The 72089-nt window shown below is 41.6% G+C and overlaps 1 protein-coding gene across 4 annotated transcripts; it reads left to right on the top strand.

Annotated features, from left to right (window-relative positions):
• The first annotated feature begins 29592 nt into the window (after positions 1–29592).
• On the top strand, positions 29593–69053 carry acvr2aa (activin A receptor type 2Aa). 4 transcript variants are annotated; one of them, XR_003441394.2, is made up of 12 exons: positions 29594–30864; positions 45262–45472; positions 46986–47137; positions 51099–51253; positions 57814–57957; positions 58279–58422; positions 59837–59982; positions 60268–60382; positions 60857–60995; positions 64256–64386; positions 64980–65755; positions 67077–69053. XR_003441394.2 is itself a non-coding variant. In XM_047814861.1 (11 exons), the coding sequence occupies exons 1-11, from the start codon at positions 30810–30812 to the stop codon at positions 65172–65174; spliced, it is 1545 nt and encodes a 514-aa protein (XP_047670817.1). In that variant the 5' UTR covers positions 29593–30809; the 3' UTR covers positions 65175–66003. The 4 variants fall into 4 exon arrangements, 3 of the variants coding, with proteins under 3 accessions (XP_047670817.1, XP_027008228.1, XP_047670818.1); XM_047814861.1 differs by lacking the exon at positions 67077–69053 and having other exon boundaries at positions 29593–30864; positions 46986–47095; positions 64980–66003; XM_027152427.2 differs by lacking the exon at positions 67077–69053 and having other exon boundaries at positions 64980–66003.
• The last annotated feature ends 3036 nt before the right edge of the window (positions 69054–72089 follow it).

Below are 72089 nucleotides of genomic sequence, written 5' to 3'. Positions count from 1 at the left end.
TTCGTTCATTTTCTACCGCTTATCCGAACTTCTCGGGTCACGGGGAGCCTGTGCTCAGGTGTCATCGGGCATCGAGGCCATCACAGGGCACACACACACTCTCATTCACTCACACACACACACACTACGGACAATTTTCCAGAGATGCCAATCAACCTACCATGCATGTCTTTGGACCGGGGGAGGAAACCGGAGTACCCGGAGGAAACCCCCGAGGCACGGGGAGCACATGCAAACTCCACACACACAAGGCGGAGGCGGGAATAGAACCGAAGCCGGAGGTGTGAGTCGAACGTGCTAACCGCTAAGCCACCGTGCCCCCCCCCCCCCCCGCAATACTTCAGCATATTTAATGAAATGAAATTAAATAAACAAAAACGTTAGATATATTAAAACAGAACTAAACAGCTGTGTCACAATTGCATTAAAATGCAATCAAAGTTTACTTTAAGCCTTTGAGATTGAATATACAGAAGTTTTGAGCATCATTGTAATTGTAATTACGCTGCCGGTGTTGTGTTACAGGTTATCAAACACAATGATTAATACACAATGGCAATTAAATTAAGGAAAGTTATGGTTTCAGATCCTACTGGGATTTTACTGGGATCTGTGCTTTATTAAAGGCAGATAGAAGAAATAAACGTGTGGATAACGAGACAGCGCTAGCGTTCACCATGAAACATAAATACGTGACGTGCCGCATTAGTGTGATGAGAAGAGAGTACATCGAGAAATAAAATCATTTCAGCATCCTCACCCTGTGAGGATCCCGAAGCACCAAGAGATGTTCCAGCTCCAGTTAGATTCCACTTAATGAAGATTTCAGACATTCAGTGAGAAGATCCTGACTCCATGTGGTCTATGAGGACAACAACCTCCTCATCAATACACAATAATCAGGACATTATTCATAATAACACTCCGGTGTTTATAACAGTTTATAAATCACACCCTCCAGTGTCACTTAAATGAGGATGAGGGTCACTTTTGTGTCTAGTTCCTTTCAAGGTTTCTTCCTCTGCCATCTATGGGAATTTTTCCTCACCACAGTCACCTCAGTCACCTCAGACTTGTTCATTAGGGATAAATACAAACACATTTAAATACATTTCTAATATTAATCTTGAACTTTTGTATAATAAACTTCTCTCACTCACTCACTCGTTTTCTACTGCTTATCCGAACTTCTCGGGTCACGGGGAGCCTGTGCCTATCTCAGGCGTCATCTGGCATCGAGGCAGGATACACCCTGGACGGAGTGCCAACCCATCACAGGACACACACACACTCATTCACTCACACTCACACACTACGGACAATTTTCCAGAGATTCCAATCAACCTTCCATGCATGTCTTTGGACCGGGGGAGGAAACCGAGTACCCGGAGGAAACCCCCGAGGCACGGGGAGAACATGCAAACTCCACACACACAAGGCAGAGGCGGGAATCGAACCCCCGACCCTGGATGTGTGATGAGAACGTGCTAACCACTAAACCACTGTGCCCCCCCACCCCATATAATAATACTTTTTGTACAATATTCTTATGTTCTGTAAAGCAGCTTTGAGACAACGTCCATTGTTAAAAGTGCTAAACAAATAAGGCTGAATTTCTCATCAGCACCTGGGTCATGCAGTAATGTAGGAAATGTGTGTGTATATATATATGGACTTACAGTCACCTGTTCAGTTGTTCCGCTTCTTTATAAATCATTACTGCTGGCACACTCATTTCTGCCCACTTGTCTCGGTACAATCTGTTAATGGTGCAGATGTTAAAGCTAGGTGATGTTAACCAAAAAACTCACAGAGGACCCAGGTGGTTAAAACCGCCTACATGACCAAATTCCTCTACAACTTTACAATGCTGTGCTATGTACTCCAAATTATTTATTGTCTGAAAAATATACCCTGACAGCCAGACAACGCTTCCTCCCATGTGCTCCTTTATTCCTGTGCCGTGTCCTTAGATGCCCTCATCAGGCTGAGTCCTTGCCGTTTTCTTCTTAATCTGTAACGCTGGGGGCAGGATGAGGATCATCAATCTTATGGAGCTGCTGCTTAGCTCACTTAATTTGACCCTCAGAGCTTACAGGATTCGATCCAGTATGATTTTTCTGCTCGGAGGATATACAGTACGCTCGCTGTACACCTGGACGTTTATATGCAGTTATTCGATCAGCCGATCATCAGGCATAAGCGCAAAATCGCACAAAATCCCGCAGATAAAGATTAGGAGTTTCGGTTAATGTGCAAATGGTTGAAACACCTTTGTTGAAAGTCGGCCGGAGAAAAATGAGCAGTCGGAAAGTGTGAGCAGAAAAGCATCTCGGGTTAGACAAATTATTGAACCTTGAGGTGGATGAGCTCCGCTTGTGTCTGCCGAGAACGGGAATCTGATGCTAACATGGGAATAAACTGGACAGGTGAAGATTAAGAAAACCATCACCTGCACTTTTTCCCCAGACTTCAGCTATTCAGTTTGGGTGAGTCTGTTCCCAGTAGCTTCAGATTCCTCTGTTCTTAGCTGACGGGTGAGAAATCCGAAGCGATCCTGTGCTGTTGTAGCTCATCCACCTTAAGCTTTGTAGTGCTGGGTGTTCTGAGATATGTTTCGGCCCGACACGGATGTAAAGAGTGATTATATCAGTTACTACAGACTTCCTGTCAGCTCACACATCATCAAACTCTAGACTGTTCTGAGTGAAACTCCTAGGAGATCAGCAGTTCCTGAAATCTCAACCCGTCTGAGAACGATGCCACGTTTTGGTGGCGAGTCTTACACACAATTTTTTCACGTTTTTAATTAATTTTGATGTTTGATGTGAATGTTACCTAAAACTCTTGGTCTTTTGTGCTTTGTTCGATTTACCGGTGTAAGGGTAAGAAATCCTCGCAGCCCAAGACCTGGCCACACCGAGGCTGATGTGAAGGTCAACTGTTGTGTCTGTGAGGGATTTTATTCAGATCCGGGAGTTTGAATGGAACCAGTTTGTTTGTAGCTGAAAATGAGCAAACGTGCCAAACTTTCTGATTCTGTGAGGATTCTGAGGCATCTAGAGACTAGAGGTCTTCTCGGGTCTAGAGAAATGTACCCGACTAGAAGTGACACGAGTCACTTTTTAGCCAAACCCGACGTGCATAATTTTATTTTTATTTTTGACCCGGGTCCGACCCGACCCGACGGCAATTTTTTTTCTACACTGAATTAACCGCTACAGCGTAGGTTCAAAATTGATTGACAGGTCTGTTTCAACGAAAATGAGCTTACCGCCAGCCACACGTCGCCAGCCACATGTCGCAAGCGGTCTTGGCAAAAAGAGGAGAGGTTGGAAAAGGACTCGAGTCGATGCACACAGACGAGATACAGTAGTTTGGATCTTCTCGGGTCCGTTCGGTAAAAACACATTCATTTTAAATTACCCGAGACCCGATGCTGCTATTATTATACCCGACCCGTGTCCGAGGCACACGTCAAACTTTTAGACCCGAACCCGCTCGGGTCTCGGGTCAGACCTCGGGTTTTCGGATCTAAGTGGACCCGTGAAGACCTCTACTAGATATCCTTTCTTCAAATGTATCCCAACTCCATGTGGTGTTTGAGGACATCAACCTCCTCATCAGTACACACTTATTGGACTGTAAAAGGGACATTATTCATAATAACACTCCGGTGTTTATAACAGTTTATAATCACACCCTCCAGTGTCACCCAAATAAGGATGAAATTGGAAATCAAATGCTGGGTAGCTTTTTGTTAGCAGCACATGGAAAGTGAAAACTGAAGTAGCTGGTTTCTTAAATATAGCATTAAATTGTTAAAGGTTTCATAATTGTCTCTACATTAAAGTACAACAAAGTCCTTATTTTTAACTCATCTATTCTGCTTAATGAAGATTTCAGACATTCCGTGAGAAGATCCTGACTCCATGCGGTCTATGAGGACAACATCCTCCTCATCAATACACAATTATCAGACTGTAGAAAGGACATTATTCATAATAACACGTCGGTGTTTATAACAGTTTATAATCACACCCTCTAGTGTCACCTAAATGAGAATGAGGTTCACTTTTGAGTCTGGTTCCTCTCATGGTTTCTTCCTCTTCCATCCAAGGTTTTTTCCATGTTGTCTCATTCAGTACACTGATCACCTGTTAAGTTCCACATTGACTACAAACTCTGAATGGTTTAATTCTGGTGTATCTCCTCTGCTAATCTTGTTAAGCAGTATTACCAAAGCAATTTGCTTAGTTAAGATGATCCTGCTGGTAATCCTGAAGATTAATTACAGTTTAAAGATGATTTCTCACAGCAGTTACCCCTAAACCCAGATTAAAAACAGAGTGAAAATTTAAAAAATAATTAAAAAAAAAAAACACTTAACTTGGGAATTAATTCAGGTTTCATTACGGTTCTTAGTAATTCTTCAAAATCTATCCAGAATTTATTTGTGATGTTGATATTTTTTAAATGTTTCATACATACCTTCTTTTTGATATTATAGACAAAAGGTTTTTAAGGATTTTCATTCATTCATTCATTCGTTCATTTTCTACCGCTTATCCGAACTTCTCGGGTCACGGGGAGCCTGTGCCTATCTCAGGCGTCATCGGGCATCGAGGCAGGATACACCCTGGACGGCGTGCCAACACATCACAGGGCACACACACACTCTCATTCACACACTCTCATTCACTCACACACACACACACACTACGGACAATTTTCCAGAGATGCCAATCAACCTACCATGCATGTCTTTGGACCGGGAGCAGGGTGTTTACGTGGATCAAAATCCAGACCAAAATGCAGGGATAGAAGACCAACAAACCCAACAGACACAGAAAAATGCTTGGGTTATTTTTTACTGAAATACAAAACAAGACACAAGAAACAAACGACAAAGACTCAGCAAAAGCATGCGTAAAACAACAGGTATAAATAGGGAGGGTAATTTGCAAGATATGAGGAACAGGTGGGCAGAGCTGAGGTGGGGTGAGGGGATTGAAGGGTATAAGGGTATCAGCTGGGGCAAACACATGTGAGAACACAAAAACAAAAGCACATGGTACAGGATGTAAACGAAATTGTCCGAGCCATCCATGACAGTAATAAGACGCATGTGCACGATCGTACCGACGATGAACATAATCCTTGTGATAAATACGAAGGTGAACTTACAGTAGCTTTCATTTTCTGATTCAGGGCACACTCAGCGAGGTGTTGCGATAAGGTCGGAAATAAGAGTAAAGCCCCTCAGCCTCAAGGGAGGAAATGCTTCTGCTGAGATTTAAAAGAAAAAGGAAAAAAAAATCTGGAAACAACACCCAAATTATCAGCTAATCACCTAATTAATGTTATCTCTGCATAAATTGCTTCTTAATTACAACCAGACAACAAAGGGCTGCATTAGGAGAGAGCTTTTCTCCCACAGTCTCCAGCACCAAGCGGTATATTAGCTTACGTTCATATACGACGAAGGTCTAAATCGACACGGACAACGTCGGCGTACGGGCGCTAAAATTATTATGACCTGCACGGGGTATTCAGGCTGTTTGTTTCATGTACAATTTGTCTAAAGCTTTCAGAAGGCAACATCTGGCACCGCTAACGTCGCAGCACCCGTCAAGCTAATCTGTTTAATTTATAATTTATCTATAGCCTTCTTTTCCTTCCATTTGTTCTCAGTTTTCAGCGAGCATGCAGGCTAAATCCTGTCTTCTCACCGTAAACAAATAAAGCCGAGTGATTGATCTGTGCAAATATGACCCGTTCTACCTGAAGTAGGCCTTCAGTGAACTATGCTAATCTTCTCCCATAATGCCACACTGCAAGCCCATCATGCAAGAATGCGAACACAAGCCAACCTCCCCCGCATTAAGAGAACAGCATCTCGGTTAATCCTATTAGCATTGCCTTAGAGACATGGATATAGGATTGCACTTAATAACCCAGTGCACTGAACTAGTGCATTGCGTGGCAAGATTGTAAAGATGTATGAAGGTGATAATGCATTTATGAAGTAAGTGCACAGTGTGCAGAAGCTGGAAAGAGCGAGCAGGAAAAGAAAATCTTTGCTTTTTTATACCTAGAGGTCACACATGGAGTTGGCTGGGGTACAAAAAAAATAAAAAATAAATAAAGGCAAATGTAAGTGTTTGGTCTTCTAAAAGACTGGAGATGTTGAATTCATGTTGCCTTTACAAACTATTCCAGGCATCTGATATTTTGGTATTTAAATGTTTTCATTTTGTATTATTAAGATGTTCTTTATGTGTCAGTGAGAAATGGTGAGGAGATACAAACTGGTTCACTGGTCACTTTATTAGGTGCACTCTGGATGGATGGATGGATGGATGGATGGATGGATGGATGGATGGATAGTTGGGTGATAGATAGATAGATAGATAGATAGATAGATAGATAGATAGATAGATAGATAGATAGATAGATAGATAGATAGATAGATAGAATGGATGTATAGTTGGGAGACAGACAGACAGACAGACAGACAGACAGACAGACAGATAGATAGATAGATAGATAGATAGATAGATAGATAGATAGATAGATAGATAGATAGATAGATAGATAGATAGATGGGTGAATGGATGATGGATGGATGGATGGATAGTTGTGTGATAGATAGATAGATAGATAGATAGATAGATAGATAGATAGATAGATAGATAGATAGATAGATAGATAGATAGATAGATAGATTTTCTCAAGGATCAATAAAGTATCTCTTTATCTATTATTATTATTATTGCTCATTACGGCATTTATCCACACATCCAATTATAGACACCGAAAGCAAATGTGACCTCAGATATTGACAGTCGAGTCTATAGTGTTCACACCGACTGGTGAGAAAAATAAATAGATCTGAGAGTGACAGTAATGACAGTAATGACAGTAATGACAGTAATGCAATTCATTCAAATAACCACTCTTTGCAACCGTGCTGAGCAGAAAAGTATCTCAGAATACACAAGAACAGAAATCTGGGCTTGCAGTGAGCAAAGTTTAGAAGAAAAAAAACAGTGGCCTGGTGATAATAAACAGAAGGATATGTTATGTATCTGCATCATCGCACTGCTACATGATTGGATTGGATATATGCATGAACAAGCAGTGGTACAGGTTTTCCTATTAAAGTGGCTACAGAGTGTAGATTAATAACATAATCTTGACAATCACACATATTAAAAGTTCAAATCTCAACAGCTAAATCAGAAAAAAAAAATAATAATAACAAAGCATTTGTGTTTGGTTTGTTTTCTCACGTTTTTCGTGTCCAAGTCACCGAAATGCATTGTATTAACATTTTTTCTTTCACTCCTACACTTTACTTCCTCTTGGTTCCTGTCCTGACCTCACACTGATATATTCCCTTTTTACTCTTGCAGAGAACACGCCTGGGAATACTGATTCACAAGCAATAGCTCCATCTGCTCAGCCTTCAGCTTGTACACCGAGACAGCAACTTCGTTAGAAAGGAAGGCAAAAATAAATAAATAAATAAATAAATAAATAAATAAATAAATAAATAAATAAATAGCACAGCAGCAGAATCCTAAAGAGCGGTCATGGTCGTTCTTCGGGAGACGTCCTGTGTGTTATTGTCGCACGTATATTATCATCATATTTCATTATTGCTGCTTCTTTATATGGTGTCACTCATGACATCCAGTGTAGAATGGATATAAAAGAAGACTGAGCCAAGTTTTGATCATTCTCAGGGTTTGCCACGAGGTGCACAAGGCATCACAAGGCACCCACGAGGAAACGTGACCCGACATTTAAAACGTAAGATTTTGAACATGCATGCATAATGACTGGCCAACGCACCACTTGTGAAAAGGCAGGCTTTTGTTGATATCTTTCGAGTTTGGAAGCCAGCACAACAGCTTAGGACAAAAGCACAGCGAGGGACGAGTACGAGAAATCTGCAAAGGAAAGCTGTAGACGGTTAGCACGCAGCCTGTAGATTAGCGGCTCGGTGCGGCGAGACCTGGCACGGCTTTAACAGTACGACTCTCAACCTTGTAGCCTGAAAAGGCTTCCTGTCGATAAGAAATAAAGCGGCGTGTCCATCACGGGGGCTGCGTCGCAGCTACGGTGGCAGCTGTGGCCATGAAGTTCCCTTTAACAACAGCCACAACAACAGCTGACTCCTTTGAATGTTGTTTTTTTGTGAAGATTAGCCTCGGTGTGTGTTTTCAGAGGGGCCGATCTTGGAGAGATATTGAGACAAAAAAGTGAGGAAGGGGGGCTCGAGGTGTGAAGAAATACTGTATCCTTGGTAACAAGGAACATTCGAAGGAAGGAAGAAAGAGGAATAGATTTTATATAATGGAAAAAACATTTCTAAGACCACAAAACAATTAACGAGCTTGCAAATCTACAGTAAGCCGCGTTTCCTACTAACGATCTACCGGATTATCTTTGAATTTTCTCCTTTTAAACGATCTGGCAGACACAAGCTTCAGCATCGTTGTGTATTTAGTCGTGCTTAAGCATTTACTGCTTCGTCCCCATGCCGTATTTTGAGACCCGGATCTCAAAATACACGGTATACTGTATGAGATTTCAGGTGCACTGCTCACTGAACCCCGGTGGCTCTCGCTTCAGGTTTCATTTGCATTTCTGATCATGATCTTATCAACCGATAATTTGCAGACGTCACCTCGTCTCCAGAGCGGCTACGTTTGATCTCAAGGCTCTGGTAGAATCTGATAGGGGTCCGTCGTAAACGAGAAAAGAAATAGAGACAGGCATGAAAAAAAAAAAAAAAAGGCCTGCCGGGGCAAAGATGTTTGCATGCGACGGCCCGAGTTGTCAGCGTGCAGGATAAAACGCTGGAGAGATTGTGAGGTCTTGATCTTGCCTGTCGATACTGCAGGCTATGAGCTGCTCCACTTGATCTCTTCCACCGCGTGTTATTTTACACGAGACGAGAGAAGTGCTGACTTGACAAAACATGTTCTCGCTTCTTAATAAGATTAGTAGATTAAAGGTGAAGTGTGGCGATGACAGCAGAATCAGACATTTAAGGTTTGTTTGTTTTATTTTTTAAAAGCGATCGACAGCTAAGTTTCCCGTCGCGTTCGTGGCACGGCCGTCGATATACCACTAAAAGGAAACTAACAAAAAAAAAACAAAAAAAAAAAAAACAAATGAGCCTCCTAGCAACTACTTTTAGAGTCACAACAGTACAGCAGTCTTTGATTGTGCTCTGATCAGCTTTATCAAAACATTTGTTCCCGTGCTGTGAAACAAAATGCAACACTGATTAATTTGACGCCTGAAATTTTCATTCTTGGCTGTGAACTTTGCATTCATGTCCCTTGGCGAAGCACGTTATTCAGAACTCGCAACTCATTATCCAAAACTAACTACATGGCAGATAAGTCATTAAAATTCTATCCTTTTTATTTTTCGAGTCTTATTTTCAAGGCGACACAGTATTCAGAGTTCCAGTTTTAAAGAAATAGCATCGCCCGGATATGCAACGCTACTGAATATTCATTTTGTCAGAATACATTCAAATCAGATGGTTTTGTTATAGAACTGACAGTTCAGTTGTTTTTATTATTCCAAAACTCAAAACTTCCATCCTAATTGTATATTAATGTATTTAGCTTATGGGTGGCTTAGTGGTTAGCACGTTCGCCTCACACCTCCAGGGTTGGGGGTTCGATTCCCGCCTCCTCCTTGTGTGTGTGGAGTTTGCATGTGCTCCCCGTGCCTTGGGGGGTTTCCTCCAGGTACTCCGGTTTCCTCCGCCGGTCCAAAGACATGCATGGTAGGTTGATTGGCATCTCTGGAAAATTGTCCGTAGTGTGTGAGTGTGTGAGTGAATGAGTGTGTGTGTGTGCCCTGCGATGGGTTGGCACTCCGTCCAGGGTGTATCCTGCCTCGATGCCCGATGACGCCTGAGATAGGCACAGGCTCCCCGTGACCCGAGAAGTTCGGATAAAGCGGTAGAAAATGAATGAGTGAGTGAGTGTATTTGGCTTAAAGCCGGCAGTCCCGACGTCTGATTAGAAATCCTGCTGTCTGGTCGATCTTCACGCTTGTGGATGTGTCACCATGCAAGTTTGTGGTAACTGACCACGGTCGTAATAAAAAGGCCGGCTTTAACACACGGTTGAACCGAGAAAAGACGAGCCGTAACGGAAGAACATCTTTGGAACACGGCCAAATTGATCCATCCCACTTGGCACCGGACTTCACAGAGTAGTTGTGGTACACGCCATTCGATTTAGATCTAATCATGCCTGCTGTCATACTTGTGACAAAACAGCCCTGTTGCAGATTGAGCTAATGTTCAACAAGCTGCAGGAGCATCAAAAGGGGGTAGAGAGAAAAAAGGAACTCAGGAACTTCAGCAATGGCTGTTTTATTGAGACTAAAATGGTGGTTGATCGATACATGACGTGACATGACATACAGCTAAGTATGGTGACCCTCTGCATTTAACCCATCCAAAGTGCACACACACACACCGTGAACACACACCCGGAGCAGTGGGCAGCCATTTATTTATATAGTTGGAGGGGGGTTTGGTGCCTTGCTCAAAGGCACCTCAGTATTGCCCGAGCCTCGAACCCACAACCTTAGGGTTAGGAGCCAAACTCTCTAACCATTAGGCCACAACTTCCCCAGATGCTGGCTTGAGAGACAAATCTAGAGAACCTGTCAATTAATATGCAGCAAAGTGTTATACATAGAACATAGCTTGTTGATCGGGTGAAATTAGCCCAGTGTGGGAAGAGTTGGAGTGCTTATTATCGGTTTACTATGGCGACAAATATCTATGAATGTTTGCGCAAAAGATAAAAGGAAAAGGAACTGAAAAAGGCTGGTGGTGTGGACATGAGAGCTTTAAATAATCTAAGGAAATCTAAGGGAAAAGGAGTTAGCATGCTAGCGTGGTATGTGGAACAAATCAGCTTGTTTGTAATGACCCATAACAGCTGCCATGAACGCGACACAGCGAACCAGTTGAGAAAAGATAGGGGTTCATTTAGAAGTGTAAAGATCTTCAGCTGGTCTTGCCGAGCTCCACGTAGAAGATTTTTCGGGAAGTGCAAAACTATCGAAAGAACCATTGAGGAACTCGAATTTCGAAGAAGTTAAGACTAGGAAGTTATAATTAACTCAATAGTTTCGATGTCATTTTCTTTCATTTCCTTCCCAGGTGTCTTGTAGTAATTTGGACCATGCTGCAAGACTATTTATGTGTGTATAACAGTTAGCAACAGGCCATGTGGGATGAAAAACATTAACTCGTCCAGATGGAAGCGGAATATCGGCTGAGCGCTTTATTTCACTCCTCTGAGACCTTTGGGTTTTTTCCCCACATAACATCAGGCTACACTGTGTTCATCCAGATGGCAGATCTATTTTGATTAGTTTTGTAAAGATTGTACAAGAAAGGTGTATATCTTATGAGTTTTGAGGTTTTTTTTTTTTAATAGACTATCTTTTCTGGTTGGTGTGGTTGGACCCTACAGGTGAAACCACTGGTTCCTCTTTTTTTTATTTTTTTTATGGCGCTATATAATACAGACACGGAAGATCAGAAGATACAGAATACGGAAGATCCTCCAGATATTTCCGAGCGAATGCATAATCGACTGCGAAATGGATCATGACTGGAGGTCTGTGCATGGTGCATGAATAATTTATGCAGAAAGTCGTAGAATAATTTCCATTCTGTTAATGCTAAACATGTACGTCGTTAATATGGGTTTAGATGCTACACAGTTCAGCTTGTTCTCATTTAGCATTTTGATCGTTTTAGCTGGACGATTAGTCAAGGGAAAGATCCGCTAATTCTCGACGAAGCCTACAGGTCTTTTATTTTCCACGCAAATTAATGATTTAATTGCTAACATGCATAATGCCCTGCTTGACTCAGAGGGTATAAAAAGTTCCCTTTATGATTCATTCCCAGTCTGCAGACGAGTTCTATAAAAGCACCGTCAGCTTTTCTAGCGTAATCTACGATCGACCGGAGGAAAGCAGATCACAGAGCACACAGGTTGTGCAGCAATATGGGTGGATGTGATATTTAAACTCATGATGAAATAATCTGCTTACGATTTAGCTATGTAGACAGACCGAATTGTTAAATAGCCTGAAATAGTTTCATAATTGGATAATTATATCGTGCGGTGAATGACGATGTTGACATTCATTGTTCTGACTATAATAGGAAAGATTTTTTTCAAGTCATTAAAAAAAACTACCCTACATGAAAGGGTGTTATCGGGCTTTTATGTAAGTGGAGTGTTCGCTAAAAACACTGCAGTATGAGCAAAGTCCTCTTCGGTACTCGCGTGGCGGTTAACGTCGATTAATAAGCTTGCGAAAATTCTCATTTTCGCTCGGGCAATGCGTTTCGCTGAGACCTTTCGCTTTCTGAAGCCATAGCCTGAATCGGCGATAATCCCTCGTGTATTTTATAAAGGTAAAGTGGTTCTTGTTCCTTCATGACAGGCTTGAACACAGTCAATCCTCTATAGCATGTTTCAGAGCTCGGAGAAATCGCTAAGCTAATATGCATTCCATGCAGTACACACACACACACACACACACACACACACACACACACACACACACACACACACACACACACAAAAAAAAAATAATCAGATTACAAAGAACCGAGGTCTCATTCCTAAAACTGAGGCAAAGCTAAAATTACATATATACAGAGAGTATATAAGAACCTTCTGCATTTTGTTCATGGGTCCATGGGTCCATGGGTGATGTAATATTTCCAAAGAGGAAGCACATTCTGAGACAGCACTACTGTGTGTGGGTGAGGTGTCTTTTTTTTTTTTTTTTTTGAGGAACTGTTAAACTGATTCTTGGCAGTTTGGTTAATGTTGGCAAGCAGAACTGCATTATGGTTATGCTGCGTGAGATGCCAATACGTACAGAATGTAAATGAAAATCTAACATTAAGACTATAGATTATCGAAGGATCACACTCATCATCATCATCATCATCACCATCTATGATTTTTTTTTTTGCCTGTAAAAGAGTCAGTAGAACGAGATCCACTTAAGAGGGTTTAAGTCAGAAACACGATACAACAGAGGTACTAAAAGCAGTTCATCGTGGTTGCTTTCAAAGTCCCTGCATTTGGATAGACTTTAAAGAGTTTAAAATGATTACAAATAAGACTGCGCTGTGCAAGGCATCATGGGAACACTGTACAAGTTATAGACATGTTGAACAGTGCAGTAAAGACATTTTTCAAGCAGTGAATTGACATTCATTATCCATTATCCTCTCTTGTTCGTCCATTGTCACAAAACTGCAAAGTGGCCTATTGAGATAGCAGCAGGAATAAAAAGTGCACTGAAGTGCAATTTCACCCCCCACTCAGCGCATAAAGCTATTACGGCTATCTGATTATTCTCTCCGATGACATGACAGACGAGCATTGCCATTGGAGACCGGCATTAAAAACCCGGAGGACGGACGGAGAACGGGCTTGTACTGTAAGACGGTCATTTTTCCAGCCGTGTGGAAATTGCTATGTCCTGAGAGAGGGTGCAGTGAATAGCTGCATTAAAGAGTTATCACTGATAACAATGAACGAGAGATATGAAATGAAGTGGCTTTTTAATTGCTGGAGAGAGGCCATTAGCCACGCGCCTACGCAGAACCGCTAGCGCTTTGGTGCTGCTAGGTTGTTTCGCTGGAGCAGGAAAAGTGGGGGAAGTAACAACATGGAGTTTCAGTGAAGATGAATCAAATTATTAAAAAAAAAAAAAAAAGGCCAGGATGACTGTTAGGAAGGGGGGTCGAAAGAAATGTACTGTACAAGCTCACGAGTAATCAAAAGAGTCTTAAGCCTCGTTCACACTGCAGGTAAAAGTGGCCCAAATCCGATTTTTTGGGGGGGTCAAGTGACCAGGTCAGACATCTTCAGGAGTAGTGTGAACACTCAAATCTGGCCCAGATCTGATTTTTTTTTTAAATCAGATCTGGGCAACTTCAATATGTGGTCCTGAATCAGACCCAAATCTGATTTTTTTTTTAAATCAGATCTGGGCAACTTCAATATGTGGTCCTGAATCAGACCCAAATCTGATTTTTTTTTTAAATCAGATCTGGGCAACTTCAATATGTGGTCCTGAATCAGACCCAAATCTGATTTTTTTTTCCAATGTGGCCGCAGTGTGAACAACCGAGGCGGATCTGATGCGACATTTACGGCAATCTACATCGACATTCGTCAGAATTATGCGCGCACACACACGTTACCGGTCGCCGCGTTTGCGTCACGTTTTCGCCGGCGCAAACCTTTTTTTTTTCCTCTTTGCACCGGCGAAAACGTGACAGGAACGTGACTGGTAACGTGTGTGTGTTAAGAGTGTTATATAAAGTGCTTACGTGAACCAGCTCATAATGTTTGCATTGAATACATCACATTATAGCATTACATAATATGTTTGCTCGCACCAGATGATACGATACTTTCTCCGTAACCTCGCCAACTTTTCGGCGCGACGGCGTGCTGCGTGTGACGTCGTCGTTATCTTTCGTTTGTGCATGCGGGTCGGTTCGGAACAGCAAACAGTTCACACTGGTACTGTATCTGATATAGGCTACATTTTAAAAGGTAATGTGAACAGCCAAACAAAAAAAAATCAGATCTGAGCAAAATATCCGAATCGAGCATAAAGACTTGCGGTATGAACGTGGCCTTAATGCCTTATCGTGATCTGCTCACATGATGCCGTGAAGCCAAATCTCTGTCTATCAAGTCTGTTCACTTCAACAAATTGTTTCCTTTTATGCCGACGGTAGAGACAACGGAGACTATAGTGGAAAAGCACCTTAGATGTAGGGTTAGGATTAGGATTAGGGTATGATCATTAAGGTAGTTATTGTAGAAATGCATATTAAGAGATCTCTAAGGCATGCTAGGTCAGGTTGAATGACTAGCTATGAACCTGTATATAGAATATATTCATTTCAATGTCAAAGGAAGGTGATTAATTAACATTTTAACGCTTTCTCGCGTAAGCATCATCATCATGGACTGTCTGTCATCGTGTATTCCACTTGTGGCCAAAGTCTTAACTCAACCATGATCTCTACATTTCATTCTGTTTCAATAACAACTTGTACTACAGAAACCAACCAAACCACATCCTGTTCCGTTGCCTTACTCAAACCACATGATGTGCTTTCTCTAGGCAACAACCTTTGGATAGCTCATGTACAATCCACAGAAGGCTTCTATCGTGACTGCCTGATGTTGTTGCCTCCAGTTCTCCAGGCGTGAAGGTGTAATGATAAAATCAGCCAGCACTTTGTGTCAGGAAACTGGTGGGTGAAATTAACAGAGCTGGAGACTCCATGCCAGTGCAGGGAAGCGTGGGATGACACTACAGCAGGGGGTTATCTGCAAGCCTGAAAGGGCACAGGATAACACAGAGGTCCTCAAAACGTCAAGCTGACTAAATCAGTATGAGGTGTTTTATGTGCTGCCTGTGATGTCATGGAAACATCAGTCTCTTTGAAAAGCGGCAAAGAATGTTCTCTAGTGATGAATGTTCAATGTGGCGCTGGAGAAAAGAATGTAAGCGATATTGCCGGGGATTTACAGTATGTCAATGGCACGGAACCATGATTTCAAGGACAGCGGCAAGCAGCAAAGCAAAAGCGCAACAAATGAGACTTTCTCAATTCAACCAAAGTCTGATATGATGCAGGTAATGGAGAGATCCTATAGATTAGCTCAGATGATTCCTCAGACCAATTGTAAGGTTGTTCATTTCCCCACTCACAGAAGTTTCTGTTTACTGTGCAGTGGTGGCTCAAGTGGTTAAGGCTCTGGGCTGTTCATCGGAGGATCGGGTTTCAAGGCCTAGCACAGCCGAGCTACCACTGCTGGGCCCTTCAGCAAGGCCCTCAACCCTCCCTGCTCCAGGGGCACTGTATCATAGCTGCCCCTGCATTCTGACCCCAATCTCTTCAGTTGGGGTATGTGAAGAAAAGAATTCCACTGTGGTGGAACTGTGGTTTCATCTTATCCTGAAGTAATATATCTGACTCAGATGGTAAGATAAGTGATTCCAGAAGGACCAGAGCGACCCAGGGTTAGTCTTGGCCACGGAACATATGTCTGTAAATCGAGAGAGTTGGGATAGAGTGGTGTGAGGTCAAGTTGTTTTTTTCTTGGTTTCACACTTGCCTACAATTCGAGCCTGCATACAGAAACAGACCACCTGCATATCGTAGGACACTAACTGGCAGCCATATATTATTTTTCAGTATTTCTTTATACAGATAAGGATGACGATAAATCCGAAGCCTATCCTGGGAAAAGTACTGTAAGTGCAAGGCAAGAAAATTCACCCCAGATGGGATGCCAGTCCATCTTATGCACACAGACTTTCACACAGTAAGTCACGACTTAGGGCAATTTAAGGAAACCGGTCCAGAACTGTGTGTTTGTAAGATGGGAGAAAACTCAGAGGAAACCCACACAGAGACATGTAACAGGGGAACATATAAAACACAACCGTCAGTAACCCAAGCACATGTTTAAACCAAGATCCTGAAGCCATGACGTGGCAACACTATCTGCTTGGATGGAATTAGTGTTGGCTGTTGTTCTAGATTTTACCTTTTTCTATACGTGTAAGGAAAAGATTTTGGAAAGATTCAGAAGATTTATTTGCTGAAATGGTCCCAAATTAATATTTTTTTTGTTCCCAAATGAATAGTCCATTTTGAGTGCATTTTCCTTGCCACCATTGCCTCTGGATGGTGTTCATTATGGATAAAAATAAATATATTCATTCATTCATTCATTCATTCATTCATTCATTCATTCATTCATTCATTCATTCTCTACCGCTTATCCGAACTTCTTGGGTCACGGGGAGCCTGTGCCTATCTCAGGCGTCATCGGGCATCGAGGCAGGATACACCCTGGACGGAGTGCCAAACCATCGCAGGGCACACACACACTCTCATTCACTCACACACACACACTCTCATTCACTCAAACACTACGGACAATTTTCCAGAGATGCCAATCAACCTACCATGCATGTCTTTGGACCGGGGGAGGAAATCGGAGTACCCAGAGGAAACCCCCGAGGCACGGGGAGAACATGCAAACTCCACACACACAAAGCGGGAGGCGAACGTGCTAACCACCAAGCCACCGTGCCACAAATAAATATAACATTTTATAATTTATATTCAGATGTTATATATTCCGTTCAAGCTGCTTTGTGACAGTGTCCACTGTTAAAAGTGCTACACAAATAAAATTTAATTGACCCGACATCGATCAAGTTGCTGCTGTCCCTAGGTACCGTGTTATAGACGGTATTATATATTAACAGACGGTTGTATGGAGTCATGCTGCCATTCTACTACCCTTCAGAACAATAAAGCGAAGATGGTCACTGGTGCAGTGTGTCTAGTGACAGACATGGCCATGCTGTGAGGAATTTATCACTGTGGCACCATCGTCTCTGTCCCCTGCCAGACTCCAGGCCTTTGGCTGCTGCTCTACTTGGCACAGGCAGCCGAGCTTTTTGTTTTCAGCTGTGGGTGAGTAGCTCAGCCAATAGAAGAGTGCAACCTGCAGTTAGCAGGCCACTAAAGCGGATATAGCTGATATGAAAGGTTTAGCGAGGATGTGGTGAAAAATTTAATCCAGATCATGTCTGATCTTTAGTCACCACATTTTGAAATCGGTCTTCCAAATAAACTCTTAAAACACTATGTGTGGTGATACTGAAAGATGGTCAGTCCATAATCTACCTTTTCAAAGGCTGCTTTTACACCAGGGAACACATCGTGCACCAGAGTCTGACCCTATAGCATTCCATATGAGAGAGCGAATCTAATTAAGGCCTCTCTACGTATTGCACCAGCCTCAGGTTATTCCACAGAAATATAAAGTCAATGGTACTTGGAAAATCAGATAGTTTTAATTCGGAAGTAATCAACTTCAGTGCGATAAGGTTTCAGGGTTTTTTAAGGTGGTAATTACGTGGATGTGTGTACATCTGAAGCGTATCTATACCGTTTTCTGTATTCAGGGTATTAACTATTATACCGTCGTATACTTTTGTTTATACTTTATATAACTGGAGATTGTTCCACCTCCAGTTGTGTTCCATGCCATGAAGATTTCAGACTTTCTGTGTGAAGAGGCTAACCTTGGGAGGATCCCGAAGCACAAATGCTCCTTTTCCACCGAGGCAGTTTGAGTGCTGGTCCGGAGCCTAATTTAGAACCAGTTCTTTCTGTTTCGACTGCCAAAGCACCGGCTCTGGACCAGGAAAAGTGGTTCTTAAGTAGCACCAAAACGTTGCTGGTCTAGACTTAAGAACCGCTTGCGTTAGGGGCTGTGGGCAGGGCTGTGGGCGGGGCTACTGTCAACGCATTTGATAATGTACCTTAAGTATACTAATGTTTAATACACTTTTACTTTACCGCGATATGATCAGTTATCAGCACACATGATAGTAGGTAGCTACAAGTTTTTTCTGTGTTAATGATAAAATAACGTTATGTACTTTCTCAATTACAACCTCCGTTTATACAGATTACACGGAGCAGCACGTACACGTCGGATTCGCCGCGTTTGGATGCCAATGTAGGTTCACAAATCCATGAGCATTAACAGTAAAGCAACATCCACCATTGTCGATGATGTGTTTGTGTTTGTCGCTGCTGCGCTAACGTTGCTGTGTAACGTGACACGTATACAGTGACGTCACACTCGTCTCTGTGATGCTCTCTAGCCGATGGAAAGGCAAACCGGTTCTTAGAAGGTTCGCCAGTGGAACCAACTTTGAACCAGCACTAGCGCTAGCTCTGAACCAGCACCCGGGTCTTTTTGGTGGAAAAACCGCTTCATGTGGATTCAGAGAGAAGATCCCGACTCCATGTGGTTTTTGAGAACAACAAACTCCTAATCAATACACAATCATCAGACTGTATGAAGGACATTTTTCATAATAACACTCTGGGGTTTATAACAGTTTATAATCACACCCTCCAGTGTCACCCAAATAAGGATGAGGTTCACTTTTGTGTCTGGTTCCTCTTAATTTTTCTTCCACTTCCATGTAAGGAAGTTTTTCCTCACCACAGTCACGTCAGTCACCTCAGGCTTGTTCATTAGTACTTTACTAGATGTACTGCTGGGTTTTGTAAAGTCCCCAAGATTGATGGACTCTTTGCATTATCAGACAATGGCATCAGCACCGGATGAATATATAAGGATATGTATGACAACATTCTGTCATCTGGCATACAAGTGAACAAAAAAACAGCAGGGTCCATTGAAGGGTCCTTTAGATAATGAAGGGCTGTTAGTTTCAAAGGGAATTTCTACTTCTCTGTCAGAGGCACAAAACAAGAGTGTGTTCTCGGTGTGAGCTTTATTAAAGGGTTTTTCCAACAATCAGTAACATTATACATTATTATCGTAGTAGTGGTCAGAGTTAATGCCGAATAATCCATTAATAAGCATAGAAGAAACTGCTGAGGGGAAAAGAACTCCAGGCTTGAAATACTAATACAATGCTAAACTATACTCGAGACTTTGCAGCAAGACAAAAAGGAAGAATTGCTCAAACTAATTAGAGGGTAATAAGAAACAGGTGCAGACGATGAGGAAAAAAAAAACGTACCACTGAAAAGACATGGGCGTGACACAGGGAGAAAAATAAAAAAGAACTGAAGCCAAAACAAAAGGCATGTGGTGTTGTCGCTATGGTAACCATGATGCAAATGGGGAAAGTATGATAGGGCATATACGGTTCAACACAACCTTTAACAGTTCAGTCTGAAAACCTTTAAAGGGATACAGGTTGGAATTTTCCTAAGAGCACATTTTTATTTTTATTTATTTTCTTTTTAAAGCCAACAGATTTCAAAATGTATGCACACACATAGTGAGGAGAGAGAGAGAGAGAGAGAGAGAGAGAGAGGCAGATAGAGAGAGGCAGATAGAGAGAGACAGAAAGTGAGACAGGGAGACAGACAGATAGAGAGACAGATAGAGAGAGAGAGAGAGAGAGAGAGAGAGAGAGAGAGAGAGAGAGAGAGAGAGACAGACAGATAGAGAGAGATAGAGATACAGAGAGAGATAGAGAGAGAGAGACAGAGAGAGACAGACAGATAGAGAGACAGAGAGCAAGACAGAGAGAGATAGACAGAGCGGGACAGATAAAGAGACAGAGAGAGTGAGAGAGAGAGTCATAGAGAGAGAGAGAGAGAGACAGAGACAGAGAGAGAGAGAGAGAGAGGCAGATAGAGAGAGGCAGATAGAGAGAGACAGAAAGTGAGACAGGGAGACAGACAGATAGAGAGAGAGAGAGAGAGAGAGAGAGAGAGAGAGAGAGAGAGAGAGAGAGAGAGAGAGAGAGACAGATAGAGAGAGATAGAGATACAGAGAGAGATAGAGAGAGATAGAGATACAGAGAGAGATAGAGAGAGAGAGAGACAGACAGAGAGAGAGAGACAGATAGAGAGACAGATAGATAGAGAGAGAGAAAGAGACACAGAGAGACAGACAGACAGATAGAGAGACAGATAGAGAGAGACAGAGAGAGAGACAGAAAGCAAGACAGAGAGAGATAGACAGAGAGGGACAGACAGAGAGAGAGAGAAAGAGAGAGAGAGAGAGAGAGAGAGAGAGTAGTATACACAATTCCAGTGATCTAAACTGCAAAACATCTGCATTCACAATATGCACTCTTATCCCTTCTTATGCATCAAGCAAACACACTTTTCTTCTCAGACGCCTACAGACTCCCACTCTCCCCGTTTTTTTGCTGTTTTCTTTTTCCACTCTAACACAAGTCCACATGAAGAGTAATATTACAGAGATTACAGCTCAGTGGGCACATGTCCAGTCCTCCTGAGTCGCTTAGGTAATCCCTATTCACCAGAAACCTCCTGACTTCACCAAATTCTGTCCAAAAGTCCTCGTCTGATGAGGATTGTCTGGTGTGTTCAATAAGGTCGAATGCTAAACCTCGTTGTGTGAGTGTTCTGGACTGTGACACGATATGTTAATCCGAGATCAATATCTATTCCATTTTATATATTACACAGCATATCGCTTGTACTTAAACTTGGAATAAATGATGTCCAAGCTTTATAGCGTCTAATGTTTGTCTTGGTATTAGCTTTTATATTATGTACCTTATTGCTTGTAGTCCTTGTTTATTGTGTTCTTTACTGTTTAATTATTGTCCAGGATTCATGTAACTCTTTAACCCAGGGAGGAAACTACACACAGTCGTGTTTTGCACAAAGGTTGGGACAAAATGGACTTTGGCTTGTATGTATGTAGAGTGAATAAAGAGCAAATAAGAAGTCTCCTTGGATAATTAAAAAGCATCCTGTTAAAGTTTTACTTAAATGATTTTGCATTTTGCTTCAATGTCAAATAATCACTAAGACTAATTAGCATATAAGCATATGGATATTTAAAAAAAAAGTCTACACACCTGGGTTAAAATTTTTGTAATGTAAAAAAAAATGGAATAAGGTTAGAAATGATTTATCCTTGTTCTCGTAAAAATAAAAATGACATATAAAAATGTATTGCTTGCAATAATCTAGTAGCGTAAGTCTGCAAACCTCTAAACTAAGACTTTGTTAAAGCATCTTTTGATTTTATTACACATGTGCACGGCCCTCTTCACGTCACCACACAAATCTTTAGTTAGATTAAGGTCTGAGATCTGGCTAGATCGATCAAAAACATTGATCTTCTTTTGGTTAAGCTAGTCCTTTGTCGATGTGGATGTACGCTTTGGGTCATTGTCGTACTGAAAGGTAAAATTCCTTTTCCTCTTCGGCTTACTATCAAGGTTTTCACTAAAATTTCACATCCCATAAGTATTAGTGTGTGTGCACACTTCTGCAACTAGGTTAATATTCCTATTCATTCATTCATTTTCTACCGCTTATCCGAACTTCTCGGGTCACGGGGAGCCTGTGCCTATCTCAGGCGTCATCGGGCATCGAGGCAGGATACACCCTGGACGGAGTGCCAACCCATCACAGGGCACACACACTCTCTCATTCACTCACACACACACACACACTACAGACAATTTTCCAGAGATGCCAATCAACCTACCATGCATGTCTTTGGACCGGGGGGAGGAAACCGGAGTACCCGGAGGAAACCCCCGAGGCACGGAAAGAACATGCAAACTCCACACACACAAGGCGGAGGCGGGAATCGAACCCCCAACCTTGGAGGTGTGAGGCGAACGTGCTAACCACTAAGCCACCGTGCCCCTATTAATATTCTTATTTTCAATAAATATATTTTTTTTTCCATAAACGTCTATACATTCATTTCATCTTGGGTTCTTTTCTTTCTTTTTTTTATGCTACTTGGGTGTGTAGACTTTTTTCTCCAACATACAAAATTGTTCACAAATCTTAAAATATTATTATTTGTTTCTCTTTTTTAACAAATATTCAAAAGAGCAATAATATACAAACATTTCCAGGGTAACAGGGTGCTTCAGTCTGAAGTCCTTCATCAAGCTGTGCAATCAAAACACTTCTGAGGCTGTAGGACGCAAAATGTCCAATGATATCGAAATGACGTCATTATGTATTTTTATACCTTTTTATTTTTCTTAATTATTATTGCAACCTACCAGCACACTGTGCTGTATACTGCATATAATGTCAAAATATCCAGATTCATAGATTTGCTCAATTAGATTTGTTCATATGATGCAGGAAAGAACTGAATGATATTTGGCTTGGAATTCTAGAGGAACTCAAGGTTTGAGCTCAAGCTTCCTTATTTTATTATGCATCTGAACATGGCACTTAGTGACAAGGTTTTTAAAGAGGAACTTGCGAATTAAAGTGCAGGAAAAGGCACATAGCCTCTTAGTGACTTGCAAAATTAAACAGCTTTGCTTTTGTCTCCAATACATGCACTCCAATATGGTGAAATAAATAAATAAATAAATAAATAAATAAATAAATAAATAAATAAATAAATTCACTTGTCTTGTGTACAGGCATGAAAGCATTTTTGGAAGAAATATTTCATCTAATCTAATTAAATCTACTCTAATCTCATGATATAATGATCATCCATGTATAATCGGAGGTAAATAACCATATGTGTCATTTATGATCAAACCAGCAAGCTCACTGTGAATAAACACCTCCTACACATCATGCTACACCCCCTACACAACAGACGTTCATCTCATAGGTCACAATTCAACGCTCATAAACATGATATAGAAATAAGTTAGTTAGGTAGTTTAGCTGGTAGTCAAGAAGCTGTTAGATTTGATTCGTGTTGACGGGCAGTTGAAAGTCGACAACACACTGCAATCCAGTTCATTGTGAAGCTTCGACACTGTCAGTGTATGAGACAAATAAAGAAAAACACATAGCATAGAAAAAAAATTCTGTTCGATTGTCGATCGTTTATTTTTTTTCCTCAGACTTTGCTTGAGAGGTAAAACGAGGTCACGATGATGTGCACACGTTTCTGATATATGGACTTTATCCACTCAACATAACCCCAATTTTTGCGATATATCTTATACAAGAAATGCTTCCACACATCATAGAACTTACACCCTGCATTTGATTAATCGTATTTAATTATTTGATACTGATTTAGCTTGTTAGCAACTGATTTAATTCCTGTCCTGGAGGTGAGCACTGGGCAAAGTTGAAGTTGTAGTTCATATTGTTGACCAGTAGGTGCAATTATAATCAGTTATAATGATAAACAGCGACTTGCAGTGACAAAAGAAACCAGAAAACTTTATATTCAATGAGAGCCGGTAGCTTCGGGTGACATGAGCGACAGCAACATTTTTGGTGACTATATGTGAATGTGTCCAGAGACGTGACATTTGAGAAAAGTGCGACTACCAATGGAAGCGAAGACAGTATAGAGCATGTGATCTGTGGTGAAGAGCAAACACTGCATCTCTTTCATCTAGTATCATATGATGCAAATATATAACCCTCCAGAATCTTTCATTTTAGTGGCAAGAAAACTGATTTGTTATCAAATGGAATCCTAGATGCACCCTAAGCGTAGAAAATCAGCAGATAATTGTTATTACTATGGCAACCAGTCTACTGGTCATGCCTACTTTTATCTTCATAGTACAGCAACTGAAGTTTTGCAGCCATAAAATCAACGTGTATGAACGTAGCTTAAAGGTGGGGTCTCTGTCGTTTGAAAGAAATTGTCCGACATTTGAAATGTCCAAAACAGACACACCCCTAACCCAAATTTGTCCCACCCCTGTATCAATAGCTCCGCCCACACATACATACGTAACCCAGGCGACTAACGGAAAGAAATGTGTCTTTATCGTAGCTGAAGGGAAGAACGATACGATTGTAGATAAACAAACAAGCAAAAATGCCACACAAGCATAATCATGTAAAGGACAAAGGCATATATTAGTTCTGTGTAACAAAGCAAAACCAACGTTACTCACCTATCGAGAAGGAAAAAAGCGCCTCGGCGTCTTAAGTAAAGTCGGCCACATATTCACAGGTCGGAGTTTCCCGAGTCGATAACTCCTGAGCTAAACGCTGTTACTACACAAAACGCGGTTGTAGCTGCCTCTCTACATTACTACGATAGAAAAGAGGTGTTATTTGTGTAGTAACAGCGTTTAGCTCAGGAGTTATTGACTCGGGAAACTCCAACCTGTGAATATGTGGCCAACTTCCTGCTCCTTCAGTTCTCTCCAGCGCTGGAAAGCTGATCCTATATTAACACGTCCTACTTCTTGTCCTTATCGTAAGTCTTTCTTCTCTTTCTTTCTTTGTTTTTATCCTCCATGTCGATGTTAAAACCGCTTTCTGCTAACGTCACACATGCGCACTGAACACTCTCTCTGCCCATATTGACAAGACACGCCCCTTTCTGCTCATTGGCTACACGATTGTTTTGATTTTTGTTTTGATTTTTGTTTATTATTTGGCCCGACTCGGTTTTCTGAAGCATTTCTCAAAAATCTGAGACCCCACCTTTAAGTTGTTTCAGTGGGGCACTGAGCATGCTATCCTACATTAGTGCAACATATTAAAAGGGAACCGAGTCAATCATTATTATTTTTCACTCAAAAGAGGCATTAGTTTGAACAGAATGTATGGAGTTGTAAAGGAGGATAGAATACGGTGAGGCTCATACCCAGCTGCTCCATCTGTAAGATGTAGATCATGTCAAAAAGAGGAAAAGAATGTTAGGTATGTGTGCTGACTATAGTGGTCTTCATGTGTGAAGAAGACCGTCTATGAAAGTGTTATCTACTGCACAGTAGACACACAAAACTTCTGCATATGTCGTGTGCGTGTGTGTGTGTGTGTATGTGTGATGATAAAGATACTGATGATAATGACCGATAAGGTGGATTAATCCTTCCAATAGACTTTAGATCATTAACAAGACATAAGCAGGACCAATATCTCTCTTCTTTTAAAATTCCAGTCTCCTTATCATTAACCCAGATGGCCATGTGATTAAAAAGGTAATGAGACTTACCTTAATGATACCGATCAAATCAAGAACTAAAGAGATCAATTATAGTGCTTTATACTATAAGTATAGATGCGGGTTTTTCCTTTCCCATTCCAAAGCCTAAGCTTTAATGTGCTTGAAGAGGGCAGCGTGTAATGCGATTTGCTGGCTCATGGCTCTGTGAACTGGAAGGCGTAGAAAGAGTAGGTGCTTAGGAGTCAAGGGCTCAATTTTCAATTGAGGGTCATGTTGTCGTTGACCTCATCTACGTAACCGCCTTCCTTTCTAAACAGATCTCGTCCTTGAAAGTATACTTAAGCTATTTAGTCTGACAACATAGAATATCCAGCTAAATATTTAATCATTTGCAGTTACTGGGTTTCTTGGATTTTTGCACCTGGCTGATAGTTCGGAGGTAAACACGGCATCATGAGATGTGACAATTGAGTCATCTAGTTTGGATCACTCAGGTATTTGGTGAGATGAGTTCAGGGATGTTCAAAACTTATATATCTAAATAATAATAATATTTTTTTAATTCAGTGTGAGAATGTGAAAAATGAGCAGAATGCTATATCTCCAAGACAAAAGAGCATTTTAAAGAATTTAGCAATTAACAAAATTCTCAGAACGTTATTAAAGCCTTAATATATAACTAATTATGCACCGGTGGCCTTCATCTGCTTCACAATAATAATAATAATAATAATAATAATAATAATAATAATAATAATAATAATAATAAATGAAATAACAAAAATAATTAGTAACGCCAGATAAAATTATTGTGGAAATTTCCGTCAGTGGCATTTTCACTTTCAGCCCAAACACTCTCGCTTTCACTTTCGGCCCAATACTTTCTTCCTAACCATGAACTGTTCACACTAAACAGTATGCTAACCACAACTAGGTCAACTATAACTACACATTTAACTATAACTATAAAGTAATTCCACCAGAAAATGAAAGTCCATGCATTCAAACTATAGTATGAAAGCTCGCATGACTTAACCTCAAATACATGTTCTGTGTTCTGTGCCAACTTTGTAGTAGTTTCATTCCAAAATTATTATTATTATTATTATTATTATTATTATTATTATTATTATTATTATTATTATTATTATTATTATTGTCAGCTATGTTTTTTTAGGAGTGACAAGGGTGGGGACAAGGTCAGAGAGACTAGATTGAGATGGTCTGGACATGTACAGAGGAGGGTGATGGTTATACTGGTAGAAGGATGTTGGAGATGGAGCTGCAAGGTAAGGGGTCAAGAGGAAGGTCAAAGAGATGATATATGGATGTGTTAAATGAGGACATGATGGTAATTGATGTGAGATTAGAGGATGACATGGATGGAGTTTGGAGGAAACAGATAATTGGCTGTGATGACCCTTAACGGGAAAAGACAAATGTAGCAGAAGAAGAAGATTATTGTCAGATATAAACTCACACTTTCTTATAATAACATGATGCAATAGTAACATCGATACCTCACAGCTCACAATCCTAGAGTTTCATCCTACCTTCCAAAACCATGCCAGAATTTGGACGTACCATCTCTAAATTCATGCTGGATGTGAATGAATGCAAGCCTATACTGTATCTATTTTGATGTCCTGCAATAGACTCATTCATGATATATTCCTGCCTCGTCTGCTCTGTTTTTGGGAGAAGCTCCAGAATTAGTGACGACTCTAAAAAAGGATAATGCGGTTTCTAAAAAAATAATCAATCCATAACATTGTTAGTCAAGTGGATGTATACTGCATGTATTAACAAACAATTTGCCACTTTAAACACTTTAGCAATGCTACATAATAATAATGTGACAAGTTAAACCACGAACTTAGTGCACATCCATCATGAGGATTAGATCACCTTTATACCGAGTTGCCTCCAAGCTCTCAGTGCAAACACACTTTACAATAAATAATCGAGTGTACATGGTATTGTAGAAAAGACTGAATTTGAAGTGTACAGTCTTTAACGCTGAGCATTCCCCAAGCTCGAAGCATCGTTAAAAAAAAATCGTTAGAGTTTGTAAATAAGCTGTGCAACCTTTATCTGGGGAATTCCACAGAGAACATGACATGCCTCCAGGAACATGACACGCCTGCAGCATGAACTCTGTGCATATATTACCTTCTTATTACAGAACAAATTACATCTTACTGAAAGCTTAATTACAGCCTATAGATAAACAGAATAACATCCTTCAAAAAGAAAAGACAAAGTGTCTTTGAATTAAAATCACAATATATTTTTAGAGACATCGAAATTCATCAGATAAGACCAACTTGCCATGTCATGTCTATCTAATAAGAGAAGAATGAACAGTACAAGGACATTGTGTAAATGCATCAAGATGTCAGAGTATCAAATCCTTGCCAAAATCTGCACAATATTTTTCATCCTAATGGTTTCTTTCAGTCAATAATGACTAGCATTATCTGTTCATTTGGAAGGATTAGAGAATAAAAGGTGACTCTTGGAATACATGACACTGAGCTAATAATATTAGCTAAAATTCGCTGGAGAGAAGAAAGCAAGGGAGCCAAAGAGAACAAAAACTGGTGGATAGCAAAAAAAAAGAAAAACAGAAAAGAAAAGATAAGAAAAAGAAAGTTGCAGTCCGCTGCAATATTTAAGGTTTTATATATCAAGAGTGGGAGAAAATGTGAAGGGACGATATCAATGCCCATCAGAATTTGACCTTCATAGTAGCTTAGTGGGGTATTGCGAAAGTCGGCACCCGTTTAGGAGAAAATCGTCTCTTACGAAGGCATAATGCTTGAAAGTGTTCCACCCTGCACACTTTTTAAAATGCCTCTGCTCACTCGTTACACCAAAAAATGGATGAGCTTAGAGCACAGGACTAATGCATTTTTGCAGCAATGAAAACACTTGGTGTAATGAGGCTTGAAACAGAGGGGATTATGTGTATTTGTAGATCAGTGCAAGCACACACACACACACACACACACACACACACACACACACACACACACACGCACACACACACTACAAGTGTAGAATTATCATAGATTGTGAACAAAATGGTTTCATGTGTGATTGCCAACGTTAAAAGAATCGAATTGAAATCGAAAACAGATTAAGGGCCACGCTCGATATTTAGGATGACATTTGAGCAGCTGTTGGTATAGCAAGATGCTTTGTGGATTGAGATAAAATGTTAAATGATGTATTACTGGAACCGACTGACTAATTATGGAGGAAAACGATTACAAATAAACAAAACCCAACATTACAGTCGAATTAGGCTTGCGTCAGGTCCGCCGTGCATCGTGTGCCTTGTGCGCATTAATTACTCGAGCATGAATATTATGACACATTAGTAATAAGGCATTGTTTAGTAATATAATACGTTATTTAAACGGTATCTTGATGGTAAAAATCTAAGGCAATTTGGAAGGAACTACACTGTAAAATGATGACAAATTAGTTGAAATCCAAGTAGATCATCAGTTAAACCCGGCGTCTCAGGGTACATCCGAAGCACTATATTCACTTTATAGTGTATTATTTTGAGAAATCTGCCATTTTTGGGTCATAGTCATATAATATGTCTAGTCCAAACAAGAAAATTAGAAAAATTCATTGGAATTGAGCATAGAAACACTGAACATATTTAATCAGCACCACAAATCTAGAGCTTTTATTGTTCATCTCGTCCACTACGTTATCAGTACGTAGCTCTAGACAAACTTTGTGTACTCGACCCCAGTCTCAGCGTCTTAATCTTCCAGCTCTTGTGTGCTTTTTCTTCACACACAATAAGAGTAAGAATAGTGAACGTTCACTTCACATCAGCTCCTCCTTCACACAACAAGGAGGCGGGATTAAGTCAGATCTCATTCATAGCATAATATGATTCGCTTCTCTTATCCGTTCCAGCTCTCTGATTGGTAAACAGTCGTGTCAATCATTTCCTATACGCTCCATGTACACACAACGGGAGGGGAAAGTGAAGGGAAAAAAAAAAAAACACAAACAATCCGCCCGCTCCGGCTGCCATCTTGGATATACAGTAATGCCTACAGTGTGAAGCGCTTCACTGACGGAGAGCCGGAGAGAGACAGACACACACACAGGGAGAGAGAACACGGTTTCATCCGAACTCCAGACACGTAACCAAGAGGAATATATATATATTTTTGATTTTTTAAAATAAGACAAAGCTGCTAATTTTCGCTGCCCCTTTAGCCGGACATGCTAACCGTCTCTGAGGGACCCGATTTGGGCAAACGGACGCCGGCGAACCGTCGACATTTCACCGCTTCGACGTTTTAACCGACGGTTTTTTTTTTCTTTCTTTCTTGTTCATTTCTTTTCCTCAGAGACAACAAGAAAAAACGAAAAAAATATATATATAAATATAGATATATAAATAAAAATCCGCTAGTATTTTGTCTTCTCTATAACGTTATAGTGCGTTAAAGAGAACGCTCGCGCGCACAATGTGAATAACAAATATAGCGTTAGCCTGGTTAGCTTTTGTTTATTTTAATTTTTTTATTTGTGTATTTTATTAAACTAACCCGTTCGGTATATTCAGACGTTTAATACACGTATTAATCTACCTCGGTGTCATTTTAACAGCGTGCGGATGTGAATATAACGTCCACGACTTTTGTCCGATAAAAGTGACAAACGTTTTATTTCGATTTGTTTTTATCGCTTGTAAAATGTTAAATTTGTAAGATTTCATAACATTAACGTGGTCAGGTATAGAATTATTAAGTGTTTGGTTTGGGGGGGGTGAAGTGTCCCAGAGAGAAGCTGTGATCTGTCCGATAGGGATCTCGTTTTGATCTGTTGTTCAGTTTCGATTAACAAACTGATATTTTTTTTTTGAATTATTTACTTATTATTATATCGTAATGTTAATCTCTTCAACACAGATATATAATTTACAGCTGTGTTTTTCGCCCCTACGTGATTTCTGTCTCTCTTTCTGGTCTTGTTGTTTCGAGCTGTAAACGATTTTATATGATCGAGTGGATCATCGATAGGTCGTTATTGAGCACTTGGGATTCTTGGGATTTTTTTTTACCCCCCCCCCCCCCACACCCTTCAGCATGGATGTGTTTTAAAGCAGTTGATCACTGGTCAAGAGAGCGAACAGGGACATTACTGGAGGCCTGTCGGATTCTGACGGAAAGAACTACTTGTTTTTTTTAAAGGACCGCAAATATATAAATCTATACAATGGGTTCTGCGACAAAACTGGCCTTCGGAGTGTTCCTCATCTCATGCTCCTCAGGTGGGTTTAATATTACTGTCTGACTCGATTTAACCACACAATATGCTATGGGATGAGATCACACACACACGCACACCAGCCTCAATAACGTAACATTTATCGTTCATTCCTTTTAGTCGTTATGCATTAAATCTACTCGAGCACTTTTCCTCATAGGGAGATTTTAATCCCCATGAGAGATGTAAAACCATACCTATAACATAATAACACTAACACACAAATACATAATCTTGTATGGCTTCATATACATGGCATTTGGAGCTCGATCCCGTTGCTTAGCTGTAAATCGTATTCAAACACTGAACTTCAGTTCACGTTCTGATGATTTTTTTGTGTCCGTGTTCCACGCTAAACGTCTCTGTCGATCGACACGTCAAAAAATCCCGGAGAATGGACGAGAATGATTATTTGATCATACCCAATGGAGCAAAGCTCATGTTTGCATATAAACAGACCTGATCCACCCGTGTTTCATAATACTCTGTTACTGAAGTGTGTGTGACAGACACAGAGAGAGAGAGAGAGAGAGAGAGAGAGAGAGAGAGAGAGAGAGAGAGATGAGCATCCTAAATGAAGCAGTGTATTTTTTTGCTTAAGGGACATTGGAATGTTTGCTGTCCTCCTCATGATCGTTTTTCTTTTCGCTTTGAAGAGGACAGTACATTAGTTCATTCACCCGCTCATCTTAATCCTGATCAGGGTCACGACGGATCCGAAGCCCATCCCCGGAGAGCTGGGGCAGGACCGTCATATTAGTTTACAGCCTAATGTTCAGTGGAATCTTATTTAACCCTGAATGCTGCCCTTCATTACTCTGGGTCACACCTGAAACGGTTAAATTTACAATCGCATGACTTCCAACGGTTAGAAAAGCAAGAACAGATGTGATAACTCAGGCGTTTACAAAGATTTACAATCGTGCACTGATCCTCCTAAAGACACCGTTTACGGTTTACACGTGAAGGACGAATGTGCACGAATGTTGTGTGAATCTTTTCTTTTTCATGTGTTTTCATAACCAGCTCTGATTCTGCATTACAGATGTGAAAGTGTTGTCAAATGTGGCTAGTCACGCGAGAGAATTTCCCTTTACTATAACTTTAGATCTGACACATAGATTATGATGGTTGTGACTCATTGAGCGTATGCATTTTTGCAATACCTTCATCATCAGTACCTTCATTTCCTGTTGCATATTGACAGAATACTTGAACAATTTATTGCCTTGCATTGATAAACCAAATTAGCGTTACATCACAGTAAATAAAGTGCCGAAAACACTTAATACTACGTCGCAACTATCTAAGTAACGACCAGGGAATTTGCATCTAATACATCTAAGTAATAAACTGCTAAATATTCACAAGTAGAGAGACAAGAAGCTTGTTTTTTGTATATATTCACAAAGCAGTATGTTTATTAAGTTTTTAACATCATTTATCTTTACTTTTGTTGCATGGTAGATTAACAGCAGCAGTTCACGTTAAAGCAGAAAAAGCTAGACTTTAAATTAAATGAAAATAAAAAACACACAAAACTTCTGTCCGACTGCAGATCACCAAAATATCTTTGTCTGACATATCATAGATACCTAACGTAAAAACGCACGTGTCTCCGCTCTCAAGTATCTCTGCTGCCCTTCCACAAACAGTATGCCTAGTTTAAGGAATTTTATTTCAATGTTATAACGAGCTTATTCCAACTCATCCAGTTTCGCAAGCTTGTTAACTGCTACAGCTGGATATCAGCTTCCGGTATTTTTATCTGCTGTAATGATGTAACGAGTACAAAAAGACGTCTTAAGTTATATTATAGGCCACGCCCCCTTCTTTAACACTTCTATCCGCGTAAGCCAACACCCTCACAAAGCCACAGGCGATACTCTCTTCATCCGCTGATAGTTAGGTGGACGACGTTGCACCTTGACTCAGTGAAAGCTTTGCAAGCAGTTGATAACAAGGTTCATATTCAGTGTGTACTGTGTATACTGCGAATGTATGTATATGTGTTTTAGCATCAAAGCACTGACCTGATTAACACCAATATTTCATAGAGAATTTACCTACGCAGACTTGCATGTTACGCTTTGCATCTTTGTTAGAATACGTTGTCCCAGAGCCATGTGTGTTTATTAAACTAGTTTACCAACTTTAATTTACGGTTCTTGGTTTATTAGGCACTTTGTTTTTGCCCTTAACGGTTTAATTTAGCACGCAACCATAGCCTCGTACATAATAGCATGTGAGCTGCTTTGTAAACAAATATCAGACAACCAATCAAAAGGAAACAAGCCGCATGTAACCTAAAATATTCCACCATAATAACGTCATTCACAGTTTTAAGCCAGATCAGAAGGTTTATACGTAAAGCTGAAGTAAAACTGCAGCAAGTTGCTTTGATTTGATGAAATGCATTTAGCATGTAGAGCAGAGTTTTTGTATTTTTACAGTGCATAAAGCTCCCGTGTTTGAGAAATTAAAGACAGGCGCTGTGCACCAGACGAGTAATTCAGGTGAGGCTTTTCACATCGATTGGCTTGACCACATGAGCTCTGGCATGGTTAAAGTGCCTGATTGCCAAGTGGGCCAAAGCTGGGCATCTGCCAGTGTAAGGTTAATTAAACATTATTCATACCTCACGCCTCTCTGAGCCATTTACATTTACCAACATGCAGTCGAGAGACGTAGTCGACCTTTGCAGGTGACTGTTTAGCTGAGCATGCAAATACAAAGCACGCCTCTTCCCTCGCACAATCATGTTGCAGGATACGGCTGTAAATCATGTCAGCTTTCTCCGATTGTTTTGGTCGGGATGAAAGTGTGCGGTGAAGTTTATGATATTCACACAATAAACACCGCCGTTGGCAGTTCGAATCGGTTACCGTTATAATCGCTTCGTTACACAAAATTCTTATACAGTATATGCGAATATTTGGCACTGCTTTGTCACCCACAGTTCAGTAATGGTGTTATTGACATACAATAAAAAAAGGAACAAAACCTGGAGTCTGGAGAGATGTTTGAAAGTCTAAGATCTTATCAAGAAAAAGACCGTTTGTTCTTGTGTCTGTCTTCAGCTCGAACGTTTATCCGATGTTCAGGTCGGCTCGTTATCCGGAGATTTTACTGAACGTCAAACAAGAGCATTTGTTTAAACAGTGTGGGCGAGCAGACTAACTTATTTTTAAGCGTGTTCTCTCATCATGTGAGAGAAGTCCATCCCATAGTTTGGGGTTTGTAGCGACAGCTAGGAGAAGGAACATATGCTGTGCCTGTGCGTCGTGTTTCTTTGGGTAGGTTCTAACATCCTTTCTTTGACATGGCATTATCTGTAATTCTAGTTTTGACACGATGAGGAAATTTTCTTTTGTAAATCAGATCCTGCCACTTCTCCAGCAGATCCCCAAAACAAAGGTTTTCCCTTCCAGTCAGGATAACACACGTTTTTGTACCCCTATGAGCCATGGCGAGCACACCAACAGGCAATTTTGGTAAGCCTTTGCATTAGCAAACAATCCGGCCTCATATTTTCAGCGTGAGGTCACGGAATGACAAAAACAAGGAGTAGGAGCCACAGAAAACAGCTCTCTTTTTAGTTATATATAAAAAAAAAAGGCCAATTAGTCATATTTTGTCCCTGCAGTCTCACCTTGACCACTAACCACAAAAGACATTAGAGCTCAAAGACACGATGATTTTCAGCACCTTTAATTCCAGCATGTCATCTCCTGAGCCGTTAGCAAATATTTAACTCGTAGTGAAAACATTTAATTTGTTTTGTTTCCTTGGTGAAAAGAGGCAATTAGCGTTTCTCCTGCATGTTTCTTTAATGCCGCTCGGACGGATGTTTTTCTCCCTCGAGATCAGATGTCCATTTGGAGCCGTATTCTCAGGCTCTCAGAGATTATTACCTCGTTATTAATGACTCGTAGCACACTTGGCTCGTTTGCGATTGCAGTTGAACAAACGAAATTCTTGCACATGTAAAGCAATAAAATATGTAAATAGAGTTTGAATCGTCCTCCAGCCATTTAACCATGCTGAGGATTTTATGTTTAACTCTCCATATTTGGATTGATTTTCTTTTTTTTTGCCTGTTTATTTATTAATTGACTTTTTTTTTTTTGATTGATAGCTTGACCTTGCTTGTATTTCGATCCTCCTTACCAAGTGGACTTCTATAACACAGGCAGGTCGTCGTTTCCAAGATGGAGGTGCCTGCGTGAATTATTTACAGCCTCGGCTTGACCACTGCTGACGGAGAGGTTATTCGAAATCAAAAAGTGCTGCCTTTTGTCCCTTGACGCTTTTCTTCGACCCCGTACCACAGAGCTTGAAATTAACGGCGTCCTGTCAGCGGGGCAGTTAGGAAAGGGCTGAGGACAATGCGAGTCCTTGCTCTGATGATTGCAGGACAATATAAAAAAGTGTAATCCGTTTAAGGACGACTTTTTCTATCTCACAAGGGGCAAAACTTTCTGTAGTGCAGATATTCAGTGGCCTTTGTTTATTTATTGCTTTTATCTGAACCGAACCCTTTAAAAAGACCAGTTCAAAGATTCATATTAGGAAAGAGATTCGTGCTAGAAATGCGGAAGGATTAAAGATTATTGTGCAGCAGTGTTGTGGTTTTTTTTTTGTAAAGATATTTCTTTTCAAACTTTTTAAAAACGTCACTCTGTGGAAGCGAGATATTTTTTTGCACCAGCAACAGTTGCACAGCATTTCAACATCTTTATCTGCGGCTCGGGTCCCAGGTCTTTACACTCGCACTACGAGTATCACATGACCAGAGAAGGAAATGGTGTGTGGTCTCAGTTCCCACAAGCAGGTTCAAAAATATTCTAGAACACAACAGGACTGATTAATATTGAGAGAAAAAGCGCAATACAGTCGAACAGGTTTTAAGGAGATACAAATTTACCTGTGGTGCTTAAAAGGGTGAACAGATAGTAGTAGGGTTCAAATAGTTCACTGTAAATACGACGTAAACGAATCCTGAGTACTGTTATTTGAGGTTATCACATAGTTCATACTTTACCCGGGGTTAACAGCTAATCCTGGCTCTTTATAATCTGACGTTTCACATTGTTAATTCTTAAACCCTGGATTAACTTTCTTCTTCTTATTTGCATATTTGCGCATATGCCCATGACACGGATAAATACAGCGTGCATCTGCTTTAAATAACAGCTTGCCTTACACTTTCACATCAGTGAAGGAAATAAGGACAGGTCTATGTTGCACCTGGGCAGGTTCTGTTATTTGTCATAGCTTTATCATCTTTTTATTTTTCTTCAAAGTTTCTCATTTGTTGATATCCAGATTCTGCTCAGTTTCTCATTGTCACATACTGTATTCCCACGCCCCGCCCCGTTATGGCACGTACTTCCCTTTTGTTCACTGTTTTGCCACCCAGCCGTATTTGTTGCTACGTCCCGGTTTTCACGTGATGCCGTTCAGTTTCTGTTTGGATGTCCGGCACAGGGAAAAATACCAGAAGCCGACTTCACGTCAGTGTAAATGTTGTTTCTTTTGCAATTAATTTATTGTTAACAAGCAAACTAAAATCAGGAGTGTGAATACACATAACGAGTTTGTAGCTGTAACTAATTATGATAACTAAACGGTTTCATTTCCTTCATTAAAAGCTCTGTTTACCTTTTGAGACCGTAGGCATCCGTACATCTTCATCTGTTTGGCAAACACGGACAAGAGAAGCTAAGGCCCGGTTCACACCTGTTATTATAAATGTGTCTCCAGTGGCTACTTGCGATCGGATTTCATACATCGTTTCCGCTGTAGAAAGCCTGTCGAACGCATTTATTACGTCAGCCTTCCGCTGCATTTCTTTTCAGGCAGAAATGCTCCACCTTTTCCATGTTTGTGCTGTTTTTAACATTTCAATCGCATGTTCTGTTGATAAAACTTCTAAACGAAGGAGACATGAGATGATAGTTCAGTTCCACAAAGCACAATCAGGCAAGTCCTCCACGAAATAGTAGACACTGCTGTAGTAGTAATTACAACTCATTTTAATGTTTATTTAACGTTTAGCCAATTTTTCTTGCATGAATGACATATTTTCCAGCTAGCACCATGACATGGCAAAAGTCGTTGCTTTATTGCTGTCAGGGACGCGCTGAGTCACGTTCACACGCCAAGTGTTACACGAACATACGCATACCAGTCGTCCTCGAGATCCATTTGACCCTAATCATGCCACCACTCACGCTCAGGTCACCCAGGACTCATGCTAATAACAGCCTTGCGGCACAGATTTCTTTCGAATTTCTACGCTGACCATCTGAGCACTTATCATGTTATCTTGTGTTTGTTTTGTTTTCTTTTTGTCTTCGAGCGGTGGGAAGTTGTCGTAGCAAAACCACTATACTGAGAGACAGAGATTTAAAATTCGATGTGCAGAATAGCAGCGTGTATATCTTTTAAAGATATCAGAGACTCCGTGTCTTCGGCTGAGTTGCTCACGCAGCGCACTGTGTAGGTGACAGAAAAGACAGCTTTATGTTCCCGAAGACTAGGCTCAGAGACTAAATAATCTTAAGGATACATTACTGCTGAAGGATAATTAAAAATGAATAAGGCTGTGATAAAATCACGGTGCTGTTTTCCTGACGAAGGCCGTCTGCCGCGCAGATCGTCCGAGGCTCCTTGGAAAGCGTGAAGCGTTTATATCGTGGCGTTAACTGTCGTTTCAACCTCCTACAGTCCTGAAGCTTGTTGGCTCGAATGAACACAATTTGTTGATGCTGAGAATTTAAAAATAAAATACCGAAGTAAAATATTAGCCGTGAGCTACAATGCATACTGTATTTATTTATTTACGTATTTATTTAATTGCGTTTTCTTGCCTTGGATGGTCAGAAGCTCTCATACGTGAATGTTTGGAAAAAATTGGCCTGCCTCCTTAATACGATCATTATTTCAGCGTTGAGATTTATTAGAATGAAACTAGTAGCGAAACTGCAGCGTAGCATACATGTCGAGACTCTGCCTCAGTAGTTTGGGATTGCTTGTAAATTTTTCTTGCTTTCCAAAAAAACCCCAGATGTTTATCCATTTAAAAAATAAATTTAATCAGATCTTTTTTAAAGAAAGATTTCTTACTTTGTCCCACAGAAGCCCGTCGTCAGAAACCCATCAGTCCTCTGGTTCAGTCTCATGTTGTGTTTACTAATCCAAGACTAACTGATTAATAGTAAACTCTACAGTAATTGTGCTTGTGCAGCTGAACACTGTCGTACCGATTAAGGGAGAAATAAAAGCTGCCTTCTTTAGGTTACTTTAGTATCTGGAGCATCAGGAGTTGGATTTGTTTACAGGTTTAAAAATGGACAGGAAGAAAGATCTATTTTTATTTTCATGATCTTCTCCTACCATGCTGTGGTTCTCTATTCCCTTCATAGAACAGAGCAAACTGCTTCTAAGCAGAACAGAAAAAGGAGTACGAGGCCCTGATAGAAATTTCCAAGAGAACCCAGACTTTTGAATGGTAGCGTAATGGTAAACAAGTTTAATGTTGGACAAAAGTCTACAGGTTTCCATCACTGTGTCGCTTGAAGTCACACAGCGTCACGTCGTTAAATTCCTGAATCTGACTGGCCAGAAGGTGTAGATTAATTCTCTGTAACTGCACCACAGACAGTAGTGCCGTCTGTAACTCAGTGTTTATATTAACACGCTGCTTCTAAGTACACGTCGTAAATGGAGGTTATTTTAATAGGACATTTCTGTAGATTCTGAATAGGATTTCAGATTTCAAAAAGTCAGGATCCTAAATATCACCAAGCCCATATCCCCCGCCCAAAATAAATGCTTCTGAAATTTGACATGAGATATAATTTTGTCTGCGTAAACAAAGAAAATGTAGAACCGTCGATACAGCGCAGATATTTGTGGAAGACATCAGTGTCAGTGCTTTGAATTGTCAGTTTGTAAAGAGCTTGTGTTTTCTTGTGTCTCTAAAACATGCCAGCTGTGTGGGCCTTTGTGTGTTATTAACATCATGAGATGATAAAACATGAAGAACCCTATAAACTGATCATTACTGTGACATGTCATAACAATTTGGTACCATTTAAAAAGAGGAACGTTGAGAAACATGGAGCACCAGACATACTGATACTCCAGCTACATCGCAGGAGCAGAAGGTGTTCAGCAACAAGAACATAAAGCGGGATCTAGTATGAGAAATGCTCTGAAATCTGCAGTACCTGAGCAGCGCAGAGGGGAACACAAGAAGTGTTAGTTAATGAGCAGATGAAGGAAAAGCAGGTGTCGGCTCTCCATGGAGGAGACATGACAGTGACACGAATGCCGCAGGAAGATGGAAACGTTTTTGTTTTTATCACAGCAGCTTGTGGTACAGTGATGAGACCGTGTTAATGACTTGACCACTGCTTAGGGACTAAATCTTCTTAAATGTTCTCCAGAATTCATTTCATTGCTCTGTGCAGGTGAAAGAAAGAGAAACAATGCAAACATTCTGACCAATCAGGTTTGAGAACCTAAGCCGCAACGTCACGCGATAGACACGTAACCGATTACGTATGTGAAGGTGCCGTTTGAATAAGAAGCGTTCCTGTTTTCTGTAACACCAAGCAGTTTATAAGGAGTTTTTTTAACAAACATCACACCGACGCTCCGCGAGCTCTTCATGACTAACAGCGTACTGAAAAATCTTTTTATATGTTTATCTCAAAGAGAGAAAACTCAGAAATCTAGTTTATTGTTCTTCAGCTTGACTACAGCAGTCATGTTGCCGTTTAGCTTATTGTGCACCTGAATTTACTTAAAAAAGTGTCTTAGCACAGCGTAATTGAGCACTGGATGCAGTCGGTGGCTCTGTTAATGATCCTGCAGCTGGAAACTCACGAGCACAATCAATAACCGAGGATTAATATCACACATGGAAGGGTGTAAGGAACAAAAACAAATGTATTCCTCGTGCCTTTAGATGTGCAGCGTGTTGTTGGGTAACAGATAATTACCAATCCCAATTTCTTCCATTTTTAAAACACGGCACTGACGCTGAAGCTCAGATCATCGACTGATACCCGATACCGATCCCAAGCGCTGTAATATCCAGGAACAGGATTAGTACAATTTCAGCCCGTAACACCTCAGATGACGAAAAACAGCAGAATGTAAAAATTTCTTCAAACCTCAAACAATTTTTTTTCAAAAGTATCGCAGGGATATTTATCGATGACTGTAGCGCGGTGCAGCGCAGAGATGTTTATGCACGTGTACAAAATAAATGGTAACAACAAGACACGCCCTGTGAGGAAACAACCTACAACGGCTGCAAAGATATAATCGATCACCAACATTTTATAAATTCATAGCAAGAGCTTCTCAGGCACTACTTCAGTCCCATGAAAAAAATGTTTTGGCTGGAAACAGATTTCCACCATTTCCTCCACCTCTCCTAATAGCGCAGCATGGTCGAGATTTTGAATCTAATTGGTCAGTTGACGTATGTTACTTCTACACGAAAACGTATATAGGTAGGAAAAAAAAACAGTCACAATCGGAGTAAGACTCCAAAATGTTTAAAAGCTGGGACGTGTGATAGTTTCTGATGAACAAATTCAGCAAACATGAAATGCATCTAATGAATTAAAGTAGAACTTCAAAAGATTTCAGCGACTGATCTTAAAAGATTTCATTTCAACTCATTCACTGGATGTAGATCACAGGGGTAAAAAAGACGGTTTGAAGTTAAACTGTTGCTATACTGGAACTCGATGGCACACGGCAAGAAGGATCTTGCCCGGACTCTTCACTGCTCACCATCCATCATCACGGCAGATGCGCTCTGATCTATTAAGTGCACTTTGTTGTTCTAGGCCTCCGTGACAGATACGTTTTATTCAGGCAAAGTGCCCTAGCGCTTCAGAGTTAGACCGTAGCGGACATGCCTCGTTTTGCATTTCAGACTTTAGGAAGGAGCGTATGAAGTGATGTAAGCACGATACGAAGCAGACGTGTCACAGGCGGCCGACAAAGATAGCAGAGAGTACAGGATTCAGACTTTTGATAACTTTTTATTACTTAAATATCTTCAGTCCATGTTGTGTACTTCAGCTCAGAGATCAACAGTAAACATATTAAACAAGAGACCAAACAGACCGATTAGGAACTTTTTAGAGCCTGTACACAGAGCCGCCGGGTGAACCGTCAATCAAAGCGGGACCTGCACCCGTATATCATTCACACAAGTTGTTTTATTCTTCAGAAGCACCTTTAAAACTGCACCACAACGTCATCCAGTGCTCAGAATAGCACAGGTATAGCGTCCAGTTCCAAAGTTTCACCAAACAGAACAAAACGTTTCGCTTTGAGGCCGCATGCAATCCGAGAAAGCTGGCCTTCGAATTCTCTGCGGAGGAAAATCCCCATTCCAGGAATTTCAGTCCCTTTTTTTGGTAAGCGATCCGTAAGGCAAAACCGCAGAGCCAGCGAGGAGATATCATGTCACCGATCTCAAAAGGCTGCAGCGCTCTCCGACGGATTTTTTTTTTTTTTTTTTGCTTCTCTAGGTTTCATTTCTCATTTCACTGGAGGCCAGAGAACGAATAAATTGCACATTAGGCCACATATGTGGAAGTGAAGGTCAGGATTTAGATAATATATTAGATTGAACAACAACAAAAAAATGTCAGATTTCCAAGACTTGGAATTAAAGCAGTTAAGCACACAACCTAAACAGGATTCCCCCCAAACCCCCCACCACGTATATTTGCATAACTGCAGAACTTGAGAAGGCGACGTCTCACGCAGGACGTTGTGTACAGAGCAGTGTCTCAGTTCTTATATAAAACGTTCCGTTTCAACACTTTTTTAAAACAAATTAGTTAGCGTATTTTTTTCACATGTCAGGTCCTGCGCCTTCAGAGGATTCTTTGTTTATGTCGCACCTTTCCCCGGTGTGCTTTTAGGAGCTCACCTTTTTAAACTCGGTTAGCCCGGCTGACTGAGTGTTTCACGCTCCCTCATTAAAAATAGCAGCCGAGGAGCGCTCGTGTTCATCCGACCAGCAGCAGAATATGGGTCAGAGATTTATCGTGTCACATTGAGGAGAGTTTAGAGGGTGAACTGGCTTTTTTCTACTACTTCTGCTCCCTGGAAAGCTTCCTGCACTCGTTAACTCCTGCAACCAGACGTTCTCCAGAGGGAACGAGAGAAAACATGGTAGAATGTAAAGAAAGGAGGGATAGAGAGAACTTTGTAGCTTATAGCTGCTCTAACATAAGTGTAGTACGGCAGCAATGTGCCTGTGGTGTAATAGGAATAAAGTAATTATGAAATAAACGGATGGGGATGTTACGGTTATCAGAGGAAGATATACTGAGGTTTTCTGGCTCTTTTGGACAAGTAGAGCTACAATACTAAACACACATCACTGCTGCAAGAGATATAGCCTTAGCTGTAATTCAAGTTTGTAGTCAAACGATGTTTGTTAAAACTGTCTGATGTTGTATAGGTTTTTTTCTGCTTTTATTTTATATACAATTTCCCTCCCTTCACTGGAATTAAGAGGCACAAACATCATCGTGACAACGTCCCTGTGCACAAAGCACAGACCTGTGTGAAGGTTGTAATGCAAATAACTCCTGCACAGATCCCTGACTCTGACTTAACCACACTGAACACATTTGGGATGAACTGGAACACAGACTGAACCCCCAGACCTCCTCACTCTTACACCATCAGGGTCTGATCTCACTGAACCCCAGACCTCCTCACTCTTACACCATCAGTGTCTGATCTCACTGAACCCCAGACCTCCTCACTCTTATAACATCAGTGTCTGATCTCACTGAACCCCAGACCTCCTCACTCTTATAACACCAGTGTCTGATCTCACTGAACCCCAGACCTCCTCACTCTTATAACATCAGTGTCTGATCTCACTGAACCCCAGACCTCCTCACTCTTATAACATCAGTGTCTGATCTCACTGAAACCCAGACCTCCTCACTCTTATAACATCAGTGTCTGATCTCACTGAAACCCAGACCTCCTCACTCTTACAACATCAGGGTCTGATCTCACCGACGATCTTGTAGCCGAACAAACACAAATCCACACAGACGCACTCCAACATCTAGTGGAAAACCTTCTCAGTAGAGAAGAACAGAGCTTGTCATAACAATAAAGGAGGAACTGGAGCGTAGATACGGCTGTGACGGTCAAATGTGCACAAACATTTATCAGTAATCAAGATGCATAACAGAACCTTTACAATTACAGTCACTTCATCATTTCATTGATTCCTCAAAGAATTCTCTGCATTCCCAATTAAGACGACTGTAGTATGTCTGAAACGGATCCTCTCTGTTTATCAGCACCAGGGGACTATTATCTAATCCCCCCCCCACTATGCTCCACCCCCCCCCCTTGCTCCTTCATAATTTTAATAAAAAATGTAAAAATTATACAAAAAACTGCACATCTTTTATAAGCTTCTTCTGATTCTAATAGCTTGTAAAGTCCGAGACGTCAACACTCATCTTTCTGCTCACCCGAGGCAGAAAAATACACAGCTGAAGTATTTTAATTTCATCGTATTTTCTCACACGAAAGATTACATTAATACGGTTTTACACCAATAGTCTTTTCCTTCTACATTTTATCGCAACACTTCAACCTGTATATATAAATTCTCCTAAAATAAAGCCTCGGTGCTTTTCTTTCTCACCACTGATCGATTCGTATCCTTACGACCGTCACCATGTGCGTAACCCAGGGTATTTTTAGGAATCGGCCGTTACTTTTCTTATTTGTAAGTAAAATTTGGGACATGCGGGTATTTCAAATTACCCCACACGTTCATCTAGTTTAATCATCACCTATCAACACTTACAACGACCCCTTCGCACCTTTACACATCATCTGTTGGGATTTTTCATCGTAGAACCGTCATCATGATAAGGTATTTTGCGTCGGATGAGATAACATATTCGTACTGTTTCAGCAGAACAGATGAGTGAAGACATCCATGAATATATCATCTCCCTTTCTAAATGTATCTTGCTCCCGCCCTCAACACATGCAGTCAGAGGCCACAGCTGTAGTCGTGCGTACTGTCGTACGGCACGGCTGGTGCGCCGTTCAGCACGCAACAAGAAGCACGTTTGCACGTTTATCCAGAGAGCAGCCTAATATAACAGGTCTTGGCAAATATAACGTACTGGTTTGTGTGTGTATCGGGGGGTCAATATTTCTGAGCGACGACCAACTTGAATTCTTTGCGAGATATCCTACCAATAAATTGCCGATCACGAAGCGATGAAACCGCAGTAAAGGAAAAAAAATGAGTGTGTTAAGAAAGGAGGTCTTACTACACTGCTCGATTTTTTTTCCCTTGCAAGCGCTAGTAAAGTTGCCCGTTTTGACCTAACCCCCCCCCGCTAAGATGGCGCCAGCTGTCTCTCCTCACAGCCTGCACAACCAGTTCTCAAATACCTGGCCTCGAGCTCCAACTGCTTCTTAACGTCGCCCCAAGTCCCTTCAGCCCCAAGGCGACAACCATTGGCAGCATCGTTCAATGCAAATGCCAGCAAGTGTTTTAAAGATGTAAATGCGACTCGACAACTGTTCATTAAAGTTAATAAACGTCTTTTCACACCCTGCTTGTTTAAACGCTTAAGTGTCTTTGTTTTCACCAAACTTACCCACTCACTCGTCCACCACAAAAAAAAAGATTTTAATTAGTTGTGGTATAAATGAGTTATGTTCAGAACAATCAGAGCTTTCAGGTTTAGATGCCTGAGAGATCAGGGGTGATAATAACTGTTGATAACGGCTTCTTGTTTGTGTTGTAAACATGCGCATTGACAAAGGAGGCATCAGATGATATGCAAGACACCACACACACACAACCACACACACAGAGCCCGTGGTCGGAAGACTTAACCATCCACCCTTCAGGTCACCTCAGAGTACACATGGTCTGCTTTTGGTCTCAGAAGCTAAATAGTGTATTGTTTGATTTAACCGTGTCAGCGTTTCACCCACATCCGACTTTAAAAATAACGACTCATAAATGTATCTCAGTTTTCTATCATATTTAAAATCCAGTCATCCCAACGAGTCCCCAATGATTGTTACAGTAGAGCTAAACTGTAGCTCGGTGTTGATCATATCTATGTTTGTACTATTATTAGAGCTCTACGGCTGTAGGACGTATAAAGAACGACAGTGCTATTGCTGTTTATCAAGAGTCTCCAGTCTTTTTCTGGACAGACGACTGTGCAGCGTGTCTTTCATCAGTTTGGGTTGCATCAAACCGCATCACGTTGCATCACGCTGCCGCTTGTCGCAGTGGCGAATTACAGGATAAAATGTCCCTCTTCCCTTATGTGTGCAGGCGCCATCCTGGGACGCTCCGAGACCCGTGAATGCGTGCACTACAATTACGGCCCGAGCTCAGAGCAGCAGGGCAACCGCACCGGCATCGAGGCCTGCGTAGGTGACAAGGACAAGCGGCTGCACTGCTTCGCCACGTGGCGCAACGTGTCAGGGAATGTCGCAGTAGTGAAGCAGGGCTGTTGGCTCGACGATGTCAACTGCTACGACAGGTACGTTCGCTTTTACACACCCGGGGAAACTCTTATGCCACAAGGTCACGTTGCACTTTTAACCATTTGTAATTACATGTCATGGAACGCCAATGAGATAAGCTCACGTTTCTCTTTTCTTCCAAGTTAATACACAACGCTGTGGTTATAAAAAAATGAATTAAAACGCTCATATTTAAGAAGTACAGTCACTTATTACTGTACTGTACACTTATCACTTCCTGAGCACTGTAACCGAATCCAAGTAGTGCTGCTGCAGTATTATGTGGCATTTAATGTTGTTGTTTTTTTTTTTTTAAGAGCATATGATGTACCGGGCTGTAGCTTTAAATTCATGCAGCCCTTTCTCTAATAAATAAATAAAATAAAATAAATAAATAATGAAGGAACTACAGCCCCAGAGTTGTGACAGCTAGTCTATAACTGTCATGTGTCCCGCTTATTCATTGGGCACCGAACCTGTGCAAAAGTTTCATCATCCAGTGTAACCTCTCGAAGAAGTTTTGCCCCCAAAGTTTGAGTACCTGAGGCTTCTGGATAACGAAAGAATCATACTGTGCAAAGTCACAATAAAGAAACGTCACGTCGATTACAGACGCTTTGTGACGGAGTGCGTCCAGGGACAGCAGTAAATCCCCCATTCATTAGCCATATGGGCTTCGACTAAAGATAGCACACGTTCCACGCTGAATATTTATATGAAGGCATCCCATCCCATCCCTTTGAGTAAACATGTTTTCTTGTCGAGATTTGACGTGAACCCATTTGCCTTTCTATCACCATGGGGGTGGGAAAGGAGGTAACGATCCGCTTGTCCTTATCCGTCCATCAGTAGAAAGGCGGCACAAAGCCAAAGCAGAAAAGCACTCGCCTGCGCTCTCCGTGCCTGTCCTAGCATGCTGCTGAACCTGTTTACCTCACACCCGTTGAAACTGGAAGGGACTTTAAATAAAAAAAAGAAAAGAAAGAAAGAAAAAAAGCAGCCTGTGGCACGTGTATGATGAAGTTAACAGCCTCTCTCTCTCTCTCTCTCTCTCTCTCTCTCTCTCTCTCTCTCTCTCTCTCTCTCTCTCATTCTTTTTCACTCCCTACTTATCCGGACAAAAGGCTCCTGGAATGCGATCCACTCTCCTTATGTTTGCAGCCGTGTGTGCACGATTTCCTCTAGTGGGGTTTTTTGTTTAGTTAATCTTCGTTTATCTGCTCTGAGCTAAGCGGCGTGTGCCGCTCTTATGCGGTCTGGCAGCTCGCGAGCGCTCCTTTGAAAAGTATCATCCTTCCTTAGCCATCGTTTTTGTGACAAACCTAAATACCTGAAAAACAAATCACGGAAAGGGGTAATGGAGCGCGATTAGACTTCAGCACCAAACACGTCAATGATAACCGGCTGCCTTGTTCAAAATGACATCATCATCATAATAATATTAATAATACAGAAATTACATTTCCAGTTTTGCAGAAATGATTTGAATCATCATGATTAAAGCCTTCGTTTTGTTTTCTTGTCTCTCAGCACGGAGTGCGTGGAGAGGAAAGAGGACCCCGACGTGTTTTTCTGCTGCTGCGAAGGCAACATGTGCAACGAAAAGTTTCTCTACAACCCGGACGCACAGCCTGTACAGAGTAAGACTCCGATCACCGACCGAAGCAGTGGAGTTTTTAAGGGTACTGAAACTTCTTGAGTCCTTTTTTCCCCTCTCACTTCCCACTCCGGAGAGTCGTTCTAATCCTCAGTCTAGTATTGCATGTTAAACCTCACGTCAGTTTGTCTGTTTCTGCCTCTCTGTGTTTGGGAACGTGGTGCACTTTAACCCTTGTGTTCTGTTCAGGTCAAAAAAGTGTAACTGTTGTGCACTTCAACATGAAGCTGTACTGAAGTGGTTTGACCTGAAAGGAACAAGAACTTGACTTTCTGTTCTTCATAAATACACACACACACACACCATGACCATCAAACCCATAAGCACTCCGTGTAAGACACTCGAGATCTTCCACACACACCACGTCTTCATGGAGCTCTGTGCTTTGTGCACAGGAACGTTGTCATGATGAAACAGGGTTTGAGTCTCTTAGCGCCTCTGAAGGGAAAACATAAAGCTACAGAAAACCGAGATGTTCTACACAGCTTCCAACTTTGTAGAAACGATTTGGGGAAGAACCACCTACGGGTGTGACGGTCAGGTGTCCACAAACGTTTGGCTTCCATTTTTGCTTCAATTTTTTTTTTAGTGATGTGACGCTGTATATTGATTTTCCAAAACTAATCCAGAGACAGCTTTTATTATAAATGATAACAGAATACCTCCAGGCAAAATAACTGAGGCGTATATCAGTAGCTAAAACGTCATCAAGATAATAAATACTCATGTTCTAGCTCCACTTTGAAATCGTTTAGCTCACCTGTGACAGCATTCCTCAAACTGCTACCATTTCCTTGTTCCAGAAATGTCAAATCAGTCCCACTTCATGTGAGTCACGGCATTAAACAGCTAGCTAGCTTTTTTTTTTTCTTCACACACGAAACAAACTCTATTGACTCCTTGGAAGGAAACAAAAGGGTTGTTGTGAGACTCAGCCCTTTCTTAGCACTCTGGTATTTTTCTCATTTATGAAGTAAGGATAGTGTTTTAAAAATTCTAATCGCATTAGATTCGCACTGGGATTCGGAACAACTCCACGAATTCCACACTATTTGTCCAGGGCCTCGAGATTTCTCTCGATCTGCAGGAAGTTATCTGTCTGCTACTAGAGATCGCATTTTGGCACATAGCACACATACTGTATTTATATTAAACACTTCCTGAATCGAGAAATCAGCAATGTAACGGTTAGATTTATAGAAATCCGATCCAGTAACGTTCTCTATGTTCAAACTGTTAAAGCCTTTGACCACGTATGCAGCACAAACATCTAGATTCATAGGAAAAACTGTATGCAGAAACTCGCCGTCCGTGGATTTCCATCTCATAGCTATTACGTACGACACCATAGAATACAATATAATCCCTTCCTGATACGGCCTCCGTTTTACAATCCCGAGCCATTTCTCAGAAAGGTCGTAAGGTTACACGCTTTGTTTATACTTTCGGGCTCGTGTGTGTGTGTGTGTGTGTGTGTGTGTGTGTGAGTGTGTGTGTGTGTGTTTAAAAACGTTTCCATGCCCCGAGCACGGCAGCTCTTTCATTACCCCACAGTACTGTCTCCATTGTGCCCACACTTTACTTATGCAAATTTCCGGCTAAATATTTTTCTTCGCGTGAAACCGGTCCTTCCAGAAAGTATGGCACAGTTTCTTCCAGCGGGGTTTTAGATTTCATCATTTCTAGATTTTATCAGCTGTGTTTTCATACTGTGGAAAAGCTAGAAAGGGTCACAGGTCGTTTCTTGTGTAAACTGACACAACGGGTCACGTCATTCTCTTTCAGCGTCGGCGTCAATCAGGCACAAAGATTAACCAGCAGTTCATACACAAATTCGTAGCTCTTTATTTGCTCCGTTGGTTTTACTGTAGATGCTTTTTGCATAGAAGCAGTGTGAGATACACCGAAAGTACAGTATGTTGACGCCCGTATAAGGATTCGGACCAGAAGTTATTACCGGAATTTGATTTATTTATTCATTTAAAAAAGCATTAATTGCCAGGATGAAGCTCCTGTAGTTCATCTTCCGGAGATATCGCCATCAACAATGTTTGTGAATCGCAGGAATAAAATATCTGTTAATTAGCTCTACTCGGACACTCGTGAACTTTATAACCTCACGCTCCTGCTCATTTAATGCATGCTGCTGCCACACGATTGGCTGATTAGTTGACTGCAGGAATGCGCAGGCTTACCGCTGTTTTCCTATTTAATAACGGACAGAGCTTGTATATGGGGGTAGTGGTGGCTCAACTGGTTAAGGCTCTGGGTTGTTGATCGGAGGATTGGGGTTCAAGGCCCAGCACAGCAAAGCTGCCACTGCTGGGCCCTCAAGCAAGGCCCTCAACCCTCTCTGCTCCAGGGGCGCTGTATCATAGCTGCCCCTGCACTCTGACCCCAACCTCCTTAGTTGGGGTATGTGAAGAAAAGAATTCCACTGTGCTGTAATGTATATGTGGCGATAATAAAGGCTTCTATGCCCCGTTCTATTCTATTTACATCATTTTAAAATTCCCACAGTACGTACTATAACCCGTGAAAACGACTCTTGACAATTGTGCGCCGTACGGGTCGAGAAAAGCGGTCGGGAAAACCAAGCGAATAAATTTTTCTTGGGATTTTGTAGCCAAAGAATAAACACACCACTTCTGTTTGATTAAAATTCGCCACGATGTACCCGAAGACCCTCCGTTCGTTTAGCAAGCGCTCGTCATTTCTAACATACCCGAGATTTTTCTCAGAATGCCTTTTTTACATCGAAGAACATAGAGGTCAACAGTCAGATAGTTTCCTGCAAGTTATTTATCACCCATTATTTAGATTCTAAAGGCATTCCAACGCCAAGTGCAGGAAATGGTAAGCACAATACTTTGAGAAAACATCTCCTCCGTCCAACGCACGGTGAGGACGGGAACATTTTCTTCTCTCCATTTTCTTCTCTCTGTCTAACAAAACAATACGCAGCTGATGTATTATTCGACATGCGGTTATTTACATTCAGATCCTGGCTGGCTTTTGGTATCTTTTCTTCACAGCAGCAGCAACAGCAGCAACAGCAGCAGCAGCAGCAGCGATAGCTTACGCAACCACAGGCCTATTTTCAGCATCAGCTCACTCGATACAGAATGCCCCAGATATTAAAAAGCAGCAGCTCGCTGGGACGTGGAGAATTCCATTAAGCACACTTCACCTTTAGGACAAGCGGAATGTGTTTAGCGTGTTTGCGGTCAGAGCGCTCTCACGCCAGAGTGAGGCAATCCCAATACTCTGACCAGATTGAGAAACAAGGGATGGAGTTGCTCTGAGTAGGATGTGTTTAAATACTCCCGGATAGGATGCGCTTTACAGACGAGCAGAGGGACGGACGCCGTATCACGATTACCCCGGATCAAACCCATCGCATGGTTCCTCGCACACACACAGGAAGCGGTCACGTTTTTTTTTCACTCAAGGTAAATAGCGCTTCGCGTACATGTACGTCTAAATAAACGAGTACACGCAAGCAAGATCCTCCGCAAGCAGCATCCAGGATCTCAGCGCTAATCATAAAGGCAGTGACAAAAACTCACAGATCAAACGTCATGGAAAAATAAGACACTTAGATCTGCTGCTATTTCTCTTAACAAGTCTTGTTTGATTTTGTTTCAAACACTCGAGCACAGTGGGGGTAGAACCGCTTTCGCTATTGTGCTAATTAGCGAGTTAGCAGCTCATGCTCCTGCTTCCCTCTGTGTGAGTGTGAGTGAGTGAGAAAGAGAGAGAGAGAGAGAAAATCAGTGTGATGCACAGCTACCAGTGCTTCCTTTCTACTTCATTATTCCACATTTGTGCAGTGCCTGTTTATGGTAATATGCTTCCAGAGAATTAATCCGTTACGTAACCTGACACGTACATTTGTACCTAAAGTTATAAACATGGTTTTTGACATTCTCTCTCTCTCTCTCTCTCTCTCTCTCTCCCTGTTTCTCTTTCTTTCTCTTTTCCAGCTACGTCTAACCCATTTACCCAGAAGCCTCCACTGTTCAGCACCCTCCTATACTCTCTGGTGCCGATCATGGGCATCGCAGCCATCGCCCTCCTCTCCTTTTGGATGTATCGGCATCACAAGCTGGCGTATCCACCCGTCCTGGTGCCCACGCAGGTAAGGCCTGGACGTTTCTCCTGGGCATTTCACAGGTTCAAGTTCAAAAAGCACAAAAGCACGTACTCTCGTCTAATCTTGTCCAATCCTGTCAGAGAGAGTCAGAGTGGGTCTGGAAGAATTTTTGTCCTCAGGCATCTTTCAACACTAGTGACCTTTATTACACTGATCACAAGAGAAACATAGCTATGTTTATATGTTTATTGACAACATAAAGGTGTTTTATTAGTAATCGTAGTCGTGCTGATATTCAGTACAACAGCAGGATTGCGAGTGCGATGTTCATTTCACGCAACAAGAAGTCCTGGAGTTCATAGCGGCTTTTATAGGCCAGGGATCACCCGAGTTGCCGTCAGACTGACATGTACAGTAACCAGTCATAGATAGGTTTGTTCAGCGTCATGTTTAAGGGCGTGAAAATGTAAAGTCGATGTTTCTACAGAACCAGACAGTAAACGGTCCGTTTAAAAAAGTCGAGCGTACAAACGAGTCGGTAACGTTCACATCGTTCGTATCCTCATGGTCACGATCGCTTCTCGTTACCACAAGGGACATAATGTAAAGGCACAGAGGCCTCAGATGACGACTTCAAGGCATCAGAAAGGCATCAGATGACGACTTCAAAACTCCTTAAGAGTTTCCAGGCTCGTGTGCTGTAGGCATCAGACATCCAGTCAAGAGTTTGTCTGAGGCTGACACCATTTAAATACTCTGCAGAGATTATAGGAATCCATTTGCCCGACGCGAGCTACACGACTCACATATTACAAAAAATATGGCAGAAAAACGCAGTAAAAATACACTTCTGTCTTTGCATATGTACTTCAGGAAGAAAAAGTTCATCCTACTTTTATTAAAGAAAAGCTTTTCAAGAACAAAACGGTCGCCCCATTCAGAACCGAAAAGCCTTCGCTCTTTCGCTACGGATTCCTCAGGTACATCGAGGACGCTCAACATGTCACGGAAAGTCCAGAAGAAGTGTCGTAACCCAAGACCAAGGAAGAACAAGAAATGATTCCTCAGAACGTTATCTTTTATCTCAGCGACGTGTAAAGCAAAGTACCGTTTACAATTTTTACTCTACTCAGAGATGAGCATTCTGATGAGACTCAGAGATGAGTTTCTTTCCATTCTGTTAACAGATCTGTTGATATAACATATTGATATGGTACAAAGAAGATAAAGATGAATTTTGGTTTAAAAAGGTGCCAATATGTTATTTTTTTTTCTTTGTCGTCACTTGTTATAAGTCTGGACATGTTTTTCAGCAATGCTGCGATTTAAACATTTTTTTTTTCCTTCTACTTTTTTTTTTTTTTTTTTTTTTGAGAAGCTGAAACACTTCAAATATTTCAGTACAGCTTCGAGCAAGATACAGAAGGTGCGAGAAGTTTTGTGTTGTTACTTGCAAACAGGAGCCAGATCTCATTTTCCAGGGCACTGACAGGACGTGTAACAGGGGCATTCTCCGGCTTTCTAACGTCGATGGCAGCTGAACAGAAGCGTTCGGTTTAAAATAAGTAGGTCAGGTTTTAAAAAGGTGTTGCGCGGGATGGAACAGTGCGCTTCTCTGATCGATGGCCCGAGAGCTTCCGTTCGCTCGTGTTTTCAAAGATTTTTTCCAAAGACAACTCTCTTCTACGCTTCTCTTTTGGCCTCTTTTCAATAGATTTGTCTCGGTTTCTTTTCTCGCAAAGCCTCCTAGAGGAGCTCTTCTGCTACCTCTCTGCCTCGGATCTGACCGTTTGCGGTCACCGTTATGGCTTGAAGCCGGGAAGCTTTACCACCGGCAGCACAACGATTATTAAAATATCTCACTTCTCTAAAATCTTTCACTATTCTGCCTTTGCGTACTGTACGAAACTAATCATCTAAAAATCTCAGTCGGTTCCAAGAATTAAGACCTGGGTGGATTAAAAGCCTAGCATTTTTTTTACGTGCAAGAGAATTTCTTTCTTTTCTCTCCCAAGACTCAGCAGCCTGAGTGGATTTAGTCATTAACGACTAGGATCCGTTTCCACGTAAAAACAGATTTCGCGTGCTCAGAAACAATTTAACCTCCAGACTCTTTCATATGTCAAAACTGGAATGTGTTAATCAGCCCCAAACACATCAGTGTCTTTTGAGTCATTAGATTATTATCTCCCTAGTACGCTGCATATCGTCTCGTGGTCGTGTCTCCTTTAAAGAAGCGCTTTTATTTTTAACCACCCATAAGCTTTTCATCGATTAATCAGGATGTCCAGCATTCCACATGCCAAAAAATAAGGAACAACGTAAAGGAGAATGGACGGAAATACAGAGAAGAGCCGAGGGCGGCGTTCGGTTGTGTTCGTTCTTATCCTGTTTACACATTTACTAGAGTAGGGAGCTAATTGTTTTAAACTTTAGCCCATTTAGGCGATCAAAAGCCGTTTCCCAAACATATTCATTATTTTTATTGATCGTACATTTATTTTTCAGCCCTAATGCATCCTGTGATGTTTCCCTTCCACACAAAGACGCTACAGAGACCACAGGTTTACACGCTTCCTGCTCTCAACCAATCCAGGCTTTCCATGGGTTCAGAAACGTTCTATAATCCGTAAAGAAATCGAAACTCTCACGCTATGAGAAAGGGAAACGAAACACGGACGACATCGACGATACTTTTGGCGGCACGAGAAAGCGCATCAAGACTCCCCATTTCTCTCACTTTAGGTCTTTCACACTCTTTGTCTCACTCATTCTCTTGCTCTTAGTTAAGAGTGACAGCAGTTCCTTATTCATACACTAAAACTAGATATTTACGTAGCCATTGTGACGTTGATCGTCGGACTGGCAGTTTCATCGTCCAGCCCATATCGATGGACACAATACTGACATCTATTTTAATTTTATTTTACTTACTTAAAGGTGCGGTCTTCGTTGTTTGAAAGCCACTGTTGATATCTGAAATCACCAAAACAAACACGCCCCTACCCCAAATGGGTCCCACCCCTGTATCGATAGCTCCGCCCATACATACGTAACCCAGGCAACTAATAGAAAGAAATGTGTCTTTATCATAGCTGAAGGGAAGAACAATACGATTGTAGATAAACAAACAAGCAAAAATGACACACAAGCATAATCATGTAAAGGACAAAGGCATATATTAGTTCTGTGTAACAAAGCAAAACCAACGTTACTCACCTATCGAGAAGGAAAAAAGCAACCTTGGCGTCTCATCGCAGGCCTTCGGGTTTTCTCCAGCGCTGGAAAGCTGATCCTATATTAACACGTCCTACTTCTTGCCTTATCGTAAGCCTTTCTTCTCTTTCTTTCTTTGTTTTTATCCTCCATGTCAATGTTAAAACCGCTTTCTGCTAATGTCACACATGTGCACCGAACACTCTCTCCGCCCATATTGACAAGACACGCCCCTTTTCTGCTCATTGGCTACACGTTAGTTTTGTATCTGTTTTGTTTTTGAAGCATTTTTCAAACAACGCAGACCCCACCTTTAAGAACTGCTTTGTGTTCAGTTATTTTTTTTTTATTTCTCTGGAGAACAGAAAAAAAATAGAGCAGCCCTTAGTCATTCATCACAAATCACAAATTGTATTTTATAGATACATTTAACAGATATTAAGTCTGAAACCCTTCGGACTCGACGTGATGCTATTCTCGTGATGTTTTCAAAGAATTGATTTAAAAAAAAAGAAAGCGTCATTTCAACCAGATTTAAGTCACAGAAGACGTCAGCATTCCGAAGCAAAACAAAGTCATATATTTAGCTACTGTCCTGAAACCACAATCAGCCGATTGTCACGTCTCCTGAAACACATTCATGAAAGATGAACACCGAACACACTCCAGACGACGACACCCGGTGCCATTCGCATTCAGGTGTCACGACCGTCCTGTCAGCCGTCTGTTGTAGTACGACGTAGTCGGAGACTCGCCGTATCCCCACGTTCACCTGAAACAGTGTTTAACTCTGACCAGCCGACAGCGCTGTTAAACAGGCCAAGTCGGATTTACATTTGACCCAGATTCTCTCCATCCCATCTGTCTCAATCTCACACTCGCTCACAAACTAACACCTTCCTCTCTGCTTCCTTCCTTCCTTCCTTCCTTCCTTCCTTACTTTCCTCTCGACTAGCACGCCTTTCATATCATGATAGAGGTAAGAGAAGTCTAATTTTTTCATCTGTCTGAAGAGAGAGTCTTGGTTCCTGCTTCCTTTCCTTCCTTTTTTCGTTGAGTAACAGCATTTACGAATTAGTTTTTTTTTCCAGACTAAGGTGGAAAACGTCTGATTTTGTTGTTCTTTTTGTTTGTTTGTTTTTTTTTTTAGTTGATCCCTGCACACATGAAAGTCTGTTATGCTTTAGCACACCGAGATTCTTTTTGGGTTCTTGTTTGTTTTTACAATGCACGGAGAAACCCGAAAATCCCACGTATTTCGTTGGAATCGAGCAGAAGATTAATTAAGCTGCATGTAAACCAGCGATGCCTTGCTTTTGTATGCACGCTTCCAAGCATGCAAAGAACGAGCTTACAAAGATGAAATTTGAAGGAAAAAAAAACGTGGCAATTTGACTTGCGCTAATTCAAAAGGTGCCAACATCTTCAGAGATCCGGGCTGAGAGTTCTCTCAGGTCTCCGTAGCACACAAAGGCAATAAAAACGTCTACGCTAACGTTAAACATAACCGCGGTATATTATGAGCAACAGCGCTTCTGAATTCTCTAATCCGATTGGTCAGGAGGCGGCGACAAATTTATTTCCTACTACGAATCGGCGACGTTTCGTCCGTCATCTGATCTTTTTAGTCTCATACGAATACGCATATCCGGGATTTTCCACGCAGGCGTCACCTCACTTTAAGGACTATATCATTAACCCTCCCCAGATATTAAACATTTGGTTCGGAAGCTAAGACCTCGAATACGTGCTGGGGAAGAATTTTTAAAATAAACTCACAACATCGTCATTTTGCGGCATTTCCAATGGAAGGTAATTGTATGACGGTATGATGCAAATATCCGGGTTCAGACATCTCATGAAAATGTAACTCGTTTAAAACTTAAAACTGATGTCTAATAGTATCAGATAAAACCATTGACGATTGTTGGAATCTCACATGACTGTATTCTCCAGGTTTCCATGTAATGAGACCACGACAATAAACACCTCAAATCCTTCTGGCCATTGTTTGACTTAACGTCTAACCACCTCGGGCGTCTGGGGAGAAAGATCATTCTTAAATTACAGAAGAGCAGCGCATGTAAAAGCCACACTCTGTAACAGTGCAATAAAGAGCCATTGTCATTTTTTTTTAACATAACCCAGGCTATTGTGTCTGCTGTGACAGGGCATAGTGGAGGCTTTGGGGTGTGTGTTTTTCTTTGTGTTCCTCCCACCACGGAGCTCGATCCTTCATGTCGACACTCTCGTTTCTGTGTCAGCTCTTTCAGGGCTCGTTTTGGGTAACAGTTAACGCAACTCAATCTCAGACGTATTCCCTTTCTCCCCTGCTCTGACTGATTTTTTATTTATTTATTTTTTCCTGCTTCACCTCCTCCCTCGCATGATGGATGTTCTGCCCTTTCAGCCCGTCTCGTTCCCGCTTCCAGTCACTTCATCTCCTTTTTTCTCTGGTGGAAAATTCCTGGAGGACCAAATGGAACGTGGTACACAACCCAGATCCATATACTTTGGATCTCTCTCTCTCTCTCAACTCAGGGGTGTCACATCCAATTTTTGGACGAAATTTAGGCCAAGTACGCCACCGTAGCTGCTCTACATTTGACCTACTTTTGTCAAGTATCAGCATCAGCACAGGAACCTGGCAACAAAACCACCCAATTTTTTTAGTCTTACCGCTGCGTTTGCCTTTACCCTGGAAATGTCGGGTTCAGTGCAACACTGAAACAATAGAAAATGCAACAAGGGGAGCTGGATGTGAGCCAGCCAACACTCACTGGCCACGATTTACAGGTGGGGATTAGCTCATGTGAGAGCCATTTGTGCAGAGCCATTTGTTTGTCAGCTAGCAGAGATTAACTGGTCAGAACGTTTACATCGGATACGCGCACGCTTATATCACTTATACATGTAGAATGACAACACGTCACAGGGGCCAGAGGTACATAAAAATGATAAGCCACACGAACTGGTCATCTAACAATCTGTGTTAAGTTTATGCTATCGATCAATTCATATGTCATTATCCGCTATCCGATTCTTTCCATTGCTCCCAGTCAGCTTTTCAAACCGGCTCAGCTCCCCATCACCCTATTTACAGCTGGTATGAACATGCTTCACCAACTTAGAAGTCTGTTACTGACTGTACAAGCAATGGATCGCTTTTTTTTTTTCGAAAAGCATGAGACAGAACCTGCTCCGGTTTCAATCAGATTCCAGATTCCCCTTAAACATCTCACGTGACCCAACACGTGGTCTCAAACCCAAGGCTGAGAAATTACGTATGAATGTAAAAGTTATGCCTGATGGTGACGAGCACAAACTCGCTGTGTCCGTAAGATTGCCCCAGTTCCATTTTTTTCTGTTTTTTTTTCTGTGTGTTTCAGGACCCTGGCCCCATGCCCCCTTCGCCCATCCTCGGCCAGAAGCCGCTGCAGTTGCTGGAGATTAAAGCCCGCGGTCGGTTCGGCTGTGTGTGGAAAGCACAGCTGCTTAACGACTACGTGGCTGTCAAGATCTTCCCCATTCAGGCACGTGAAAAGCTTCCGAAGCTGCCGAGTTAATCTACCGAGCTTATTTTCTCCACAAGCGGCAGTTAGCCGACCGAGAGAGTTCAGCATTTTTTTACTCGCCATCAGCTATAAACCTAACTATGAAATTAATGCATAGATGGTCGTCTTAGACTTTCTCTTTTCATGCACATCAATTGCCTTTATCGACTTCTTTTAAAATTAGATATAGGGTCATTTCCCTGTCCTTATTTTAACATAATCACTGGACCTAATTACTTCACCGATGTCACAATCAAAGTTCTCATCTAAATTTCTTAACTTAATTGCACATTTTTCCAGGATAAGCAGTCTTGGCAAAACGAGTATGAAATATACAACGTTCCTGGCATGAGGCACGAGAACATCCTCCACTTCATCGGTGCTGAGAAAAGAGGGGTCAACCTGGACACCGAGTTGTGGCTCATTACAGCTTACCACGAAAAGGTAACGTAACCTAGACAAGAGGTCAGTTTTCTGGCAAGCTTTATTTATACAAACCACTGACAGGTGAAGTGAATAACATTGACTATATTGTTAAAATGATACCTCTCAAGGGGTGAGATGTATTAAGCATCAAACGCTGACCGCTGTACACCACTGAAAGCTCCTACAATGGGCATGGAGTATCAGGACTGGAACACAGAGCAGTGGGAAATGGTGGCCTGGGCCGACTCATCACGTTTTCTTTCACATCACGTGGACTTAACTTTGAGAGAGATTCCACCAGGATGCACTATGTCATATGATGCACTTATTTCCAGGGATTTCAGAACAGCACAACAGATATTGCGTCATCGGTCAGACGTGGCCTATTTTATAATCTAACCCTAACCGTAGATTTTGGTTGTTTATTTGTTTTCAAAAATAGCTTAGAACTGTAAGATAATAAAGCATAATAGATATAAAATATAAAATCTACCTGTATGACTGTTTTTTTTTTTGTTTTTTTTTGTTTTTTTTTTGAAAGAGGGCGTTTTTTTCAAGACCTCCAGAAACACGCCCACTTTACGTCGTGGTAACGAAACCCCTGGAATTTAGCGAATGCCGTAATGTCATGGGCGATGCTGTGTTGGGAAACCTCTTGCCTTGGTATTCATGTTGCTGCTGCATGCAAGTGCCCCTCTTCACAGTAACAGTATTTCCTAATAATACGCAGGATAATATGTTCTGCCACACCGGAAAAATACTTCATGAGCGACTTGACCTACAGACTCCACATCACGCAGGTCCGATCCGCAGAGACGCCGCCTCACAACATCGTGGACTTAAGGATCTGCTGCTAAAGTCTTAGTCCCAGATTCCACAGCACCCTTTCAAAGGAGTTCATATAGAGTTCTTATGGGGTTCTTAAGGACTTTATATATCATATATATTTAACATATTCATCTTAATCCAGAGCCTGTTTCTGAAACTCTCAGAGCAACGAAGTAGAAGAGGACTAATGTCACAGTCGTGATCCTGATTCAGTATGGCCTGTAAAAAACATTCGTGAGTCATCACATGTGCCCGGTAGACGTAGAAACACAAGCTACCTTTAAGCTCTAAGTGGTTAATACATGTCCTTTTTTTAAATAGAAGCTTTATCAAGTGTGTTTTGTCATCGATACAAAACACGCAGGGCTCGATTTCACACGCTGTCGGACTAAAACGACGCAGAGTATCACCATTAACACTGCAGTTTAAGCTGAATGATCTGTATCTATCATCCTACTGCATTTAAATTACAGCATGAGTCATTACAAAGCAACTGCTACCTCCTACTCTAACATTGTTTGTAGCGGATGCTTGCCTGGTAAAACCCTTTCTGTTTAAGGTGTCCTACATGAAGTCGTTTGCTCACAGATCCTTGTTTCCGCAGGGTTCGCTGACTGACTATTTAAAAGCCAACGTGGTGACGTGGAACGAGCTTTGCCACATCGCTCAGACCATGGCACGAGGTCTAGCATACCTCCATGCCGATGTCCCTGGCCTCCGAGACCGGCACAAGCCGGCCATTGCTCACAGGTTAGCGCTTCCCGACACCTTCATGACCCTGCGTGTTTTTGCATTATTTTACGATCGCATATCATTCAGGTTTGTTCACAAAGATTTTGTGATATCCAGGACATTATGACCGGTCTATTAATATTCCCTGCAATATTAAAAGATTGAACTAAGATCAAACAAGAGTCCTGCGACCTTGATTAAACGGCATTAGCTTTTCTGCTCGGTGCATTTATCGATTTAGGAAGAATTAGTTTAGAGTTGCACTCACTTAGCGTGTGTGTGTATGTGTGTGTGTGTGTGTAGGGATATCAAGAGTAAGAACGTGCTGTTGAAGGCTAATCTGACAGCCTGCATCGCTGATTTTGGCCTGGCCTTGAGGTTCGAGGCCGGCAAGTCCGCCGGGGACACACATGGACAAGTGAGTAGCGCTAGCAGAGAAAGATGTAGCTGTTTGCTCACAGTAACTCTTCAGCTCTATTTAAACATTAAAAAAGGCAGTTTAAGCCACGTGTTATCGATCCTGTATCTCATATTCTCGTATGTACAAATTCTGATCTATTTATTTTTTGGAGATTTTATTGTGCTAGGCTAAAAAATTTTCTGACGTCTGTGAAAATGACTTTCATTTATAATGGCTGTTACAGAGAGTGTTCCCAATGCACTCCCTCAAGCTTAGGAAGGTGAAGGTGTTTATATTTTCATTAATATTGTTTAGAAGTAAGATAAGCCAAGATGCAGCGCAAGTGTTCGCAGTTCACATTCCTTTTTCTCGAATAACCCGAATACGCTCACAGCGCTCGATAATCGCTTGATGAATTATCGGATCAGGGACAATGACGCAAAGACCGGCAGCTGCACGCACATCAGTACCGTCCTCTGTGATGTGTCGTAGGTGGGAACGAGGCGCTACATGGCTCCCGAGGTGCTAGAGGGGGCCATCAATTTCCAGCGAGATGCCTTTCTCAGGATAGACATGTACGCCGTGGGCCTGGTGCTTTGGGAACTGGCATCCCGCTGCACAGCCGCAGACGGTAAGAACAGAAACGTGTCACCAAACAACAAAAGAGCACTGATTAATTTGGAGCAGCTAGTAGAATTTTCTTTGAGTACGGCTAATTTGCTCCTGCGAGCTTTCTGTCATTAATGGCTTTAAATTGTAATTATCGTAAAAGGGCTTCAGTCAGTCATAACCATTGTAACGTCTAAAGCCACACAATCAAGGCTGGACCGCTTCTCTCTGGATGACAGACGTGATTATTCACACATCGGGCCTTTATCGAAACGAGCAAAATTTATTCAGAAATCCCTCTCAGGTGCTTTTACACAATAAAGACATGTTATTTATGAAAATCCAGTTCATTCCCATCCTGAGAGCTTCTGGGTTGATGTACATTTGCATATAAGGCAACAAATAAGGTAATTGATCCACATTGTGTAATCGCAGGTGAGGTTTTGGAGATGTTTATACACGGATTACACAACGCTTACATTGCTTATTTATTTTAATCGCAAACACAAACGGAATGAAATTTTCTTTCCAAATCGAGTCTTTTCTTATCAATGACTAGAAATAAATCAATCCGAAACAAACAAGGCAATTCACGGGATTAAATTGTTAAGACAAAGCTAACGGCAACCTGTTGCAGAACAGTCTACGGTAGCTGATGAACCGCAGTTGTTTATTTGCATTATATTTTCACGTATCCGTGGGCATCGCTACATTTAAACCAGATACGCTTTTCATTTGTTTTGTTGTTTACTACCCATGTGTTCCTTTCCCAATATACTGCCACAATTTCTCTTCACTGGAGCTAAGACGCTCAAACGCTGTTCCGACGTGACAACGCCCCTGTGCACAAAGCACAGAGCTCCATGAAGACATGGTGTGTGAAGTTTGGAGTGGAAGAACTGGAGAGCCCTGACTTTACCCCATTGAACACCTTTGGGATGAACTGGAACACTGACTGAACCCCAGAGTCTGACTGCATTAATGCTCTTGTGGCTGAATGATCAGATTGTCCACAAACTTTGGCCCCATAGTGTATTTATAAGTATATACAAGACATAAGGATGTCAAGCATTACAGATATTTTTATCTGTAAGTTTTTTTAATTCAGCTTGGCTGGAAAAATATTTACACACAACTTTACTACAAGACTTTTTTTTTTTATCATACACAACATTCTCACTTCAACCAAACTTTCCCAAACTCTAGTTTTTTGCACCTTCCCATCAATTGCTGTCGTGTTTCATTGTCTAAGATTTTCTTTTCCGATGCACAGATTAAGGACATGTTAAAGGTGCGGTGCACGTTGTTTGAAAGCCATTGTTGACATTTGCAATCACCAAAACAAACACGCCCCTAACCCAAATGGGTGTCACCCCTGTTTTAGCTCCGCCCCACACGTACATACGTAACCCAGGCAACTATTATGGCGGAACCTGCTGGGGCAGCTGGCGGAGGGGAGATTTTTATCAGTAAATGAACACAATGAGTAATACTATGGTAATACAAATGTTTGTTTTTGTAGTACTGTGTGTTGTACCGTGAAAGGTTTAGCTCCGTTTCACGCGGAAGATGACGTTCAACACCTAGAACCCGAGGCAGAGGTAAAGGCAGGTATCCGCCATGTCAATGTTTCAATCGCTTTCTGCTAATGTCGCACATGCGCACTGAACACTCTCTCCACTGCATATTGACAAGACACGCCCATTTATGCTAATGTCACACATGCGCACTGAACACTCTCTCCACTGCATATTGACAAGACACGCCCATTTATGCTAATGTCAGACATGCGCACTGAACACTCTCTCCACCGCATATTGACAAGACACGCCCCTTTATGCTAATGTCACACATGCGCACTGAACACTCTCTCCACCGCATATTGACAAGACACGCCCCTTTATGCTAATGTCAGACATGTGCACTGAACACTCTCCACCGCATATTGACAAGACACGCCCATTTATGCTAATGTCAGACATGCGCACTGAACACTCTCTCCACCGCATATTGACAAGACACGCCCCTTTATGCTAATGTCACACATGCGCACTGAACACTCTCTCCACCGCATATTGACAAGACACGCCCCTTTATGCTAATGTCACACATGCGCACTGAACACTCTCTCCACCGCATATTGACAAGACACGCCCCTTTATGCTAATGTCAGACATGTGCACTGAACACTCTCCACCGCATATTGACAAGACACGCCCCTTTATGCTCATTGGCTACGTTTGCTTTGTTTGTCAGCCCAACTCGGTTTCCCCAAGCATTTTTCAAACATCATGCACCCCACCTTTATTAAGTCATCTATGGATGGAAATCCCGCTCGAGGCAGTCGAGATTTCATGTGGACTTACTCTATTTTGCTCCTCAAAATGAGTTTACAACCCTGGGAACAGGTCCAATTGCTCGAACAGAGCTCCTTACTGAGCTCTCTGTAAAGATAAAAGACAAATCCGTTACATGCTTGCTTGATCAGATGGGTGGAAATGCGTAATAACAACCTCAAATACCTAACTGCCTCGTAATGTAGTCAGCCTATGGATTTTTTTTCCCCCATTGCAAATATGTTCCCTTTTTTTTCACACTCTAATGAGCATTTGGAGCGTTCTCATCTCGAGCCAAAGGCATGTACTGCATGACCCAGCACGCGCAAGGCATTTTCTAGCCGACTCAAACGTAGCTTGAGGAATATTTTATACAGTTAATAAGCAGAGGTGTCAAAATAAAATGACATCCAGTGATGGACAACAGCGAGAAGGCAGGGAGTGTGTCTGTACAAGCACGGGAAAGACAGGATTGTCTCCTTCTTGCTCCATGTCCTACTCACTCGCAGTAATAAATGAATGTGCACATTCGCTACAGAGACACGTCTCCACCATGTCGGTGTTTTAGGATGCGGCCCGCCGTCTTTTTTTTTTTCTGCATGGGTAGAATGAAAATCTCTGTACCAACAAATTCTCACCAAGTAACCAAGTAGTGAGGAGGTCTGGGGTTCAGTCGGTGTTGAGTCAGAGTCAGGGCTCTGTGAGGAACACTCGAGATCTTCCACTCCAATGTCTTCATGGAGATGCTTTGTGTAAGAACCACGTATTAATGTGACCGTCAGATGGTCTCAAAATCTAAGGCCATATAAAATAACAATTCGGGGCTTTTTTTTTTAAGCATATCTATTATGAAAGACCTGTAAACCAACATGTCTGTATGAATCAGTGTGAGTGAAGGTGATGTGAACTTGACCGTGTGATAGACTTCTGGCTTTTGCTTTCTCAGGTCCAGTGGATGAGTACATGCTACCGTTTGAGGAGGAGGTGGGTCAGCACCCCACTCTAGAGGACATGCAGGAAGTGGTTGTGCATAAAAAACTGAGGCCCACGCTGCGCGAGTGCTGGCACAAACATCCGGTACGTCCTCTAACACTCGGCTGTAACTAGCCCAGTGACCGTACTGATATAACTCAGGATTATGTAATGCTTTTCTCGTGGGACTTTCTGTAATTAAAGTATGAGCATCGTGTTGTGTTCTTGTCCTCGATCTCTTTTTGTTTTGACTTGTCATAATTGCCCTGTATTTTTGTCTTTCCTTCTTTTTTTTAATTTCCATTTTTTTTCCACACTGCCACGTGCTGTTTCTGTTATTACATCCTGTCATTTTTCTCTCTCTAATGTTGTCTTTTCTTTCTTTCTTCGATAATCTCTCTCTCTTTCTCCCCCTCTTTCTCTCTCTCTCCTTCTCTCTCTGTCTTCTCTTTCTCTCTCTGTCTATCTCTCCTTCTCACTCTCTCTCTCTCTCTCTCTCAACTCTCTCTCTGTCTCTCTTTCTATCTGTCTGTCTCTTTCTCTCTCTGTCTCCTTCTCTCTCTCCCCTTCTCTCTCTGTCTCCTTCCCTCTCTCTCTGTCTGTCTCTCTCTCTTTCTCTCTGTCTGTCTATTTCTCTCTCTTCTCTCTCTCTCTTCTCTCTCTCTCTCTTTCTCTCTCTCTCTCTCTCTCTCTCTCAGGGCCTGAGCATGCTGTGTGAGACCATAGAGGAGTGTTGGGACCACGAGGCCGAGGCTCGTCTCTCAGCAGGCTGCGTAGAGGAGCGCGTGCTACAGGTGCAGCGCCTCATCAGCATTTCCGCCCCCGACGACATCGTCACCATCGTCACCATGGTGACAAACGTGGACTTTCCACCCAAGGAATCCAGTCTATGACTAGAGGAGAACAGCGTGTGACGTTACAAGGGGGGGAAAAAACCCACACAAAGCTCGGAGCCGCTCGCTCGAAATCCCTGGTGATTGTACTGTATATTTGGTTGGTTGCGGTCACCAATGCTGGATCTTACAATGTGCTCGTTTCAGTAGCACTTAGAGTGCGTGTGTGTGCAAACTCATGTCATGAGGCTTTCCGGATAGGCTGAACAGAATTCAACCTAACAAGAGGACCTCAGGCGACACACTGACTTTTAGCAACCGGACAGTGTCACACGTAGTGACACTCTCGTTTCATCCGAACGAGAGAGAAACAGAGCTTTTTTTTTTTTTCTCTGAGCAAAGAAGGAGAAAAAGGAAAAAAAAAACTTCTTTTCCTTATTTCAGTGTACAAAAAAGAGCAACAGTACTTTCTGAGAACACATTTGACTCGTTGCAATGCCAATACGAAACAGCTTCTGAATGTCTAGCGTGTCACTGCTGTATATTCAACCGAGAGGATGAAAAAAAAAATCAATCGTTTTGTATCTCTGGATTTCCCTCCCAGCGTTTCTGTCAAATAACCACGAACCTCTCTCGACAAGGTATACCTCAGTTTCTCATCCTAATAACAAGTTTGTTTTGTAACACTATATAAAAGGAGAAAAAAAAAACTATGAAGCTATCTGTTGACCTGCAACGGGCACAGAAGCTTTTTAATACAAGGGGTCGGGGGGACCTTTTATTTATATATATGTATGTATATGTGTATGTATATATACATATATATACACACATGACAACAGATTATGCCAAGAAATTATGGCCATTCATAAACCAGTGTTTTTCTGCCTTCTTTCTATTACTCGTCTTATTGCCCGTGTCTTTTCCGTGCTGCCCTGCTGTTTAAAATGTGACTGTTTTCTGAACATTGTGACAAATTGATTGTAAAAAAAAAAAAATCAGTTTTTAGAACTTTATCAAATCCTGTTGAGAAGAAAATCCCTGAAATATATGAATTCTGTGAAAATATGAAAGCACTTACCAGTATAGGTTTGCGGTGTACTCACGGCAATCGACAGACGTGCATGCCTCGTATTTCTTTTACTCTTGTGCGTGAAATCTCGAGCAGTCATCAGTCTTCTCCCTGATTCCCTTTTTTTTTTTTTTTTTTTTGAGCAGGGTGTTTTGTTTTCATTTGTGCAGATCCTCGTCCGCTTCCCAAGCTAACCCGAGTACGGCTTCCTTTACCCCCGATCCTAACCCCAGTGTAAATATGTACAACGTAAACATCTAGCCTCAGATTAGCGGCCACGCGTCACCACGTTTGAATAGTTCATGTCTCAGGAAGCCTTTATCTTTCGAGCGTTTCTCTTCCGGTGCCATTCTGGTGATCCATGTCGTATCGTGTATGCAAGAGGCCTTCATCGCGTCCTTTATCCAACCACTTCACCCTGGATTTTTAGTTCCACTTTGTAGCTTGATGTGTTTTTTTTTTTTTTTTTTTTTGATGTCACCAAGCTAAACGATGCCATGTGAAAAGGTTTAGATCGAGTCCTAAGACTTGCACACAAGTATTATGTTCATACGCTGGTGTCATCCATTAACAATGGGTTTACGGTGACTACCGTCGAGAAGAATCAGGTCGCTGTTGTGATTCTATTTTTTTAACCCATCCTAAAGCGCTCAGGTCTGTGTGACCGTATGCAAGCGTGCTCTCAACTCCAGCATTTTCACTCAAACTCTGACACTCGCGTGCATTGTGCTGCTCATCCTTCTGACCAGGTGCCAACATGTATATATATATGTGTGTGTGTGTGTGTGTGTGTGTGTGTATATATATGTGTATATACATATATATATATACATATATATATATGTATATACACATATATATACACACATATATATATAAACTTTCTTCAGAGACCGAGGGTCCTAACGCTCATTCTAACGCAATATCCTTTGCGTCTCTGCAACATGATTTGATTTGCATGGTGCTGACTGGCCACGTTAGCGTTTTCGGGATAAGTCGTCCGCGAAACACCAGGTAAGCTCTTTCACTTCTGGAAAGCTGGCTTGTCTGCCGTCTCAGTCTGGATTCGAGCCTAACAACTGCTATTGTTTAGTAGCTTCTCGTAGCTGTTTTTTTTTTCCCCAATGCCTTGTCGGTGTGTCTGAAATGGAAATCGGTGAGGCATCGATTTATTTTATGTTTTTTTTAACCACGATCCGGTCCGATCCAGCTGGGGGAGAGCAATACAGAGGTTTGCGTGTAATTTGTAATTATTTTCATCCTAAGACGCAGACGATGTATTTGGCGAATAGACGGCCTGAACACTAAGCCAGTGTTTAATTATCTAGTCAGTTCGTTTCGTCTAGATGAACGTTTTGTGTGGTTATTTACATATAAATGTAAATCTTCGAGTCAGATATAGGCGCTATTTTGTAGGAATCGGATTTAACCGCACCTTCCCTATCTGACTGTTAATAACGGTTCAGTTGTGAGGGCCACCACGAATTTCTCCGTCCTGTTGTTTTTTTTTTGTTTTTTTTTTAATCATTTATGCTTTAACCAGCAGGTGGCAATAATTACACCAAACCAAAATTCTCCACAATTTCTCTGTATGGCCAAAAATCTGTAGACACCTGACCATCGCAGGAAAATGTGATTTCTTCTCCAAACTGTTGCCACAATGTTGGAAACCCACACCGCTAGTAACAGTTCTACAATTTCACTTCACTGATTCTAAGAGGCTTCATCCTGCTCCTTCGGGATGAACCGGAACCATGACTGAAACCCAACATCGGCGTCTGATCTCTCTGACGCTCTCGTAGAAGATCGATCACAAATCCTCAGAGCAAATAGCGGAAAGACGTCTGCTACGACAGCAAAAAGAAGATTAAACATGGAGTGAAATGTTTGACTAACACGCGACGGTGCGATGGTCACGAGTGCACAAACACGCTCATGCTGCCTCCTTAAAGACCAGACGGTAAGGAGGTTTCGGTTTCAGACAGCCGGGATTTTCAGTGTTATCGTGACGATCAGGGCTTTGAGAGACTTCACCCTACGTTTCCTTTACTCACCCCTGGGTAGATGATGCACTGGGTCATGTGAGAGCATTGAAAAAAGATCCTTACTCAACCCCTAAGCATCCTTTCTCCTCTCTTCCCTCATGTTTGCAGAAGACTGGATTTAACAGTGCACCCGTATGTAAATACGAATAACGTTTTAGATTGTGAAAAGTAGCATGAGGTTGTGTTTTTTTTTTTTTTTTTTTTACGGTTTCAAAAGCAAAAACACTTTATTAATATTATGGCGAAATAATATTGTTGTTTATTTTGTATATCTGTACTTTAGGTTGTTTTATTAATTTATGTCACAGCCCAAACAGGTTATTTTTATTCCAAATAAATGAGACGTGGTTTTGCTCTATTTATACAACTGGTCTAGTGAAACACTAAAAAAAAAAAAAAAAAAAAAAATATTCTTGATCTTGTCTCTTTACCTCAGACTTCCCGGTTCTGACTTGACGTTATCACAACACGAAGAAGCAGTGTAGCACGACAGACAACATGGTGCACGTGTTGTGAAACATGTAACATTCAATGGGAATCGACCAGCAGGTTCTCTCAGTTCTCTTCTTTCTTTTTCTCCTGGCAACAAAAAACGCACTTTGGTTTTTACTGAACTTTTTTCCCGCTCACTGCAACGCCACCGATCGTCGCTGTACCATCGTCAGTGCACGCAAACGTATTACCGTAACCCCCGGACACGCCATACGAGTAAAAGTATTTAACAGTCATATTCAGGGCCTGGTTGGAAGTCGTTGTTACATATTGTACATATGAAATTTTATGCTACTCCTTCCTTCGAATAAAGTATAGTGACTGCTCTGACTCGTCTCGTCCGTACTTCTGTTCCGTTCCTGTGCCTCGTGGCACAGATATGTATGAGATATGGATCAGAGATGCAACAACAAAACTAGCATGAGGTCAGTGGTACATTTATGTAACATCTAAAAAAATAACTGGATGTGAAAATGCAGGAAAAAAAACAAGATTTGAAACGAAGCCAACAGGCTACTTATTTCTATTGGAATATTTTCATATAACAGCAAAGTCCATCCTTTTTCTGTAATGTTTATTCTACATTATGTCACAGGGAACCTGGAGAATATCCGGGTAGGAGATAGACACACAGTGCATCACACACATCTGTTCATACGCTACAGACAATTTAGTGATCGGGCTACAAAGCGTTTCTTGGGACCGGGAGATTAAACACAAATACACAGAGGAAACATCTTAAGCACTTCATACACACACACACACACACACAGTGTGGAGGCAGAAATCAAACCCTTAACCCTGGAGGTGTGAAGCGTACATGCCACAGTACGTGCATCCATACTGAATAGCTTTCACTAGGTTTCTTTATAGACGAAGTATATTATAAAGGACACGCGTATTAGCACGACAGAAGAGCATCATCATCACCAGAGCTCACCAGTGCTTGTTGGATATTTCCTGACACACACACACACATACTAATAACCATGTCAGTGTCCCTGCTGTGCTGTGAATGAACCAGGAGGTCAGATAATATCCGGTCAGTGGTGGTCTTATGGCTTTCAGTTTCTGCTGACTGACGTGGTAGAGGACAGCAAACACACTGCATAGCAACATAGAGCATTAATACTAGATCACCGTGACAGTAGACGAATCTGAACGCCGAATGCTTGCTCTTCGTTTCTTTAAGTCATACTGATAAGCTTTCGATTCATCACACTGCCTGAATGCCAGAGTTTTGCGTGGCCTGGAAATAAGGCGACCGAAAGGACAGACGGATTCACGTTCCAGTTTTTATTCAGCGAGTCAGATATATCAGGTAGGTAAACTGCCCAATTACAGGGGCTACCTACTGTTCCAAGACTTCCTGTCCTAAATTTCAACTCGCTCCAAATTTCCTTTAGAAAAGTTTTTGCACAGGGAACACCAGGGACTTGTCTTTCACTGCTTTTTGATTTATTACACGGGACTAAATTACAGTATGACTTACAATATGGAAGAATGACAGACTAGTCGAGATGAGTACACTATGTTTTAGTGAGGAACATTATACAGAGACATCATTAAGCGAACAGATGGGCTCCCGTGTGCTCGGAGATATATTACTACTTTTAAAGAGCGCGTCTGCCCCGTAAAATTCATCTCAACAACAACCATCTGATGAATGTGTCTTTATATTTAGGCTACACCTTCCCTAGTGCTGTTCGGTAGTGCTGTGATGCGTCTTCTGATATTAATTGGGTTGGTTTTGGGATCAAGCGTTTTGTACGGCAGTGAAGAATTTACGTTTTTTTAGACTGAGACACGTTACACTGGAGGTCCTGTGCTGAAACACCAAGGATTGTTCAGAGATCTTAACATTTACATTTCTGGCATTTTATCCAGAGCGACTTACGTTTAATCTCATTTTATACAAGTGAGCAATTAAGGGCAGAGCCGTTGTGAGGGTGGGGCTTCGGTGGCTTAATCCACTCGTGTACTGTTTAAAGCCCCTGGTCTTTTTGAAGTCTGAAAATGTTTTACACTACAAATAAAATTCAAGACTACAATTCAGTTTGTTCATTCAGTTATGCGCTGTTTTAAAACATAAGTGTTGAGCTGTTAAACAAAACACCCTATAATCCGGTCAGCGAGAGGCACTGTTGTTAGTGCACGGCCATTGGACATTCGTTCATTCGTTCCTTGGAAGAGTTGGTGAGGTGGTAATAATCGTGAAAGTGACGTGACATACAGCTAAGTACGGTGACCCATACTCAGAATTCGTTCTATGCGTTTAACCCATCCAAAGTGCACACACACCGTGAACACACACCCGGATCAGTGGGCAGCCATTTATGCTGCGGCGACCGGGGAGCAGTTGGGGTGCCTTGCTCAAGGGCAACTCAGTCGTGGTATTGCCGGCCCGAGACTCGAAACCACGACCTTAGGGTTAGGAGTCAAACTCTCTAACCGTTAGATTAGGCCAGACTTCCCCTAATGATAATAATGCAACGGTTGGTGTGTCGTAGTCTCAGAGGGCTAAACCACTCTTGCCTTCCAACCCTAGCAATTCAAGGGCCGTGCTCAGGGGCCCAGCAGTGGCAGCTTGGTGGACCTGAGATTCAAACTCACAACCAGTAGCTCTTAACCACAAAGCTAACAACATCCCCACCTCTTATCTTGTCATTTATATCCCTGTTCCTCATTTCAGCTTTCAGGCAGCATTCACAGACGTGAAAAGAAGCAGATATGAAAGCGAGATGAGGTATGAAACTACTTTGATGGCATTAGTGAATTAGACTGTGGTGGTCATGTTTGTAGGCTAATGGTGCTGTGATATAACAAAATAACCTCCTGAAGTGAACTGGTTTTAATTAACCATGTGTACTGGAGTGTGTTACTCTTCTCACACCACTGCAACCTGCCAGCAATTACCACGATTCATTAACTCATGAACAACATCCTGCTTTTTAATGCTGCTGTAACATATCAACAAGTTAATAAGTTAGATCCTGTACTGACGTCACCATAAACATGAGCTTACCTGAGCTGTCATTCAGGAACAATGCAAACCTTTTGACCAATCAGAATCAAGATTGGCTTAACCACAGTCTGGTGTGTTGAGCAATAAATGATTTGCTTTTTTTTTTTTTTTTGGTTTAAAAAAAATGGGTAGTTCTGTGGGTCACAGTTAAGGTCAAACAGCTCCATCTACAGGAAGTGATCATATTAAAATGTTATGATGGAGAATATGGTCTTTAACACCAGAAGCTCTACAGCCAGCTCAGGTTCATGTTTTGGGTTGGATAAATCATTTGTGAGTTTAAAAAAAATGAATGAATGAATGAATAAAGAAATGTTTAAATATAAACTCAGTCACTTGTT

The sequence above is a fragment of the Tachysurus fulvidraco genome, chromosome 6 (assembly GCF_022655615.1).
Source record: "Tachysurus fulvidraco isolate hzauxx_2018 chromosome 6, HZAU_PFXX_2.0, whole genome shotgun sequence".
NCBI lineage: Eukaryota > Metazoa > Chordata > Actinopteri > Siluriformes > Bagridae > Tachysurus > Tachysurus fulvidraco.
The sequence above is the reverse complement of the archived record's forward strand: the minus strand, read 5'-3'. Positions and strand labels throughout refer to the sequence as shown.

Coding starts and splice junctions, on each gene's coding strand:
- acvr2aa (XM_027152427.2), top strand. CDS start 30,810: ATGGGTTCTGCGACAAAACTGGCCTTCGGAGTGTTCCTCATCTCATGC. Junction 58,423..59,836: donor TTACAGCTTACCACGAAAAG/GTAACGTAACCT, acceptor TTGTTTCCGCAG/GGTTCGCTGACTGACTATTT. Junction 64,387..64,979: donor AGTGCTGGCACAAACATCCG/GTACGTCCTCTA, acceptor TCTCTCTCTCAG/GGCCTGAGCATGCTGTGTGA.